At 39.1% G+C, this 61,613-nt stretch overlaps 3 protein-coding genes across 3 annotated transcripts; all 3 read left to right on the top strand.

The window, feature by feature from the left end:
- Positions 1-4,369: 4,369 nt before the first annotated feature.
- On the top strand, positions 4,370-9,629 carry LOC137180482 (uncharacterized). The gene is made up of 5 exons (XM_067585872.1): positions 4,370-4,592; positions 5,256-5,621; positions 5,875-6,090; positions 7,922-8,287; positions 9,556-9,629. Exons 1-5 carry the CDS (start codon positions 4,382-4,384, stop codon positions 9,627-9,629), a joined length of 1,233 nt encoding a protein of 410 aa, XP_067441973.1. The 5' UTR covers positions 4,370-4,381.
- A 1,426-nt stretch (positions 9,630-11,055) lies between these two features.
- Positions 11,056-18,159, top strand: LOC137180481 (B-cell receptor CD22-like). Its single transcript, XM_067585871.1, has 6 exons — positions 11,056-11,059; positions 11,402-11,662; positions 12,446-12,530; positions 12,632-12,686; positions 13,428-13,636; positions 13,746-18,159. Exons 1-6 carry the CDS (start codon positions 11,056-11,058, stop codon positions 13,825-13,827), a joined length of 696 nt encoding a protein of 231 aa, XP_067441972.1. The 3' UTR covers positions 13,828-18,159.
- LOC137180480 (B-cell receptor CD22-like) lies at positions 14,597-30,845 on the top strand. Its single transcript, XM_067585870.1, has 12 exons — positions 14,597-14,732; positions 21,641-21,997; positions 22,336-22,566; positions 22,749-23,081; positions 23,556-23,765; positions 25,145-25,402; positions 25,706-25,966; positions 27,280-27,540; positions 27,913-27,994; positions 28,102-28,162; positions 29,939-30,165; positions 30,270-30,845. Exons 1-12 carry the CDS (start codon positions 14,597-14,599, stop codon positions 30,346-30,348), a joined length of 2,496 nt encoding a protein of 831 aa, XP_067441971.1. The 3' UTR covers positions 30,349-30,845.
- Positions 30,846-61,613: the final 30,768 nt, after the last annotated feature.

Here is a 61,613-nt window from a genome sequence, read left to right as displayed (position 1 = left end):
ACAAGGTACTGTGCATCTACATTTACATTTTAAGGCAGTTAGCACGCTGCAGAAATTCACAGGAGGGTTGTGAGTATTGAATGATTTACCAGATCACCACTTTTCTAAATTTAATGTGTGTGATAATTTGATGTGGACCTTTTAAAACCTGCAACACCAGACATTCACTTCTCTTTATTCCAGTTCAAATCTTTAGAAGCTATTTCTGTCAGCAGCATCGCAAAGAAATTGTGTTCATGTCATGTGGGATAGATGGAAATTATGACTGATTTACATTAACAAAGAAAAAATCCTGTAAATAATCTGTTTTGTGGAACTTCAAGATCTTGCGGAAGTCCTCTAAACTGGCTGGTTTAAGCCAGCGCCCCCTGTAAGCATTACAGTGAATCTGATGGTGACTTGTTCCCTGAAAGCACACTGTTATAAGAAATACAAGTGAAAATAAAATGAGCCAGCATGTCTTTCTCACAAGTAATTACGTACCATAGGAAATGCAGTGTAAAAAGATATGAAATCACTGTAAGCTATATGTCAGTAAGAGACTCGCTGGTGGCTAGCTTTTAGCTGCCGAAGAGCCAGATATTTCCCATGTACGTGGACCACCATGTGTAAACTATGGATGTATTAAGATATCTGGATATTGCCTTGCTGCCAATTTGTCCCAGAGCCTAAATAAGAAATTTTCAAGTGCATGACATCATACCAGTGTAAAGTCAACATTTTAGGGATTGTGAAGGACTTTTGTAGCACTGAGTGCACACAACACTGACATATCATCATCATTTTAATTAGATATGTTGAACCTGTTAGCAAACAGTTTCTTATTACACATCTAGCAGTTATGGAGCAACATTATTATTCATTTGGAAGTAGTGCACAGGGGGCTTTTTTTCTCTAAGAAAAGCTGCTGCAGCTGAAAACGACGCTACAAGAGCACTGAGAGAACCAAAACAGTAACGTTGCAGTTGGACATGAAACTTGTGTAAAGCTCTGTAAAGCTGAAGGGAGCTGCACACTGTTCACTACTTTGGTCCAAACTGCAAAATCAGAAATGAAATGTTGTGCAGACATTCATGGTTCCCTTAAGATGAATCCTACTGACTTATGTGAACATCTAGTGTCATCAGCAGGTTGACATTTTTTGTCTTTTAGTGAAACATCTCGACAAGTATTGGAACAATAGCCATGACAATTGGTACAGATATCCAACATTTACTAGCTGAATTGGAATAAAATTTTGCACAGAAATTCATGATTTGCAATGAGTCCCATAAACATCTGAGACACTCTGACTTTTCCCTCCAGCGCCACCATCAGGTCAACCTTAAAATGTGTTCAAAAAACCTTTGTTCATGACTAAATACCTGCTAAACTAACCACATTCCAACCAATTTCAGTTGTACTTTGTGTTCAGTAATAATTTGCAAACGTCAATATGCTTACACATCAAACTAAGATTGTGAGCATTTTAGCATGAAGACATTTTGCTGAAAGCACCTCATTACAGACTCAATGGTTGTAGAATCTTAGTCTTATTTAACCTTTACTGGCCTACATCAACATTTCTGGTCTATATCATCATACATTAGGACTAAACTTTACAAATCAACGTAGAAGTATAATAAGTCTCACTTAGCTGTGAACCTATGTTCTGACCTCTGCCATTTCAGTATAAAAGTGATGTGCCTTTTATTATCTACACATCACAATAGCTGCCACACCTCAGTCTCATTTCTCTACAGTTTCCATTCACACCCAACAGCACCCTGACCACAGAAAGGAGAGCAACCAAGCAAAGCATGTTTCCATGTAAAAAACCCTTATTATAAATAACCTTCAGCTTAAAAAGTCAGTAAACAGACTGCATGATGTTCTGCCACAGTGCACAGAGAGGAGCTGTACAGAGCATATCTACCACTGCTCCATTACAGTATAAACTGACTGTATATATTCAACTGACCACTTTGTCTGTCTGCATAAACCAGAAACTACGATGAAACTTTATATATAGTATGTAGCCTTGTTCAACGCTGATGTAAGAAAATCCCTAATGACAGACAAAACAACTTTATGATCTGCTCTGCTCTATTCTCAGAGAAAGGTTGATACTTTTAACATTAGCAATGAGCGCTACAGAAGAAAAGTAGGGCTACTGAAAATACCTGAGATCACTTCTAGCTAGATAGATGCACGATGAGGAACTTCAGACAATATTTGCAATAAATCAGCACTTGTTATGAAGTTTGAAGTTTGCCCAGGTTGTCCTCTTCCAGATTCAGGGCTGGCCCTTACTATGTTGATGCCCTAGGTGAGATTTTAGATTGGAGACCCCCTTCCCTACAAGGGGGTGGGCGTAATGGTGGATGGGGCTAGTAGGGCTGCATGATAATAGCCAAAATGTTAATCCTGATTATTCTGCCATTTCAGAGCAATTGGCGCCCCTAAAAAAATGCAAAAGTAGCGCCTCCAGTCCAAGTGTTTCAAAATAAAAATTAATTCACAGTAAATGAAGTGCAACAATGGTACCTCCAGCCCAGAATGTCCTCCAAGTCCTTGAAACAAATAGGCAAATGGGGTTCAGGGACCATTCAGTGAGAGTTTGGTGGCTTTCAGGTGAAAACTGACCAGTAAAGCCTTGAAAATCAAACCAGATGAAAACCCATCCAAGTCAATGGGGAAAAAGAGGAAAAAACAAGAAAGGAGAACAAGTGCATATTTCTGAAAGCTGTATACAAGCACACTTGTCATGTGCCACTCATTTGGCGCCCACCTCCGTCATCTATGTGGCCTATGCCACAGACTGCCCCTGCCCACATCGTCTTGGTACCTTGACTACAGATGATCACTGTTGTTGTTGTGTTATGAGTCTGATTGTGGGTTCTGATGTGCTCTGTGTTACAGTGGTACAGGGACAGTATGCCATGGGAGTGACCTACACTTCTACTGAGATGTGTGTGTTGAAAGGATCAACAGTGGACATACGCTGCACCTACAGATACCCACCCAGAGAAAATGGCCTTGATACTACAGTTGAGAAAACATTCTGGTTCACTAAAATGAAAGGCGCTGAATATGTGGATCTGAGAACAGACTCAGAGTATGCAGGTCGTGTTCAATATCACTGTGATAAGAACGACTGCACTCTGAGAATCACAGACCTGAGAGAGAGTGACTCAGCTGAGTACAAGTTCAGGTTCATAACAAACCAATCAGGAGGGAGATTTACTGGTTTACCTGGAGTCACTTTGACTGTCACAGGTAACATTTTCATTCACATGTTAATTTCCAAATGTTCAATATATAGAAAATAATAATATGAATGTATCTGTGTGTGTTTGCATGTGTATGTTGACAGTTTTGTCTAAAATAACATTTTTGTTCCTTTCTCATAAATCCAGATCTACAGGTGATAACATCACATTCACATAATTCATATAAAAAGCTGACGTGTCACAGCAGTTGTCTACCTCCTCGTACTTCCTATGTCTGGTACAAGAATGGAAAGAAAATTCAGGCAGAAACATCTACTTATTCAGGCAACTTTGATTCTGCTGACAGCTGTTCCTGTGCTTTAAAAGGACATGAGCATTACCCGTCTCCCCCAGTGTGTGAGTTTACTCTACAGCCTTCCACTAACATAACACCATCTGGTGGAGCCTCACAATAACACAGACTTTAATATGCAGACTCCAATTTGACTCCTTGTCTGGTTTTCTGGTCTTATTTGTTCATTTCATCTTTCAGGTGTCGATGGTCAATCCTGCAACAGAGTGATTTACACTGACAGAAGCATCTGTGCCTTCAGAGGCTCATCAGTGGACATTTCCTGCACATACAGTGGTTCCAGCACATACTATGGATCTATCACATCAAAATTCTGGTTCAATCCTGAACGTAGTCATCAGTGGCGGTATTCTTCACAGCCTGAGTACCTTAGTAAAGACTCCCAGTATGCAGGTCGTGTTCGGGTCCTTGAAACCGGGAGAGGACGCTCCACTCTGAGAATCTCTGACCTGAGAGAGAGCGATTCAGCCCAGTATCACTTCACATTCAAAATACGAAGATTTGAATGGGGGAGTAATTTACCTGGAACAACTCTGACTGTCACAGGTATTGATGAAAACAAACACTGACGCAGTACATTTAAACAAGCTGATTAGAAATGAATGGGGCGATTGGCTGAACTAATGGACATGAATTTCATTTAATATCGATTGTGATTGAAGGATTTTCATCATTATGTGTACAAGTTTTTGTTTAGTGATCCACCAGTTTAGTTGGTCACTTATATGAACTGTCATTTTAACTGTCTGCCTTTGGTTTAGTTATTTGTGATGTGCAAATGTCTTTTTTTTCCCCCGCAGATCCAAATCTGCAAGTGATGGTGAACAGAGCCGATCAGTATTCTACCTGGGCAGAGCTGAGGTGTCACAGCAGATGTCGTCTACCTGATCATTCTTCCTTCATCTGGTACACGAATGGACAGAAAATTCAGGATGAAACACTTTCTATTCATAACGTATACCTTGACTCATCAGACAGCTATTCCTGCGCTGTAAAAGGATTTGAGCATCATCCTGCTCCTTCAGTGTGTGAGTTTACAACACAGTCTCTCACTAAACTAACCACATCTAGTGGAGCCTTTAACCTATTGTACTATACCTTGTATTTACATGTAATTCAGGGGCAGCATGTGATTCAAAAATTGACATAGAAGTGGATCAAAACCAAACCACATCCCCATGAGATGTTAGACATGTTGAACTCATATCTTATTCACTGTGCTGACTGTGACACAAATGTAAAATGAGAGCTTACTGTACATTTAAAACATCAGTTCACTCAAAATATAAAAAACATATTTTCTGACTTGCTCCCTTTCTAACCATGTGAATAGTTACAGTTTCATGTGCCTAAATTTTGAGATATCAATCCTGGAAATGTCTGCTGTCATCCCAATACAAAGAAAGTGAATTAAATATGGTTTGTACTGCTTAAAGCTTTGAAAACTTACGTTTGAAAAACTACGGATCTATGTCTTACAGTTACTTTGGATAAAACACTAATCAAAACTCACCTTTTCATACCTGCTTCTAATGTGTAATTAATGTTTTGTGTTACTTTGTGCTTTTAGTTTGTTGTTTTTTTATGATCCTTTTAACTTATGTAAAGTGTCTATGAGTACCCTGAAAAGCCCCTTATAAACAAAATGTATTATTATAACTGTTCTGTTTGAAATTAATTTTATCTTTCAGGTGTCAATGATCAATCCTGCAACAGAGTGACTTACACTGACAGAAGCATCTGTGCCTTCAGAGGCTCATCAGTGGACATTTCCTGCACATACAGTAGTTCCAGCACATACTATGAATCTATCACATCAAAATTCTGGTTCAGTCCTGAACGTAGTCATCAGTGGCAGAATCCCTCACAGCCTGAGAACCTTAGTGAAGACTCCCAGTATGCAGGTCGTATTCAGCTCCTTGAAACAGAGAGAGGACGCTCCACTCTGAGAATCTCTGACCTGAGAGAGAGCGATGCGGCCCAGTATCACTTCACATTCAAAACACAATGGTTTGAATGGAGGAGTAGTTTACCTGGAACAACTCTGACTGTCACAGGTACTGATGAACACAAACACTGACACAGCACATTTAAACAAGCTGATTACTAATAAATGGGGTGATTGGCTGAACTAATGGACATGAATTTCATTTAATATTGATTGTGATTGAAGGATTTTCATCATTATGTGTACAAGTTTTTGTTTAGTGATCCACCAGTTTAGTTGGTCACTTATATGAACTGTCATTTTAACTGTCTGCCTTTGGTTTAGTTATTTGTGATGTACAAATGTCTCTTTTTTCCCCACAGATCCAAATCTGCAAGTGATGGTGAACAGAGCCTCTCAGTATTCTACCAGGGCAGAGCTGAAGTGTTACAGCAGATGTCTACCTTTTTCCTTCATCTGGTACAAGAATGGACAAAAAATTCAGGATGAAACATCTACTCTTAACGTGTACTTTTCCTCCTCAGACAGCTATTCCTGCGCTGTGAAAGGATTTGAGCATCGTCCTGCTCCTTCAGTGTGTGAGTTTACAACACAGTCTCTCACTAAACTAACCACATCTAGTGGAGCCTTTAACCTATTGTACTACACCTTGTATTTACATGTAATTCAGGTGCAGCATGTGATTCAGAAATTGACATAGAAGTGGATCAAAACCAAACCACATCCCCATGAGATTTTAGACATGTTGAACTCTTATATCTTATTCACTGTGTTGACTGTGACACCAATGTAAAATGAGAGCTTACATTCAAAAAGTCAGTTCACTCAAAATACAAAAAACATGTTTTCTGACTTCTGCCTTTTCTAACCATTAGGGGTGTGCCTGAATACAAATACGGTATTCGTATTTTTGTTTTGTTTTTTTTTTTCTTTTTTTTAACGAATATTTGTTTCATATAAATATTTTAAAAATTATTTATTTTCGGGAAGAAAAAAAAAAATCCATGTCAAATACCAGCGTGCAGGTCGGTTGCATCGCTATCTCAGTCCCTCTCTTCTGCTCCGCTGTTATGTCTGTCGGCAGGTCTCAATGAGGGGAGTCACATCCACCTGCTGCAAAATGCACATTTCCTAATTTGGACATCACCCCAGGAGTTGGGAGTGTTCCCCAGAGATAAAGCTGAGCTCGCAAGGGACTCTTCATAAGCTGTTGTTCCCCTTCTCCTTTCCACAAAGTTAGGTTGTAAAAATAGACAATAAATGAAAAGTGCAAAGCAAGAATCACCTTTGAAGTTCATCCCTGTATGTCTCTGTGTTATGGGTGTATAAATAGGTAGAGGTCTGTCTGCAATGAGGCGATGAGTAAAGTTTTAGCTCATTAGTCAGCGCAGTCGTCTATGATCTGGGAGACTCCAGTTCAAGACCCGGTGTGGGGACCTCCTTCATAAGGTAGTTTATTCATGAACACTTATTGTAATGCTTTAATTTTCTAAAATTAAAGCGTAATAAAAACAAAAACAGGATTTTTAAGCCTCTTTCCACTTTTATTTGAATACAAATACAAATACAAATGATTTTGCTGCTTTGACAAATATAGATACAAATACAAATACTGGGATCTCTGCACATCCCTACTAACTATGCAAATAGTTACAGTTTCATGTGCCCTGATTTTGAGATATCAATCCTGGAAAAATCTTCTGCGATTGTTTGTACTGCTTAAATCATTTAAAGCTTACGTTTGAAAAACTATGGATCTATGTGTCTTACAGTTACTTTGGATAATCTACAGACCTTGTTGTGGACAGTTTTTACAGAGAGTACATCTTGAGTAGAAATTAGATCCAGTGGAAATTGTTGACAGATATGTCTGTGGATGATTCAGAGTAACCAAAATAATTTTCAAACATGATTTTCAACCACAAATTAAATCTATTAAGTCTATCTACATAGTCTTGAGGTGATCTAAAAGTTAAACAACGGCTGTGTTTGTGATAAGACACTACAAATAAGAGAGAAAATATGTTTTTTTGTGATTTGGGTGAACCAGCATTAATCATGTGATAAACAGGATTTCCTGTTGAGCCTCGTTGAAAAGAAAAGATGTGGGAAAACATCCCTCATCCCACCAAAACACACACACACACACACACACACACACACACACACACACACACACACAGATGAGACTTCACTGACCTGTCTCTTTAAAACACTAATCAAAACTCACCTTTTCAGACCTGCTTTTAATGTGTAATTAATGTTGTGTGTTACCTCGTGCTTTCAGTGTGTTGTTTTTTATTATCATTTTCTGAAAAGCCCTCTATAAACAAAATGTATTATTATTATGTTATTAGTTTTATTAGTATGTATTATTATAACTGTGGTGTTTGAAATTTTATCTTTCAGGTGTCCATGGTCAGTCCTGCAACAGAGTGATTTACACTGACAGAAGCATCTGTGCGTTCAGAGGATCATCAGTGGACATTTCCTGCACATACAGTGGTTCCAGCACATACTATGGATCTATCACATCAAAATTCTGGTTCAGTCCTGGACGTAGTCATCAGTGGAAGAATCCCTCACAGCCTGAGGACCTTAGTGAAGACTCCCAGTATGCAGGTCGTGTTCGGGTCCTTGAAACAGAGAGAGGACGCTCCACTCTGAGAATCTCTGACCTGAGAGAGAGCGATTCAGCCCAGTATCACTTCACATTCAAAACACAAAGATTTGAATGGGGGAGTAGTTTACCTGGAACAACTCTGACTGTCACAGGTACTGATGAACACAAACTGATATAAATACACAAACATTACTACTTTTAAAAACACTGAAATTGTTGCTAATGATCAATTGCCATAACATTGCATACATACATATTAAGTACAGTTACTAATGACCTTCACTACTTCTAGGAATTGTAACAGATGGCTTGATGTGCAGGTACGTCTATGATAATTTAAAGCTAATGATGATAATATTGTTCTTGTTCTCATATCCAGCTCTCCGGGTGCAGGTGATCACAATAACAGTCCATCAGTCTTATACCAAGGCAAAGCTGAAATGTCTCAGCAGCTGCAGTCCAGTAGGTCGTATTTCTTACATCTGGTTCAAGAACGGACAGAAAGTTATGAAGGAGGAAACTTCTCTTTATTCAGGGCAGTTTAATCCTGGTGACAACATCTCCTGTGCCTTAAAAGGACATGAGGATTACAGCTCTCCTTCAGTGTGTGAGTTTAGTTCACTGTGTCAGGACACACACACACTGACACCAAGTTGACCTTTTTCTTCCTTTTTTTTAAACTCCATTATAATATCAGATGTAATCATACTGAAGTCTTCAAAATCTTTATGCAGACTCAAGAAAAGCAATTGTCAGATATGTTGTGATTTAACATGTTGAAATTCTTTCCTATTAGGTGAAATTTTGTGATTCTGAAATATTTGCAGTATAGAAAATACTGTATGTTGCTGCTACATTTAATGTTTTGGGAGTTATAATATTTGTTATTGAGATGCTCTAATACGTCCACTGATGATGTCATGTAATTTTTTTTTTCATAGTAAACCTTTTTATAGGAGTTACTAGATCATGAAGACTTATTTTATGTCAGACTCATTGCTTTACACAGACTTCAATTCAGTAGCAGTAAATTTGAAAGGCTTGATATAACAGCATGACTTTAAACTGAACTTTAAACTACTACAATACAACTGAAATAGTTTCTGCAACAGGATTGGAACACAAATGTATCTGAAGATATGTTTAATTCTGTGAAAAATTATGCAGTTGATAATGCAACAGCTGTGAGTATAAACAGCCATCAGGAGGAAGAGTGTTGTATATTTTAATTGAGCCCAATTAAACTATTCATAAGAGCCCAGCTTTGTTCCCCTCAAAATGAAACATATGATTCATTTCCCATTCTGGGTTATTTTCATTCAATTCATTATGTGTATTCAGCAGAATTATTTATAAAACATAATAAGGAAGTGATCTGCCTGCTGTGCAGAATTATTAAAGGTCTGTTATTTGCGGTTAGTTCCCACCAGCAGCAGTCTAACCTGGAATAGCTCCAGGATCATCATTGTGAATGGCTGCTGTGACAACTACTAGGGATGATCAATAAGAGATAAGAGATAATAAGAGAAAAAATGAATTAAAATATTCTATTATCTATCATGACAACATATTCTAATCTTCAATTTAATGCATGTCTAAATCTCCTACAGATGCACCAATGCCTCCCTCTGTGTCAGTGAGTCCCTCTGATGATATCATTGAGGGCAGTTCAGTGACTCTGAACTGTAGCAGTGATGCTAACACAGCAGCTAATTACACCTGGTACAAGAAGAATGAAAATCCAGACCTTCAACCTCTCAGTAAAGAACCACAGCTCATCTTCAGCTCCATCCAGTCCTCTTACTCTGGAGAGTATTACTGTACAGCTGAGAACCAGCTGGGGAAGAGGACATCTGAACACATCTTTATTGATGTGAAATGTGAGTGAAAAAAGCAATAAATGATTTCTTTGCACCAGGTTAGACATAGAAAGGTTTTGCTGATCGTCAGTGACAAAATGTGGTTTTGGGCAAGTATTACTGATACAGATATCAATAATTTTGCGGATAGTATTTACATAATTTGATATAATTACTCATATAATTATTTAATAATACATTTTTTTAGGAGCTAACACACTTCTAATGATGATAATGAATGATAAAAATAGTAGTGTTGCCTGTCACAAGCTTAGCTGACAATAATAAATAAAAAAAATGGAAGAGGTTTTTTTTTTATTTTTTTTAGCTTGTACTATTGATAGCAGCTACAGTAGATGCTGAAGAGGCAGTTTTATTCATTCCTTTCATATGTGCTGAATGTGCTACTGCAGTAATACAGCCTTGACCTCGAATAATCTCTGTTAACACATCTCTTCCAGATGCTCCAAAGCAGCATATCCTCATTTCATAGTTAATTCATATCACTATGTCTCCTCTAGATGCTCCAAAGCTTCCCTCTGTGTCAGTGAGTCCCTCTGGTGAGATAGTGCAGGGCAGTTCAGTGACTCTGAACTGTAGCAGTGATGCTAACCCAGCAGCTACTTATACCTGGCACAAGGAGAACCAAACACTGCTTCATGGGCCAGAAAACATGTATCATTTCACCTCCATCAGTTCTGAGGACAGCGGGGTCTACCACTGCAAGTCTGAGAATCAATATGGACAGATTAACTCTTCATATCTCATCATAGATGTCCAGTGTAAGTACAAAACATTAGAAAATTAATATTTACCACTTATTGCAATTCCTACTATTTACTACCTAGTACTACTAGACAAGGTGGCAAGGCAACTGTGGTTCAGGACGTAGAGCGGGTCATCCCCTAATCAGTGTGGTTTGATCCCCAACTCCTCCTGGCATGTTAAAGTGTCCTTGAGCCAGATACTGAACCCTAAATTGCTCCTGATGGTTGTGCCTGAACCCTGGATGGTAGTTTGCCACCATCAGTGTGTGAGTGAACGCTTGAATGTGAGTGTGAATGGGTGAATGAGCAGCAGATAAAAGTGCTATCAAAATACAGCCATTTACATTTAGGCCCTGGTGTCTCTTCTTCTTTCTGTTGCATGGCTGGAAAGGTTAAGAGAATACAAAATAGGTTCATTTTTATGTTCATTTCATATTCTATAATTTCATATGTGAAGTTATATCAAAATGCTTAAAATGCAAAACCAAATTCATTTACTCATTTAAAGCCTTAAATAATTTATCAAGCTGGATCACTCTGAATTAAACTGTGGCTGGTGAGGCAGCGCATGTGTGCCCTCTATTGGCCAGCCACCAATGAATGTGAATAAAGACTCATAAGACGTCTTTCTGTTGTTCAGATGCTCCAAAGCTTCCTTCTGTGTCAGTGAGTCCATCTGGTGAGATAGTGGAGGGCAGTTCAGTGACTCTGACCTGTAGCAGTGATGCTAAGCCAGCAGCTAATTACACCTGGTACAAGGAGAATGAAAACTCACCAAAAGCATTGGGAAAGATCTTCACTTTTATCGACTTCAGACTTGAACACAGTGGGAATTATTACTGTGAAGCCCAGAACAAAAGAGGACGTCATAACTCCACCTTACATCTCATTGTCATGGCTGGTAAGTCATGTTCATTAATGTACAAACACACCCTATCACTTCTACATCATCTTAACCATCCATTTAAACAAGTTGATCCATACACGAGAGGTCATTCATGCCATGAAGCTACAAGCCTGATATAGTTACATCAACCAGATTATTGTTGCAATCTTTAGCCAACTAGCTAACAATTTAATTCAGCAAATGCACATATATCGTCATAGATACTTTTCCAAGTCAAATCATCTTTGTGAAAAACAGTGGTTAGCTGCCCAGAGATTATGGTTAACTGGCTAACATTTATCAACACTGGCGTACAGTACCCACTGCCACCTTGTGGTGTTGATGGTACTAATCTGCCTATTGACCCCATCCTCCATCTTGCCCTCACTTCCCGTTTTATGGCAGAGCACCATGGCTCCAGACTTAGATGTGCTCACACTCAAACCAAATGCTTTATGTGTCCATGTATGCCCTTGAGGGCCCTAATGGTTAGGGTGCATACCATACCATCTTCAGACTTGTTTTTCAGACCTTAGGGACCAATTTATTAGCAAAGGGGATGTTACACTGCCCTAAACACCTTATTTTTGTGCTATTGGTATGATCATTTGTATGTTACGGGACGTTTGGCAAGAACCACAAGCAAAAACCACCGATAACATGAGTCATTATTTAGAATGCGTCTATCTGAAGATCTGTGATTTCATGTCAAAATTATTAGTTGCTAATGGACCCCGAACATATAATTGTTATTCCATTAATAATTATCATTGTTTCTATTTGACCACCGTTTACCAGGTTCAATGAAAGCAGCAGCTGTTGGATCAATCACTTTCCTCATTTTTCTGGCCATCATATTTCTCTCTGCCTTCCTTTTGATTAGGTGAGTGGTTGAGTTGATTATATTAAGCAATACATCTTACATGTGGTCAGTTTCTTCTCATTTGATGATCCATTTGTTTGTTCATTCATACTCCTATCCAGAAGAAAAAGATCCTCAAAACGACCCTCTGAGCCCAGACCAGACAACAAAGCACAGGTGAGGAACTTTTTGCCTCTGAAAATCAGACTCAGTTCCACAACAGAGAGTATGAAGTAAATGTTGAGCACAGAAGTTTTTGAAGGATTGATCAATTCAGTGGAAAACAGAACAACACCCTCACCTTTAACCTTGCTGCAGCTCTCTCTGTTTACTATACAGTATGTGCATTTTGTGTTAAAGGGCAATAGAAATCACACTTAAAGTCCTAAAGGGGACGTAACATGCACATTTCCAGGTTTACATTTATAATCTGAGGCTCTACTGGAATATCTTTGCATTATTTACAGTTCAGAAAACTCCTCATTTTTCTTATACTGGTCCTTTGTGCAGCCCGTCAGTTTAGCCTCTGTCTGAAACAGGCTGTTTTAGCTCCTGTCTCTTTAAGGCTCCCCTCCCGATGAGCCCACTCTGTTCTGATTGGTTAGCTGCCCCCTCAGCAGACTTCTAATAGCTCCGGAGTTTACGTAAACAACCTGTAGTTGTTGGATTTCACGTCTTTTTCTTGTTTTTTACTCTAAATGGAAACTTCTCAAATACATCTGTGCATGTTCGAACCTGAATCCGATTTGAAAGATTTGAATTGCAAGTCGACAATGTGAACAACCTGCGGAACAACTTTAGCAACAAGGGCTACGGAATGGATGCATGTAGGCACGTGCGAACAATCTGACATCTTGTGGAGGAAAATCATTAAAGTCTCCTTTAAGTAGTCCTGTCTTTGCAATGTTTACCCTTCAGCTAAATGTGGGTTCAGGCAACGCTTCAAAACCAGCAGGCGAGGAGGATGACCTTTACTATTCCAGCGTAAGATTCTTTAAAAACCAGGAAGAAGTTATCTACTCCAACATCAGGCCAGCTCACCTGCACAAACAAACAGAGGAAGAGGAGGAGGAAGACGATGTGGACTACACAAATGTCGTCTTTGAGAGTGCTAGTAATACCCCAGGGTGAGTCCAGGATGACCAGGAGTCCATGACTAGTTCATTACTGTTGCATCTGTCTGTCATGTATTATTACAACATCTTTATAATTCTCTAAGTGTTTTTTCATTCACAGATTAAGATATCAAGAGGCTGTGGAGGATTCATCTGTACTGTACAGCACAATCAACAAAAATCAACAGAGTATGACCACATGAATCTGTGTTGGATTTTAATATTTACAGTGTTTAAGCAAGTTTTCTAAAACACATTTCTCAGGACACACCTGGTTCAATAATGCAGCATCAAGGCAACCATGAAAATCAAACAAATGAACAACAACTAAAGTTAACCTCTGTTACAACCAACAAAGTTTGCTGTGGGGGGACGAGGCAATGATGTCGTTTGCCCCCCCAGCATATTTGACATTTTCATACAGGAATTTGCAGTGCAGTTTGCAAAATGCAAACATTAAAGACATTCTCACAACCATCAGATAAAATGCAATCTTTATGTGGACAATGTGCTTCTATACATATAAGATCTGAAATTTATCATTTCAGGCATCCATCACATAACAGTTTCTTACAAATTTGAAACTATTTACAGGCTTTTTCCACTACAGACCACCTGTAACTTTAGGTGTCGCCATTATCAGGAGTTCTGCTTTTGTGTTCTCCCCCCACTTTGGGGATGAGTTTCTTAATCTAAATTTCAACACTGCTCAGGAGGTGGTGCTAAATCCACATTCCAGGTACACAGAAATCAGAGGTTTGCTCCATTATACAAGAGATATTCTAATCCAGAATATCTGATGGATGTTTTACTGCCTTGTAATGCATTTGTCTGTGTAAACTGTAGATTGTGTGCAGTGTTGGAGAGTAAGCCTATGTTACTTTCTTAATCATCTCTTGATGGAAAAAAAAAATCCTCAGAAATGATCACGCTACATCCAGCAGTCGGTTATCCACCAAAATCTTCACCTCTATGTCTTCGGATTCAGGCAAGAATCAAGCAGTGGGCTGTTTTTATGACGGTGGAGCAGAGAGAGAGACGGATCGGCAGCTGCCGGTGTGTCCTTCGAGGGAGCGGCCTGTAAAGCTGCTCAGTGTGGTGGGAGCTGGTCTGGAGCCGGTCTTGTGTTTTCTCTCTGCTCCTTCTGCAGGTGGAGATCTTCTAATAATTGCACAATACTGACGTTTAGAAGTCATCACACCTAAATGTAAAAGAAAATATGAATTAGCGCCTCTTTTTTCATTGTTGTCTGTCCCACAACTGAACTGCACTCGCCATCACTCGCCTATCAAACCATTTTGGTTTGGACATATGGCGTCGCCTTTTCACTGGAAACTTTCTGATTTGAAAAACATAATTAAAACACAAGGCGGAACCTTGAACCTAGACCTTACAGGTCCAACCAGTGCAGGTTAGGGGAAGCTCCAAGTTATGGGACCCGTAGTGGAAAAGAAGCTGTAGTAAACAAGTAAATCCAGCACTTTCATACTGGAGTATACAATACCATGGTGGTGTTTATTATTGGATGCCTCAAATCTGGTCAACAGTGTAACCAGTGTTTTAAATCACTGTGTAGGTGACAGTGACTTTACTTTGTGCAATGTTATTGGTTATCTCTCTTTGGTGAAATTGACCTAAACATAGTTGAGTTGTCGACATACATAAAATGTTATTTTGTTCTTCCTTTTTAAGATGATGTTATTCTGCCTATGGTAGACATGTGAATATTGTCAGAGGTCTGTGGCACAATTTTATAATAACATTTATAATAAAATTAAGGGTTAAGTTTGGGTAGATATTGTAAATACTATCGGTAGAAAGCTTGTCTCAATACAGAATTTGATTTAAAAAATACTTATTTTATGAGCTATTTTTACTGCTAATGCAATTGTAGCAAACCATTTGCAATATTTTGTAAAGAACATTTCTTTCAGTATTTTACCACAATCTTTTTGTGCTCTGCTTTGTTTTTTTTTTGTTTAATCATCACATCTGCTTTTATTGTCAAATATATTGTCAATAGTCCTCTGCTCATCTTCTCATTTGTTGATTCTAGTGCATTACCATCACAACAGAAGAGGGCACTGATGAGTCAGTGTTTGTTAGAACTCATCTCACATCTTATGTGGATTTTATAACAGTGTTTTTGTGTGTTTTTAAGCCTATTACTTCTTTCACACTGTTTTCATCCTCTGGCCAGGATGAATAAAGATATTTAGTTAATGAATTCTTTTCCCAGGCTGTTCCAACTGTCAGCATGTTTATGCACAGTGTTCAGTGTTTGAATCCTTTCAAAAAACAGATACATTTATAACCATTATCTTTTATGTTAAATGATAGCAAAGTTGTTATCAGACACCTTTATCTGTTTGCTGTTTGGTGCTGAGCAGTTAGTGTTCAGAGGGTTTTTAGAGCTTTTTCTCTGGAAACAGCTGCCGTCTGTGGCCTAAAATGATGCTATGAGAGCGCTGAGAGTGAAACAAAACAGTAAAGTTGCAGTCGGACAGTTAAACAATGAGCTGAAACTCGCTATAAAGCTCCGTAAAGCCGAGGGGAGCTGCAGAGTCGTTGATAATTCTCTGTAGGTTCATCACTACGAGCCATGCCATTACACACTAGCATCTGATAAATTGTTATTATAAAAAACACTGATTAAGATTGAATTTATTGGAGGGCCGTTGTATTGAGTTGTGTGAGAAAGTACAAGTGTATCTAATTATTAGATAAGTCAGTGTAGGCAGAGTCACTTTTTTGTGAATATACTGTAGAGCAGATGAGAGACCATGTGAAGCAATAAAAAAAAGTTATATTATCAGTTACATTATTGGTGAAACTGAAAGTCGATTCTAGAAATATTACTAAAGGCAGTGGTAAGACACAGGTGCCAGAACACCACAGAGAGTGAAAAGCATTTATTTTTACTGTATCCTGTGCAGTTTGACCACAAGAGTTTCCTCTCAGTCTCTTTGGGGTGACCGGAAAGCCCCGTTTAATCTTTATAAATACATAAAGAATAAATGTTTTGACTTTCAGTGTGGAATAAGGTTAATAATTGGGAAGTAGGAAGATGTTGCTGAAGTAGGGCCACAGCTCCTCTAGAGGGCTAAACAGGAAGTTTGTTTCCACATCACACTTGTATGAATTGCATACCGGACCACGACTGGCTTCCGAACTAGTTGTGATGTCACAAATCCTGCTTGTAGGTACACACCTTAAACTGAGATTGTAAGGAGAGCACAGAGAAACTTTCCTTCTTCAGTAGATGAATGTGAAAACAGACTGCACATACGTCATTCTGCACGAGAAGATCCAAGTGAAAGAACAAGAAAGAACATTTTTGAGTGGAGGGGGACTTTAAAGGCACACTGTAGGATTTGTTGGTTTCTGTTTGTAAACACAACATTCAAAGTTGGCCCCTCCTCCCCAGCTCAACAACACCAGAGCGAGCTGAGAGCAGAGCGAGAGAAAGAGAGAGAGAGAGAGAGAGTGAGAGAGAGAGAGAGAGACAGAGACAGAGAGACAGAGAGAGAGAGAGCAGAAGTGGTCGAGCAAGCTAGAGAGTGTTTTGGATTTCATCTTGTCTGCTGTGGCCTTTCTGCTCTGCACATGTGTGTAGCTCAGCCCTGCCATCGGTCACACAGACATGGCTGCACCACTGTTGAAAGCATTCAGAGGAAACACTAAAGCACATAAAAAACACAGTGATGTTACCTGGTCGCTACGGTTTTATAGAGTCCCAACATCACACCCTGCATGCTGTTATTGGCTGGGGGCAACATACCCACTGCCCAAAGGTTGACGCCCAGAAACGTCCCGAACACAGCAAAATAATATGAAAAAATACAAGCAGATGGCAGGGTCTCTGCAGATAAATACACCACCACACACTTCTAGTGGGTCATAGGTGATGAGTGAGAAGGATTACTTTTGTATAAGTCTATACATTTTTTTTTAAAGGAAAATCCTACATAGTGTACCTTTAAATGCAACCAATTTGTATCTATTGAGAGTAAAGATGTGGTCACATTGCATTTACATCGTTTTATTTGTTTTATTCCCCATTCACTTTTATTGACACTTGTCTGATTGTCAAATTTAAGCATGTGTTTCCTGTTTGGGTGTGATGTCCAGATGGCTCCGGTGGTTTCACAGGTCAGAGTTCACCTTTGTTCAACTTTGAATGGGCAGATGTGCTCGGTCAGCCAATAGCAACACTGCTGCACTGTGTTTGGAAATATTAAAAAGTTATTGCTCTTGTGTGTTTCATCACCATTTTTAGTACATTATTACACTACCAGGCTTCAAACTGTTGCTTCACTTTTATACACTGTTTACAGTGTATAAAGAGCAGAGTGCAGGGACATTTCTGTGAACAGAAATGCCGTGTTACTGCACCTTGTAGGTAGAGTGAGTCATTCTGGAGAAAGACTGTTGATATTTGAACTAAACACCCAAATTTTCCTGCTCCTTCAGAAGTTACTCCCCCCAAATTCATGAATGCACATTGCCAAGGCAACGAACAAAAGAGAAATATGGTGCAATCCAGAGTGATGTTTATTAGCTGTAGAGTCACTTCTGTTCCTCTCACACATTATCATGAATGGGAAAAAAATTCGTCTCAGCCTCCCCACTTCTCACTCCACCTGCATTCAGCGTCTCTGTCCACAGAAGCAGCCGTCTGTCAGCTGCAGCTCCTGGCGAGCTGAGAGGACAGCGACTGGACAAACTGCCCTCACCAGGCTGACTGACAGCAGCAGACATTTATTGAACCAAAATAGTTTGCATGTTGGCTCCACAGGAAGAAATCAACAGTGTTTCTATTTATTGATTCATTGATATGGTTAATAAGTTCAAACACATATACAGCTGCATATTTGTGTAATTCCAACAGCTGCCTGCTCAGATTACGCTTCACTAAGCATAACAGAAACAGACTCGAAGCATGAAAAAACACAGAGTGAATTTGACAAAAAGTATATTTGATTAGAATCTCTGACTTTACCTTTAATGTACAGCTGAAAACCACGTATCTCTGAATTTATTGCTAACTGTTAACTATGAATGAATGGGCTAAGCTGATTTCAGCATCATGACAATGACAAGACAATGTAAGAATTTAAATTATAAGCCAACAACTTTTTCAACTTTCAAGTGAACGAGGATGACTTTGGACAAGTGATATGACGAGTGAATATCAACAATTTCCGAGGTCAGCAATGAACTTTCAATCTCAATATATACACATATTTTCAGGAGATCTGTGTGTTTGTTCTTTACAGCCTCTGTTGATCTCAGTGTCAGACTAATGAGGAAGCTGACCATGCTGGCTTGAAGTGAGACATCAGATACATGCCTTAACTTTCTCTTCTGTAGTGAAATTTTCCCATCTTAAAGCCTTGTTAGGGTAGGATGCTGTAATGTGGGTAGTTTGCTCTTTTTCTTTCTTTCTAATCTAGTCCATATTGGAAAGTTGGAGTTTGCAAAACAACAGAAAGACTAATTTCTTCATTTCAACTCGGGGATGTACAGGCATTTAACTGTTCATGCATGTTAATAATGTAATGAGGAAGGAAGCCAGGCCATGTTTCAACAGATATCTGTTTTCTCTCAAGACCACATCTCTCTTTGTTGAAAGCAGCATTGCTTATTGACGTTAATACCTGATATGCAGTATTTCTCATGTACACGATCTAACTTCTGACATGTTTTTACAGACAGAGATGAGAGGAACAGCGATGAGTTTAACAGCAGCAACAAGTGGATTTTTGGTCTTCCTTCTCGCTGTACCAGGTACTGTACATCTTCATTCACATTTTAGAGTATTTACATTTATTTTGAGCAACTTGAGGAGTATTCAATGTACAGCCAGTTGAAAAAGAAACTTGTTCCACCTACCAGAAGACAGACAATGAGGTCAGCTAGATGAACAGTGATGCCAGGTCAAACACTAAGCAAAAAGCCAAGTGGACAGTAACATTAAGTTCACACAAGAGGACGTCAGGAACAACAGCATGGCCTTTTTGGACATTGCTGTACACGTTGAAGAGGACAGGTGCCTCCCACACACACAGTTGACTGTCACCACCCACTGGAGCATAAGCTAGGAGTTATCAGAACCCTGCACCACCGAGCTGATAATGTACCAACTGGTGCCCAGGCCCAAGAGAAGGAGCGTAAACACCTGAAGGATGCACTTAAAGCCTGTGGATACACTGCAGGTGGTGAAGAAAAGAAGGATAAATGTAACATCATCTTGTCTGGAGTATCTGAGGAACTCAGGAGGATTTTTAACAAACACTGCATCCCTGTGTTTTTTAAACCCAGAAACACAGTAAGACAGAAACTGGACACAAGACAAAGCAATCTAGTGTATGCGGTCTAATGCAGTGAGGAATGCACAGACTTGTATATCTGGGAAACTAAGCAACCATTAAACAAACGCATGGCTCAACACAGGAGGGTCAACTCTTCTGCACCTGAAAAATAAGGGACACAAATATGACAAGAACGTAAATATTTTGGATAAGGAGGACAGATGGTTTGAAAGAGAAGTGAAAGAGGCTATTTACATCAAAATAGAGAAACCATCCCTCAACAGAGGAGGAGGGCTACAAGTAAGGGATAATCAATGAGTAGGTGTGTGTTAAACAGTTTTAAGGCACAACGTGGAGGTGAAGAACCACCCAGCGTGAATGCTTTTATTTTGTAAAATAAAAGCATTTGCAAAGTTTTGGTTTTTGGAAAACTTTTGCACTCAAAATTGAAAGGTTATGAAGCAAGAGCTTACTGTTGTCATGACAACTTGCCACACTGTACTCGCCACCAGCCTGAACTGAGGCATAAAATTCATGTAAGGTGTCATTAAGCATAACTGCAGAGTACGTCTCCAAATCAGTGTTCTTTTGTTTTTGGTAGAGAAAGTCTCTTAGTATATGAACTGCCCATTTTGTTGCCTTTTTTGTATTAATCTCATCGTTCTTCCATAGTCATAATTGACCTCGTTTGAAGTTCGAGGTGTCCTGTCAACAGTTTTACAGAAGTCTCTTTTACAATGGTGGTCTATGGGGAAAAATGCTTTTTGGGCCACAGGGGGATTTTTCATTGTAATACCGCAAGTGGCCACCGGGAAAAATTGGCTGCAAGACTGAGCAGCGGGGCCCTGTCCAGCTCTTATTATACATCCATGGTTAGAGCTGAAGAAGCCCCTTGGATGAGAGGTGAAACGTCTTCAACCATATCTACAACCAAGAAGTCCATTTGACCTCGATTCAACCCTCCTTGGATGTGTAGACTATTGTTTGCACCAAACAGGGAGCTCTAAACTGGCTGCCATGCCAATACAGAGAGAGAGTGTTGATGGATATAAGGCTTAGAAAAAGTGAAATATTCCTTTACAAGAGAAAATATAACAAGCAATCTAAAAAGTGGAGAATCCAGACAGTGCCAGTGATCTGTTGCAGCCACTCACTGAATAGATGTCGCTGTTTCTCATTTTCTTTGATTCTTTAATTATTTTCTCATCATACTGCACTAAACCTTGTCAGTTCACATGATGATATTCTGAGCTCAGAGTGCCATTTACGTGACACTAATGAGATTTTTTACACGACATCACATATTGATGGTGTGTATTTTCATCCTTCATTTACATGTTTCAGTGTTCTGCATTTCTCTCTAGTTTCACACTCCTGACCTGACCACAGACAGGAAACAGACAAAGCAAACAGTCTATTTTTTCACACACTCTACCCCTCTAACAATTAATATTCTGCTTCTTATTTGCCAAAGTACATGTTACAGTGGCATGTTACAGTCTCCCAAAAGATATGTTGGTAATACTGTATGTTTTATTGACTTACAGGTTATTGAGAGCCTAACATGTCTTGTGAAAATACAGTTTGTAGGTTTTTATACTGATACCTATGCATACAGACTATTCCTCCACATAACATTCAAGCCTTTCCTCTGATGTTGCTCTGAATCTGATTGTGGTTTCTGATGTGCTCTGTGTTACAGTGGTACAGGGTCAGAATGACTGGGGAGTGACTTACACTTCTACTCAGATCTGTGCCTTAAAAGGATCAACAGTGGACATAAACTGCACCTACAGATACCCATCCAGAATAAATGACCATGATACTACAGTTGAGAGAACATTCTGGTTCACTAAACTGCAGGATAATGAACCTGTTGATCTGAGAACAGACTCAAAGTATGCAGGTCGTGTTCAGTATCACTGTAATAAGAATGACTGCACTCTGAGAATCACCGACCTGAGAGAGAGCGACTCAGCTGAGTACAAGTTCAGGTTCATAACAAACCAACCAGGAGGGAGAGTAATTGGTTCACCTGGAGTCACTTTGACTGTCACAGGTAACATTTTTGTTGGAAACTATGGAAGTTAGCTCCAAATGTTAAAAAAAAAAAAAATCAACTCCCGCACACTGTCAGCATTTATGGTGAATGTATGGCGATGAAGGTTGTTGGACTGAAAGGCAGCTATTTAATAAATATAAGTGTTGACAGTGTGCAGGATTTTATTTTTTGTTTGGAACTACTGCTTTATCTACTGCGCACCTGTCTGTCTACATGTGTGTACAGGTCTCTTTTTTTGCACTACTACTACTAATGTGAATCTATGTGTGCCTGTCATAGAGTGTATGTTGACAGTTTAGTCTAAAATGATGTTTCTGTTCTCTTCACAAATCCAGATTTCCAGGTGAAGGTTAGTAGAGGATCAGCCTGCCCAATACAAACCTGTACCTGGGCAAAGCTGCAGTGTCACACCAGTTGTCATCTACCTGACCATGCTTCCTACATCTGGTACAAGAATGGAGAGAACATTTGGAGACAAACATCTTCTTTTTCAGACTACTTTTATCCTGCAGACAGCTATTCCTGTGCTCTAAAAGGATATGAGCATCACTCTGCTCCTTCAGTGTGTGAGTTTTCTCCATTTTCCACTAACATAGCACCACGTGGAACCTTTTAGTTAAGGAACTGTACAATTACTTCATGTATCTTTAATATGGGCAGCCCCATCCACAGCAACACAACTAACACTGAAATACTTTGTAAAGGGCATTGTTTTCATAGTGATAATCAAAACTATTTCATTTTTCAGGTGTCTATGGTCAACCCTGCAACAGAGTGATTTACACCGATCAAAGCATTTGTGCCTTCAGAGGCTCATCAGTGGACATTTCTTGCACATACAACAGTTTAGGATCTATCACATCAGAATTATGGTTCAGTCATGAAGGTGGTGGTGGTCTTTGGTGGTGGTATACTTCACATCCCACAGATCGTATTCAGATCCTTGAAACAGAGAGAGGACACTCCACTCTGAGAATCACTAATCTGAGAGAGAGCGATTCAGCCCAGTATCACTTCAAATTTCAAACAAGAAACTTTGAATGGGGGAGTAGTTTACCTGGAACAACTCTGACTGTCACAGGTACTGATGAACACAAACTGATGATGAAGTTACTGTATCAGAAGTTAACATAATGTTGAAATATTTGTATTCATCATGCAATTGTGTGCTTGTGAATAGAGAATGTGGATAATCCCTTCATTTTGATGAAATAAAATAAAACTTTACCAACCCAAAAGCAAACAGTTAAGGTAAAGTTTAACCATTTAAAAAAAGCAAAAGGCAAAATTATATTGAATATATTATGGGTAAGGTTGAGGGAAAGTTTAACATAAAGGGCAGTTATAAGTAACAATCAATTGCAATTTGAAACAACTATGGAGTATAAACACATGGATGAGAGAATCAGATTAAAGGACGTTGAGAGTGATGTTCAGTCTCCTCAGTCTTTGATGTTAAACTCATCTCGTCTGGTCAGAAGGGGACAGAGTCATGCTGGCAACTCTGTAAGTTATTTACACTTCATTTTATGACATTTCTGTTTCTTGTTCACAGATCCAGATGTACAGGTGCAGGTGTTCTTGTCTTCTACTGGTCCAAAGCTGATTTGTCTCAGCAGCTGTCTTCTTCCTGGTCGTTCTTCCTGCATCTGGTACAAAAATGAGGAGAAAATTCAGGAAGACACATCTTTTTCTTATAGAGGATCTGTTGATCCAGCAGCCAGATATTCCTGTGCGCTTAAAGGATACCGCTCTCTTCCAGTGTGTAAGTGTACTCCACTGTTTCACTACCAAAATGTCATCTGGTGGAAACTTGAACTGAAAGTAACAAAGCATGAAGGGTGGCCCCATGCTCTCAGGGGCCTTGACATTTGTAAGCACTTGTTCCATATAAAACCAGTATAATAAGATCAAAATGGTTGGATAGAGTGTAACATCAATTAGAGTGTATACGGTAATTAAATATTCTCCTTTGAGCCAGTCACATTCATAAATTCTTAACACCTCTGTTTCCCAAATAAACCTTTTGAGATCAACTATAATGACATTTAAAATGAGTGATCACAGAGAAAGTCAGAGGAGGGAAAAGGTTGTCATATTCAAGTACAGGATCTGCAAAAGCATCATGGAAATCAACTGCAAACTGTGGAGTATTTATGCTGGTAATACACTAAAAATGTCACACTCTGCTTTCCTAGTGGACATTGAAACAGTTGTGAGTGAGCTGGAGCACGACGCAGCCGGATCCTGTAGATTTATTGCATATAGTTACAGTATGTAGCCATAACGTCAAAATTTGTATTTGGAGATACAGAAAACCTGGTTACCATATTTTTCTGGGTGTAATAATTAATTTTGTGCAGCAATTGATGATATTGTAGTAAGATAAAAGTACAGCACATTACACTGGAAGTGAAAATTAAATATCCTATTGAGTTTTTGGCCACTAGTTGCGCTGTGGAGCATATGTGCATGAGAAAATAAGGTTGCAGTCCTGATAACTTCACAGAACTGTAAAATTAAATCTGTGAATATTACAAACCACTGTGCAGTGTTTTTTCTGATGAGCCTTTAAATACAATAATCTGTTACTCCAACTGGAATTGCTGGATCACATTTCATTGCCTCACCGGCACTTTAAACAACACAAACACACTTTTACCATTTTACACAGAGCTGTTTTCAGTCTGAATGTAGCTCCTGTATGTTGCAGAACAATGAAAAATATTGAAAATATGAAAAAAAATATTGTGTGTGCCACAGCTTAATGAGAACAGGAATACAGTGCACACTCAACTCAAATTTATTTGTACTCAGAGTACAATAGAAAAGCATCCTGTTTGCTTTTCTAGCTCATGCACAGTTAGCATGCTTGTAGTGCATACAGCATTTTGGGCTGCACGTGGACGTCCACAGAGGCATCTGCATGGACCCTTGCAGAAAGTATGAATTGGCCTTAACACACTGGTATAAAAGACAGTGAGGAACTGGGACAGCTCCAGTATCAGCACTCAGCCCTGTTCACTTTTCATTTTCTTCACTGTATTAACTAATTAATGAATTAATTTTATGTGCAAATCAAAAAGTCTATGTTCATTGATAACACGCTCTCATGTTAACACTTACTCATATAATCTCTTCCAGATGCTCCGAAAGTTCCCTTAGTGTTGAAGAGTTTCTCTGGTAACATTATGGAGGGCAGCTCAGTGAATCTGACCTGTAGCAGTGATGCTAACCCAGCAGCTAAGTTCACCTGGTACAAGATGAACCAAACACTGCTCAGGAATGAACCACAGCTGATTTTCAACAACATCCAGTCCTCCAACTCTGGAGAATATTACTGTACAGCTGAGAACGAGCTGGGGAAGAGGACATCTGAATACATCTTTATTGATGTGAGATGTGAGTGAAATTGCTTTTTAAATGCAACAAACAGATTAAATCTGTCAGATTTGTTGCATCTGGTAACAAAGTCTGCTGCTAGTTCACTGAGCAGCTCCAGCAGATGTTGAAGAGGCAGTTTTAATCATTATTGTCATTCATATTTACTCTGCTATTCAAGATATTCAAACCATCAAATTCATCATTCCTCCAACGTTTCAGATGTTGCTACACACTTACATACTAATTATTGAAATAGAATATTTTCCACTGTAGTAACACATCCTCAATTCATGATAATCTATGTTAATACATTTCTTCCAGATGCTCCAAAGCTTTCCTCTGTGTCAGTGAGTCCCTCTGGTGAGATAGTGGAGGGCAGTTCAGTGACTCTGAACTGTAGCAGTGATGCTAACCCCGCAGCTAATTATACCTGGTACAAGGAGAACCAAACACTGCTTCATGGGCCAGAAAACATTTATCATTTCACCTCCATCAGCTCTGAGGACAGCGGGATCTACCACTGCAAGTCTGAGAATCAGTATGGACAGATCAACTCTTCATCTCTATCCTTAGATGTCCAGTGTAAGTACATAAGAAGACACAATATATTGAACATACTGATGGTGTGTGTAAAAGTAGAGTTTGGACCAGTGGTTAAACCTACTAACTGACAATGCCACAGTTAGTGTAACTCAATCTCAGTTAGTTACAACAGCTCGATGGTCTAATGCAAATTAGGGAGTGAGTTGTCAGAGACATACAGCAAAGCCCTTTTCAGATATAACATTCAGCAAGCTGTTGAGCTTTATGTAATTCCAACATTGGTGGCTTTTATGTTAATGCTCCTTACAGCCTCAATCAGACATGACAGGACATTTACGTAAAGAGACAATGCTTGTGCGATATTTGGCGCCTGATGCACGAGAGGGAGCAGAGTGAAAGAGGTAGGGCGATGAGTTAAAAATGTAGTGAAAAGGCAAAGAAGGAGAATTGTGTTTGTTCACAGGCTGCATCACTGATGGTTTTTAAAACAGATTTTGCTGTTGAATCCTTAAGTAATGACCATTGTGAGGGTGAGGGACACTCACCCAAACTCATCACAGTAAATCCACTCATTTAACATTATTAGAGTGCAAATTATGATTGAATCATTGAAAAAGGGGACATTAAGCTATTCTCCTATTGATTGGATATGAGAACATAAATCTCTTCAACGCCTTAAAATTGGCCCTCACAGTGTTTCATAGTTTAGTAAACCGATTTTGTGCATAAGAGATGATGACTGAGAAGTTAAAAGGTGAAACAACAACACAATGTTTTCTCTCTGCATGTTTTATCTTGTGCTGCTGCAGCTTTTACGTTAATCTGGCGGCATTCGACTTGTTGAAAGTGATACAGGAATTTTACTAGGTCCGACCTAGTAAGACTTTAATGTAAAAGTGACCACAGTGCTTATTCAAACATGAAACTGACTTATTAAATTGCCATCAGAATAATGTAAAGGGGTGGATATCTGAAGGGGCTTGAGTGTGCTGTTTTCTGATGTCACTGTGTTTTGTTAAACCGATTTGATGACTTAGTGTGCTGTGCTGTAGCTGTGTCAAGTTTCTAGTTTATGCCTTCAAAAATTGGAAGAATTCAACGTGAATTCAGGTCAGTTTTGGAGTCAAATAGTATAAAAAACATTTCAGATGTATAAGAACATCAACTGTAAAACTGTGATAAAGATTCTCTGCTTTGCACCTCAGGGTCACCGTACATTGACGTTACGATCATATCTGTCCTTCCCAGCTGGTGCTGCTCTCAGAGACTGCCTAATTTGCTTTTATTTACTGCATAATCAGATCTGCAGACAGATGTTAATGAGTTGTATTTTTACACATATTGTCCTCCAGATGCTCCAAAGCTTCCCTCTGTGTCAGTGAGTCCCTCTGGTGAGATAGTGGAGGGTAGTTCAGTGAATCTGACCTGTAGCAGTGATGCTAACCCACCAGCTAATTATACCTGGTACAAGGAGAATAAAGACTCACCAAAAGCATCAGGACAGATCTTCCCCATCATTCACTTTAGACCTGAGCACAGTGGGAATTATTACTGTGAAGCCCAGAACAGAAGAGGACGTCATAACTCCACCTTATATCTGACTTTGGTGGGAGGTAAGTTGTGTGCATTTACAGTACAATCAACCTGTTCATGTCCCAAACCTATCCAAAGGAAAGCTGCCTCTCCCCTATTGTACAATAAGTGTTTTTAACATAAAGCAGACTTAATATTTTCTAACCTAATACTGGTTGGTGACAAAAACCTCAATAAGCAAGTGGAGAAACATAGCAAATGCAGAAGCTTCCAGTCAGGGCACCATGGGTCACTGGATAGTTTCTTGAGTGTCTAAATGATGTGTTTCATATGCTATGACCATCAATGTCACCGGATCTCCTGCGTGAGATTTCGTAGTGATGTATTAAACTGGAATTATTTAAATGTCCTGTAATTCCCAAATGAATTGTCAGTATTTCCTTCTTATTCAGGTGCATATAAATTAGCAGCTACTGGAACAATAACTACTCTTCTTCTGGCTATTATACTTCTCGCTGTCTTCCTATGGATTAGGTGAGCAATACTGTATCACTACTATGTTCACTAATACATCTATAATTTTGGAATCTGTGTCCTTATTTAATTAATTAATTAATCTAATTGTTCATTTGCCTATCCAGAAGAAATAGAAGCTTCACACAGCAGTTTGAGCCTGGAGGGAGTACGAATAACAGAGCACAGGTAAGGAGGAAGAGGTCAAGTTTTCCAGTGCAAAAGAGAACTTATAAAACTTTGACAAATAACACGGATCAAAAAGTGTTTTTGTTCTGTGTCTTTCTTTATCCAAATTTATACTAAACCAATGAACAGAATTTCAAACTATGGCCTTGTAAAATGATGAGAAGTAGAGGCTTTAGGAGTGGAGGAAAGTAACTTGTTAGTGTACACACGTTTTGTGTGGCTACAGGGAGGAGAACTAATGGTCCCTGTTGTGAATGTTGGTCATACAGATGTGTATTTGTGTGCTATGCACTTGATTGGCATGCATAAGTGTAGCGGATGTGGTGGCCAAGGGTGTCAGCCCAGTAGCATGCCAGGAGGTAGGGCCACAGGAAGTGGAGGTTTCTGTATACATGCAGGAGGCCACAGTGGGGCAGCCATCAGCAGGGGTACCCATGTTTCCATTTGACTTTAACTGTCCTCATTTAGATGAGCAGCAGTTAACTCAGGTGAGGAATTTGCTTGATGAAAACTCAGATGTGAGTTGTGCTGCACCAAGGTCATACAGTAGAGATTCCCCTGTTAGAAAACACCCCAATTAAGCAGAAAAAGGTCCCTCATGCCTCTGTCAGCCATACAGGCAAAGTTACTGGGTAGAAACCATAGACTGTAAAAAATATATATGTGTTCACTCATTTGTTTGCGAAGCCTCGAGTGCAGTGATTTGACCATCACCATCTTGGATTTGGCCGTTGCCATATTTGATATTTGGAGCCATAAGTGACCATATTTGGATGAGAGGGTGGAGCTGACCATAGCGCTAGCTGCTAGCTTGGTTAGCATGGTGTATTTACAATCTATGGTTAACAGTGATAATGCTAATGTTAATGCTAATTTTTGCTAGCAAAAAACAGGCCTAAAACTGTTAAAACAAAATGTACTCATTGGAAAAATTGATCATCCGACTTACTGATGGGTCTTTAATTACAACCAAACGCTGAACAAGACAACACTTTAGGCGACCACAATGTTACAATTAACTTTAGAGAGCTGAAAATACACTGTGAAATAGCAGCAGCTACGCCTATGCACAATGGTTATATTATGTAAGCAATGTTGTCGCCATGGTGGCGACTTGTCAATCACAACGTAGCCATGCCCTTAAACATATGCTGCTTTATCGTCTATTTTACTCTAAATGGGGCCATAATTTACAAAATGAACATCATGCTGTATTGAAGAAGACTTGAAACTAGTGATTGAGACCATAAAATCATTAAGAAACAGTTTACTGAGGTAATAAATCAAGAGAGAAGTAGGGTCATTTTCTCATAGACTTCCATACAATTGGACTTCTTTTTGAAGCCAGTGGAGTCGCCCCCTGATTGCCATTAGATAGAATGCAGGTTTTTGGCACTTCCGCAATGGCTTCATTTTTCAGCCCCGGAGGTTGCTGCTTGGTAGAAACAAATGTGCTGGCCAAAAACCTGCCCCACAGCAAAGTAGAAGCCAATGAGGTGACAGAAATTTTGGGGTGTCATCTGCGGTGGCCAATCAGATTGTGGGGTGGCACTGGCCACCCCGGCCCCAACTCCTTTAAAACCGTGCATGGTGGCCAGTAGGGATTGCACCAACAAAAACAATGATCTCAAACCTCAGGATCACAGTTGTTTACATCAGCGATGTAACGATTAGTTCCAAATAAACAACATCAAGCGCTGTGCCAAGAAACCCTCAGTAGCCTATTTGGCAAAATAATTAGAATTAGAGATCAAATGTGTGTTATTTTCCCATCAGCTTGGCATGGGTCCAGTGAATGACTGCCGGTCAATTGCAACACAAAGTGAAATGGCGGGACAGCAGGATGACCTTAACTACGCCAGAATCAGTTTCTCTCAGGACCAGCCAGATGCTCTCTACTCCAACATCAGACCAACTCAGCACCCTAGACAAACGGAGGAAGAGGAGCAGGATGATGTTGAGTACAGTGATATCAAATTTGACAGTGCCAGTAGCGCACCAGGGTGAGCAGCTCCTCTCACACGAAAATCTTTATCACTATGCAATTTAAAAATGTACATATTGATTGATAAATGGTCATTGAGAATTGTTTATTTTTCTTTCACAGAACAAGACAACAAGAAGCTGGGGATGAATTATTTGCATTATATAGCACAGTCAACAAAAAACATGTGAATACAACATGAATTTGCTGTCTGTTATTTATACATGGATTTTTTGGGGGACATTGTTTAAGCAGGTAGCAGCACTGAGTTCAGAAATACATTCATTGAGACAGACAGGAAAGGACAGACATGGCCAAGCCATAAAAATGAAAACATATAAACAAAAGCAGTTTATGTAGGATATGTAAAGACTTATTTGTTGCTTACTTTAAAGGCTCACAAAAAATCTGGTATGTAGCCATGCCGATAGTTGTAATTTTTAATGTCATTTTTTATAGACACCACAATTTTTTAGATACCACAATGGGTAAGTGAGCTTTTTTCTGATTTGGGTGAACTGTCCCTTTAACGCAGGTAAGCTCTACAGGATGTTATGTTGTTGAGATTCTACTGAAACTTTACTGAAGAAAATTCCACAAATTGTAAACACTGTATATCAGCATGTAACTGTGCATGATTTATGTGTATTGAAAGAGACGAATACAAAATACATAATAAAATACACTTGTGTGACATTTGTCAGAAGCATATTTTACCCTATTTATTTGTAAATATTCTGGCATATTCGAATCTCCGAGGCTCCCCTGAACTACTCAGTCCCCCTAGTTTTGCATCTATTTAATGAAATACTGTTTGTTTTTCATTTACTTCGATGGAGAACTTGTGTTCCAGACAACTTCTTCTTGAAAAAGTACAATTGAATGGCTCTCAAAGTTGAAGATTGCAACTGGGAAACTCAAAGTCGAAAAGTCAAACTTCATGCGCCCCAACTTCACTGAGAAAGAAGTCAAGTCTGTGAATGGTAGCTAGTTAAGTAGCTTTATGGAGAACACAAGTTTCACATGGTTAGCCATGTTGATTGTTTGCATTTGGCGTAAGTTGTGGAATGCTTCACGGTCAGATTTCGGAATTTTCAAAATGGAAATTTCTGACCTCCAACTAGAATGGAATGCAACATTATACCATTATATTTTGTTAAATGTTCACCATAAACTGTTCATCATAAAATGTGTAGCATCAGGGATGAAAAGTACACAGGACATTTGTGGCATAAAATGCACTTTAAAGACACAATCATTTTAATAAGATATCAAAAACTACACTACACTTTACTAATATGTACAGAGGATGATATTCACAGTGTCAGTCACTGCTGTTGGTTTGTTAAACAGAACTAGATGATTGGCAGGTGTTTGGATGTACTATCTGTCTTTCACTGTCTTACTTTACGAGGCAGCTGGATTCGCAAGATAAAGTAAGAATCCTCATAGGTTGCTGATTAGGCCGAACTGTTTACGCGTAATTTGAAGTCTGACAATTATGTGAAAAGGAAGGAAGCCAAGTTGTAACAGATTGACTTCTGTCTTCTGCGTACTGCGCTGACCAAAGAGGACCATACTCTTTAGAGACGACTTCTTTCTCCATTGTTTGTTGATATGACACTCTGTGCATTTAATGTTAGTTTTCAAATCTGATTTTTCTGTAGCACTAGAAATCACCACTAGTAGAGTGATTTTATTGTGGCATTAAACTGAACTCTGAACTGAAGATATGTTAAATGTTTTCACGCTTACTTCATCTTTCTGTATCCTCATACCTGAACACTGAAGTGTTGTGTGTCATTGCACAGTAAGGGTGGTGCTGCTTCACTGAACTGTATAACTGGAGCTGTGTTCAAACAATACAGAATAGAACAGAATAGATTGCCAGTTAATTTTGTTTTCTTGCTCATGTGAGATGTTTCCTTTCTCTGCATGTTTAAAAGTAACCTGCCCCTCATTGTCTACACATCACATGCTATAACAGCAGCTTCCTCATATGTGTGTGCTTTACATTTCTCTGAACTTCAGCAGCAACCTGACCACAATGTGGTCAGGTCGGAACCAAATAGAGCTGGCTCTTGCAGCTGGCTCTTGCATGCTAACAGCAAACTTATCTTATTGCTTACAGCATGCTCACGCTATACCGCTCCATTGCCACTCACCTGCTGCCCCCCCCCACTTCCGGTCAAGCCCCTCACTCTCGTCAGGTTACCGGTCCCGCAATCTTTGATGTCCTCTGGGTCCGAGGCCCCTGCCAGATCAGTTCCACTAATTTAATTAGTGCATATAACTGGCATGGACCTGATATTATAGCTCCTCTTCTATTTCCCCACATTCCATTGGTTTATGGCTGAACTCTGCAGCTAGCTATCCTCTGAATGATGATGGTGTTTCTGATTCCCCTTCACTGGTGTCAGCTATTCCAGCACATTATACTGCAAGACTGTCCAAAAAATGGACTGGCAGGCACAAAAGGGTTGCATCTGACCTAATTTCTATTAAGACTCTGTCTGTCAATTGTGGCAGTACATCGTTTTTAAATGGTTGTCTGTGGAATTCAAGGTCTATCACCAATAAGTCTTTTATTGTCAATGATTTGATTTCTTCTAATGATTTAGATTTTATTTTTCTGGTTGAAACCTGGGCAGACACTGATGTCCCTCTCATTGAAGCATATCCCCCCGGATATACATTTTGGAATAGTCCTAGGTTAACTGGATGAAGGGGGGGAATTGCTGTCATTTATGAAGCTGCCCACAAATGTACACCATCCGCTATTGGTGATTTCATCTCATTTGAGTTATTCTCATTCACCACTTCCCACCATAAGGTAATTTTTGAGTTGTTACATCGCCCTCCTAACTCGAAGGATAACTTCCTTTCAGAATTTGGTCACTTGCTTTCAATAACTACCAAAGACAACCAAAGTGACAAAGTGCATGTGAATTCCTTGATCTTACCAGTACTTTTGACTGTACTTAGCATGTTTCTGGTTCTACTCATCAACATGGTCATCTTGACCTAGTTATTACTTATGGCAATAATCCAGTAAATCTACAGACCTTAAACAAGCATGTTTCTGACCATGCTGCTATCCTTTTTAATGTCCCATTAGTGCCTACGGTTTCTAACCTTAGAGGCCCTCGTCACTTTAGACCCATCACTCCACAAACCTGTGAGAATTTCTGCAACACCTATCAAGCTTCTCAGCGGCTTGACCTGTTAGATTTTTCCTGCTCTGTGGAGGAGCTGGCTACTAAATTTTTGCAACGCTGTGGTACTACACTGGACATTGTAGCAACCGTTAAATTATCCAAAGCTTGTCCTATTTCAACAAAACAATCTCCATGGTTTAATGACAGTGTCCAGAGCATTAGAAGGGCATGTAGGCATGCTGAATGGAAATGGAAAGCTTCCAAATTAAGATGGGATTTTAATGCCATGAAAGAGCTTTTAAAAGAGTTTAATAACACTGTACACTTCTCTCATCTTATTGCCGCAAATCCTCACAACTCCAAATTACTTTTTAAGACCATTAACTCCCTTATCCACTGCCCTACCAATTCCATAGGAGTCTTTTCAATTGAGAGGTGTGAGACTTTTCATTCATTTTTTGTCAATAAAGTTTCCAACATTAAAGCCCAAATCATGCCATCACACTGTGAGGCCTATCAGTTTTTTTAAATTCTTTTTATCCGATATCCCAGTCAGATTTGCTGTGGATGATCAATGGCATGAAATCTTCCACTTCCACTTTTACCCATTAGATTTTTAAAGGAGGTGTCTGCCTTTTTATCCTCAGATATTTTGGCAATTTTTAACAAATCTCTATCTTCAGGGATTGTACCTCCAATTTTTAAACAGAAATTGTTCATCCCCTCCTGAAAAAATCAAATCTTGACACCACTAATCTGAATAAGTTAAGACCCATATCCAAATTACCCTTTCTTGCCAAGGTGCAAGAAAGTGGTTTACTCTCAGCTTATTTCTTTTATGAATGACCACTCTGTCTTCGAAAAGTTTCAGTCTGATTTTAGCACTCATCGTAGCACAGCAACTGCACTTTTAAAAGTTTTAAACAACATTAGAATGAACATGGATGCCGGCTGCTGTACTGTTCTTGTACTTTTAGACCTCTCTGTAGTGTTTGATACAGTCGATCATGGAATATTAATTAATCAACTATAAAACTGCATAGGCATGACTGAGACTTATCTGAGTGATAGAACTTTCTCTGTCTCCATTGGAAATGTCTCCTCCAAATACTCAGATATCACCTGTGGCGTTCCTCAAGGATCTATTCTTGGCCCTTTACTGTTTTCCATTTACATGTCACCACTGGGTCAAGTCATCAGCAACTCCAATATTTCCTTCCATTTTTATGCAGATGATACACAAATATATCTATCCATAAATTCATCAGACCTCACTTCCGTTACCTCACTTAAAAACCTGCCTTGCAGATATTAGATCATGGATGTCCAATACTTTTTTAATGCTCAATAATGATAAAACTGAAGTGATGGTGTTTGGGAGCAAAGCACACAGGGACTCCGTAAGCAAGACCTCAGTTTCCCATGGTTTGCAGTGCACCCATGAGGCCAGAAATCTGGGTGTAATCTTTGATTCAGACCTGAATACAACATATCACCAAAATCACCAAATCAGCTGCACTACTTTTGCTTTAAAACTATAGTAGACTCCTCTCCAATACACCTCTCATGCAAAGCTGTTGTCAGTTAATGTTATGCAATATGCCACAACATGTGGTTGGGTGGGCTACATGTGCATTTGGCATTTGGTCATTTTAACAACCTGATCTGCCTGCTGCTTATGTTCTGACTGCAGTGGAAAATTATCTTTCAATGTAACTTCTATCTCTATTCTTGCAGAGTACAAAGGTTGATTGATGTGGCTGGTTTACTTCCTGTGTGTTCTTCCATTGCAGACAGGTTTTAACATTTCTGAAGTCACAGAGAGCGATTAGAGGAGCAGCTTTGACTTTAACAGCAGCAGCGAGTCGATTTGGTGTCTGCCTTCTCTCTGTGTCAGGTACTGTATATTTACATTTACATTGCATTACATTATATTGCATAAATAAATAATAATAAATAAGTACCCTAGCTTACTCTCAAGATTTTGATGTATGTTGTGAAGCTGTGTACCTTTAACCCTTATAGACCTACCATAGACCCCTTTTTGTCTGGTATACATCATCTGAAAGCTGGGAATCTAAAGATTGTTTTGAGATGCAGCTGAGCACTGTGTGTCAAGTTTTTCTCGTCATAAATCTGTAATGAACATCATGATTTTCTTTTGATCCAAAACTCAATGAATTGACAATGGTGTCAACAGTATAAACTTCAATGATGAATGGACCAAAACTGAAACACCAGTAACCAATATTCCTGTGCCCCAACACTTATTTATTAACACCTTACATACAGTATAAGACAGTTTGAGTGTTATCAGTTCAGATCTGGTTAGACTGATGCATGACAAGGAGTTGAGTGGTTGCAAATTATCAGTTATCATTATCATTGAGGGGAAATGGCTTGTGGCTTTTTTGACATGTGGTAGGTCAGTGACTCAGGAGTCACAAAACATGTCTTTTGGCAATCGGGCTTGCAAGGTGTGGAAAAAAAGTCAAATTTACAGAAACCATGCACCTACTTAATCTTAAAGGCAGCATACAGCAAACCAAAAAGAAAAATCAATTATCACCAGCCTGTATCCACATTCACGCTACCCTACGCAGAATTGGGATGAATGTGTTCCAGATGAGCATGTAAACAATAGTAATGATACTGTATTTGATCATTATACATATATAAAGCTGCCCTTTTGCCACATTCAAGCCACATTCAAACAGCCTAGAAGTTTAACTATTGAATGTCCAAAACATCTTGACTCAGGTTCTTTATGTTAAACTTATTTGTTTTGGATATTGGTTTATGTTTACTTGGAAGATTAACCTCCTGCTGTGATCTACAAACATATATGGCCTAATGCAAAATGCCTCACCACTGAGGAAAACTTGGCCCACACATCAAACGTAATGCCTTGCTGTACTAATCAAATCATCTCAGGGGTCAGAACTTTTGACCTGCCTCCGGACAAAGTGACTCACACGCCATAATCTTTAGCCACACAAGTGGCAGGGCTCTAGAGCTGGTAATGTCAGTTGACTCTTTCTACCACTTTTGTCCAATGTCAAATTTGTCTAAATTGAATGGATTGTGTATAATGTTATTTGGACATTCTGTACATTGTACTTCAGGTCTGTGGTTCATTTAAGAGAGATTTTTTTTTCTCTTGCACAACTCTACATATGACTCCTCCCCCTGCATGTTAGATTGCCTACAGACCACAAAGGGCACATGTGGGTCACTTTTTGTGACTCGAGTCACTGGTACGACAGGAAACAGCACAATGCTGCAGATCAAAAGACATTCTCAAGCCATTTAGGTTTTTTAAGTTAAGCCAGATCACCTTTTCCCAAAAAGAGATTGGCACTATGTTCCACTTTGTCTTAACTGATGATAATTTTATAAATCTTACTGTGGTTTCTGATGTGCTCTGTGTTACAGTGTATCAGAATGACTGGAGAGTGACTTAGTTTACTGATATGACTATTACATGTTATGTACATTATTTGATGTATTTTATTGTCTCTGAAGCCTCACTGAGAGATGAGAGGAGCAGCTATGAGTTTAACAGCAGCAGTGAGTGGATTTGTTGTCTTCCTTCTCTCTGTGTCAGGTACTGTATATCTACATTTATGTTGTAGGACATTTAACACACTTATTCAGAGCAGCATGAAGTGATTTTAAGAAAGTAAATCTGAAATATCCCAGATCAGCACTTTTCTAGGTTTAATGTATGTGTGATGCAGTATGATGAATATCTTTTAAGCTCTATAACACCAAACATTCACTTCTGTTTATTCCTGTGTAAACTATAGCTGTTGAAAAAAAAATAATCAAAAAATGAATACCAGTAACAGCCCCTCCCTATAAAAGTGAATATCCACCTGTGTCATTTTTTGCCACTTTTAGTAGTTTCTCTCACTTATGGTACTGTGGCAAGAGAATGGGATGTAGGGCATTAACCAGTGTAATCAAAGACCAGTATCAATAACCCAAGAGGCAATCAGGTTCATTATACTAAGAAGCAAGAGACGTGGTTCCATCCAACAATAATTCTTTATTTTAACAGTAGCAAAAATTAGTAAAATGGGGCAGGGGAATTATTCAGAGCTGAGGCCCTGAATCACACATGCACACACACACACACACACACACACACACACACACACACACACACACACACACACACACACACACACAGGTGAAGGGTCAAACCCAGGGATGCTCAGCTGAACACAGCACACAGGAAAGGAAGTACCACAATGTACAACACCAACCCCACCACTTTGGGCTCTCAGCTTCTGAAAAATAAAAAAAGGTATATATACAATTGATGAAGTATTCTTCAACCAAACAAACAAAAACACCATACAGCTGGCCTGATGTTGAAATGCTGAATACTGGTTATCAAGAACCATAGAAAAAATGAAAAGAATGAAGAAACAAACAAACAAAACTAAACTAAAGAAACACTCTCTGAAACAATATCAGTTGGTTAGATGTTTGAACACCTAACCAGCAACTTAGGAGTAAAATAAACACAATAAACTACACCAAACAATATTCATTGCAGGACATAAAAAGCCCTGTACTTGCACAACAAAAAAAGATAAATAAATAAACAAAATATACCATGGAGACGAAATGAATGAACTAAACTAAGCAAAACTGGGAATAATCCAACGATAACAACAAAAGAAAAGAAAAACCCCAGCTCACAATGCACACTCACACAATTAAAATGGCTTGGCTAAATGAGTACTAGTCATGGTACTGCCGGCCCACAACACAGCATGACCTGACCAAACAATTAAAAATAAAAACGATGATCATGAACAAACCAAAAAAATAAATAAATAAATAAAAAAATAAACCTGGCGCCATAGTAGGCTACATACCAATCAGGAAGTGTCTGTAGGTTCAGGGGAGGAGAGAGTCTGTGGTGCCTATGCTGCTACTACACACAGTTACCTAGAAACAAAACACTCATTTACTTCTGAGGGAGGTGAGTCACCACAGAGGGATCTATAGAATTATAAACCACTGATATAAACAACAGCATGAGAAACTACTCCCATACCTGCAGCAAATTGTGGAAGTCCGGTGAACAGGAGCCGGTGTGTGCATTCAGCGTCAGGGGAGCGCTCAGAAAACAACTAGGCCTACCTGCCTTTATAGAGTGCCCACAGACAATGATTGGCCAGTGATTGCCGAGTAATCAAGAGAGCAAAACACTACAGGCCTGCTTAGACTAGAAAGGAATACATTTTCTGCTACAGTACAATTATTGACTTTGTCTTATTCAATGATTCTTAACTTGTTATGAATCTGATTGTGGTTTCTGATGTGCTCTGTGTTACAGTGGTACAGGGTCAGAATGGGTGGGGAGTGACTTACACTTCTACTCAGATCTGTGCCTTAAAAGGATCAACAGTGGACATAAACTGTACCTACAGATACCCATCAAGAATAAATGATCTTGATACTACAGTTGAGAAAACATTCTGGTTTACAAAAGGGAGTAATGGTGTGTATGTGGATCTGAGAACAGACCCGAAGTATTCAGGTCGTGTTCAGTATCACTGTGATAAGAATGACTGCACTCTGAGAATCACAGACCTGAGAGAGAGTGACTCAGCTGAGTACAACTTCAGGTTCATTACAAACCAACCAGGAGGGAAATATACTTCACCTGGAGTCACTTTGACTGTCACAGGTAACATTTTCATCTGAAGATTTAATAATTTAATTCCAAACGGTGAACACAAGTGTATGTGTGTGTGTGTGAATGTTGACAGTTAAGTTTAAAATCAAGACTTCTTTTCTTTTCTTTTTTTCCTTTATTCATATATGCAGATCTCCAGGTGCAGGTGAGCAGATTAACTATCAACCAGCATTATTCCTGGGCAGAGCTGGAGTGTCACAGCAGCTGTCATCTATCTGATGGTTCTTCCTACATCTGGTACAAGAATGGACAGGACATTTGGGGACAAGCATCTAATTCTTATTCAGGCAGCTTTGATTCTGCAGACAGCTATTCCTGTGCTGTGAAAGGACATGAGAAGTCCCCCTCTCCTTCACTGTGTGAGTTTACTTCACAGTCTTTTACACCATCTAGTGGAGTGTTTTAGCTAATGTATCATAACTGCATGTGTGTTTAATATGGGTGACATCACTTCCCTCTCTGTACTGGTCCCATTAAGCCCTTGAGATACTGCTGTAGGTATCTCAACATCAATACAACCTTCAAAGCACCACTGACATGCATATTGTATAATGTCTGACAGCTATAGGCTACATAGATAAAAACACATACAGGGACAGTCATGCACGCATAATGCTTAATGTTGGAGACATCAAGCCTCAAGCTTTTTCAGCATTAGCATGTTCTGTTGTACCTGTCACCACATCAAACAGTGTTGTCACAGTGTACTGACACCCTGGAGTGCACTTCTGCATCAGAGGTTAAACCACTGGAGGGCAGTAGAGACAAGGCTTCAGCTGGTGTTAAGTTGTTCTTTAAAAGAAAAAAATGCACTGTGAAATGTATGTAGTTTAGTTCTATAGTTTATTCAAGTGCATTCTTAACTGAAAGGAGTAATGCTAAATACTACATTTCCCAGAGAGCTGTGAGATCACTTTAAACCCTACAGTATACATGGCTCCACTTCTCATGATTATACATTTCCTTTATCAAATTGTATCTAGATTAGCCATCAGTTTTTGATGTATTGATCCACACCTAAGTTTAAATGAAAATGTTCAATGTTGCATTATTAATTGCATTTTGTGGTACTCAAGTGTAAAACACTCTTTATGTTTGTCCTTGTGTTGGTGCCATAAGCTTCATAAATTAGTCTCATGTCCTTCTCTGAGGTGGAAAGAAGGAGGCCCATGCAGTATCTCAGCAGGATTACATACTGAAGGACCTTCATGACAGATTAACTGTTCTCTGATGTTGTTGTGAGTCTGATTGTGGATTCTGTTGTGTTCTGTGTTACAGCGGATCACGCAGGAGTGATGTACTCTTCTACTCAGATCTGTGCCTTCAAAGGATCAACAGTGTTCATAAGCTGCACCTACAGATACCCATCCAGAATAGATAACCTTGATACTACAGTTGACAAAACTTTATGGTTCACTAAAATGAATGGTGATCAATATGTGGATCTGAAAGAAACCTCAGAGTATGCAGGTCGTGTTCAGTATCACTGTGATAAGAACTACTGCACTCTGACAATCACAGACCTGAGAGAGAGCGACTCAGCTGAGTACAAGTTCAGGTTCATAACAAACCAACCAAGAGGGAGATTTACTGGTTCACCTGGAGTCACTTTGACTGTCACAGGTAACATTTTTATTTGAAATAGAGCAAAACATTAGTTCAGGCAGAGCACAGAGCTTTACCAGCTGCTTGGCTACCAGCTGACTAATAATGGTCATCATATTCATAGAAGTGGACAGTGCTTCCATTATAACCGGACACTTCTTACTATTACTTTACTTACATGCTAATGCTGACACCATCTGCTGCCCCAGTCTCCTCATTATGTGCTTTGCTTTTGGTATTCTTTATTTCTCTCAAATCTAATGTTCATCTATGTGATTATTAAGGTTATTTAGCAGAATCTTCATTACTGCTTGGATTCTCTGAGAGCTCCCTCAAAGAGCAGGTTCTTTTCCATCAAATCTAACTTTATAACCATTTTCTATAAATTGTCGATTCCTTGACGTTGTGATCAGTTAGTTTCAGATGTTTCAGATCATTTAGGAAATGTTACTGTGAACAAGTGAATATTTGCTTGTATGTACTGTATGTTGACAGTTAATTCTGAAATGACATTTCTGTTTGTTGTTCACAGATCCGGACTTCCATGTGCATGTTACAAAATCTTCATCCAACCAGCATCCCACCTGGACAGAGCTGACATGTCACAGCAATTGTCAGCTGCTTAGTCATCATTCCTACATCTGGTACAAGAATGGCCAGCCAATGGAGGAAAACAAAGTTTATTTTCATCCACACCAAATTGATCCTGGGGACGAGTATTCTTGTGCTCTATCAGGATATGAGTTTTTCCCCTCTCCTTCAGTGTGTGAGTTTTCTCTACAATGTTCCACTAACACATCAAGTGAAAACTTTGACCCACATAGTCTACAACAAGTCAGACCGAGTTTTACCTCTTATACTTTTTCATTTATACTTTGTACTTTTATCAACATAACTATTTTACAAAATGTGATGTCAATTGTTTTTTTAATAACATGTTGGCTCGTTCTAAGGTGTGTAAGTGTAGTTAAGTGCAGGACACACAATATAAGCAACATGATGTCACAGCAGGATTTATAGAACAAGACAAGAAAGATATGTGACAGTAAGGCAGGTAGACCTATCTGAAACTACAGGGCCAGTAACACAGCAAGCAGAATCTGAATACACACACACACACACACACACACACACACACACACACACGCACATACACACCAGCATCAATACAACATGTTGTACTAATGCAACCCGTCCTCATTATATAGCTAATTGATTTTGATACATCTCCAGATGCTCCAACGCTTCCCTCTGTGTCAGTGAGTCCCTCTGGTGAGATAGTGGAGGGCAGTTCAGTGACTCTGATCTGTAGCAGTGATGCTAACCCAGCAGCTAATTATACCTGGTACAAGGAAGACCAAACACTTTCTCAAGAACCAGGGGAAAGTTATCATTTCACCTCCATCAGCTCTGAGGACAGAGGGATCTACCACTGCAAGTCTGAGAATCCATATGGACAGTTTAACTCTACAGCTCTATTTATAGATGTCCAGTGTAAGTCACTCAAGTCTGTTCTGTTTTTCATGATACAAAAATCCTTCAAAATCATGCATGCCAACATTAATGGAATGTGTTTCTATACATATTGTCCTTCAGATGCTCCAAAGCTTCCCTCTGTGTCAGTGAGTCCCTCTGGTGAGATAGTGGAGGGCAGTTCAGTGAATCTGACCTGTAGCAGTGATGCTAACCCAGCAGCTACTTATACCTGGTACAAGGAGAATGAAGACTCACCAAAAGCATCAGGACAGATCTTCACCATCACTAATGTCAGACCTGAACACAGTGGGAATTATTACTGTGAAGCCCAGAACAGAAGAGGACATCATAACTCCACCTTATATCTGACTGTTGGGTCAAGTAAGTTATGCTCATTGACCCTCACACAAACACACACACACACACACAAACACACACACACACACACACACACACACACACACACACACACACACACACACACACACACCTGTAAACTGCATTTATTGATAAGCCATATCTTCTTTCTGTCTGTCTCAATTTTTAGGGAAATCAGTATTTATAATAAATATCATCAGGTTGATTCTGGTGGTCCTGATGCTGATTCCTCTGCTTCTCTTGAGTCTGTGGGCAAGGTAAAAAGATAAAGAAGACATTTGTTCTTTTGTTTTTGTTATCAAAAGATTTTCATAGTTTTTAAGTCATGAATTTCATTTTGTTAAATATTTCTTGTTTTTGCTGGATTCAATCCAGGAAGAAGAGAACTCTGAGCTCCACCACTGAACTGAATGAACCTTTAGAGACTATAGAGGTGAGAGAGAGACCTTATTGACAGAACTTACCCTAAAATATGGTTATGATCACTTGGCTTATAAATGCACTCAAACACATTTATATTATCGGCATGAAGCTGTGAAGTGAATTTTATATTTAAAATACAACTTGCAGAGTAGAAACTCATAATGTATTTTCAGCTGAACGCAATTTAAGCAAATAATTCAGTTTTAAACACATTTGATTACATATTTAATAAAATCTAATTATATACAGGTTTCATGAATGAGGTCCATTAATCCTCATTTTGACATCTCTCCCCATCAGTTGGACTCTTCTCCTGTGTGTGAGAACGTCTCAGACTTGCAGGTCGTCGCTGCAGCAGACAGAAGACACAGAGGAGCAGGAAGACATGGAGTAAAGTCCAGTCAGGCTGGAGCATCATGAAAAAAAGAGGCTTATATCAGATTCACAGTTACAGTTATGAGAAGTAACTCACTGAAATTTCATGTGATTTTGTTGTGATGCAGTTGAAGCAGAGACTGGACTCACCTGATGGGGGCAGAAAGTAGTACAACAGTGAAATATGACAGTGGAGAGAGAGGCTGTGGAGGATGATGTGGATGTTTTAATGTTCAGTTTTCAACAGCAGCAGCAGGTAGAAGTGAGCAGCACAGACCGTCAGTAACAGCATGTAGCAGAAGCTTTGAGAAGAATGTGCTGATGGCAGCTTGAACATGATTGATTGTTTAGATCAGTTGAATGTCAGGTGGTGTGTGTGACTCAATAGATTTATAATTTACTGAATGTTCTGTCTGAACTTATGCAAGCTTATTTTTTTCTCTGTAGAGTTAGTTATATTACAGATATTTAGGATTAGAGCTGTTATGTGAAATGCTATTTTAAATGTAAAAACACTGTAGACTGTGGAGAGAGAGGCTGTAGAGGATGATGTGGACGTTTTCAGTAGCAGCAGGTGTGTGTGACTCATAATTGCGTTTATGTATATTGAGTGTTCTGTCTGAGGCAATGCAGGCTATATTATTGTACTTCGCTCCTTTGTCCTTTTCTGTATTACAAATATTTAGGATTAGAGCTGCCTTGCAAACTATTATTTTAAATGTGTACATGTTGTAATTAATCGTTTTTGAGGAATCCTGATTATCTTCTTGTGCAGTATACTGTATATTTTCACATATCAAACATGATCTCAGTTCTATCAAACTTTGTTGAATGCCACATTATCCAGATATTGCAGTGGCTGATATACAATGAACAGACAGCTCTCACAACAGTTTCAGTTCCCTCTCACTGCTGCAGAGGGCGACAGCTTGCATAAAATTTCAGCTTTAAACAAATTGTTTTTATGTTTATTTTTAGAATAAAAATGTATTTACCAGCTGAAGACGAATAAAATTTAAATCTGTTCCTTTGTTCTGACTTATTTCTCACTTTCCCTCTATTTTAGGATGAAACTCATCACAGTGTAATAGTTTATTATGATTAAGGATGTTGCTAAAATGAAGATGCACAGACACAATTTGTATTGAAGAAGACCTTAATTGTCATGTGAGCTGTTTATCTCCTTTTTGGTCCATTTAAACTCTTTGGGGTCACTCAGGCAAGCAGAATGTGTTGCAGTTTCCTAAAGTATGAAGCCTTTTCAATATAACAGTCCATATTTGTTAGTGACAACTGTAGATCACTGACTGAATCATTTTCATACCTAGACACCTTGACTGTGAGCGTTTGTTCAACTACTGTACAACAAGGTCACCAATGTGAACAATCAACACTTCTGAAACTGAACCTCTAACTGTAATATTTAATGAATTTAATGTCAAGGGTAAACAAATTAAGATGCCACTCAATCATAAAAAAGAAAAGAATATAAAATTTAAATGTGTCTAAACTATCAATGATAGATGGTACAATGTTGTTTCAGGGTTGTGATTCAGTATCTCTGATGTTTCACTGTCCTCTAGTGGTGAAGCCTCAGTGTTGCAGAGTCAGGCTTCATCACTGAGGTTTCCCTGCACTGTCTGCTTTAAAGGGTCACTTAACCTGACTTAATAAAATACTATATTTTCTCACTTACTTCCTGTGGTGTCTAGCCCTGCAGATAATTTTGGATTAATTTTGTTCATGTGTAGAGCTTCATTTAGAGTGTAATTGTAATTTATGGATATGCATTTGTGTGTGCGTGTATGTGTTTTGTCTGTGAATAGAGCATACATAGGAGATACGAGCTAAATTAGGCAACCTATCATTTCTGTACAGAACATGAGAATAACTAATAAATTACATATTTACATGAATCATATTAGTGAATTTTAGCAAGGGTAATTCAATACAATAAAATATGGCAAACCCCTTATTTTTCATAAAGTATCAAATGTATTAACTACACCAAATTAACATAGAGTTGAATGATGACAAAGGTAAACTAGAAAATGCAATTTCTGTAGAAATTGCATGTGATTGCTGAAAGCAAATTTAGATTGCATAACTGGAAGCTGTACACTATTGAAAAATCTAGCAAGATTAAAATCTGAAATGGGTGGAATTGAACCGACACCCTCATGTTTGTAAAGACAGAAATGTTATGCACTGAGCTAACATGTCACACAGCAACACCAGGCCAGATTCTGCTATTTAGTCTGTCAATTGCATGAAATTGACAAAAAAGCAGTTGAGCTCAGCTCACTAAGCAGATTGACATCACCTGGACTCCTTCATCTCTACTGAGTTCTGCCCTAAGCAGGGCTCAAACTCACAACCTTTGGATCTAAAAGGAGGTGAGAAATGACATAACCTTAAACCACTAGACTACTTTTGGCTGAAATTGCTGAAAAACTACAAAAGATATCACTAAACAATCTGATAACTTTGAAAGTTCAAAGATTTGTGAACATTTTAAAGTTTGAAGTTTAAAACTCGACGTCCGAGCAGTTGAGTGTCAAAGTGACCAGGGTTCCAACTCGGTTGGACGGTTCGTCCCATAGACTGCCATTAAAAATTTTAATGTTTTAAAAAATTATATAAAATTGCTGAAATACAAGCACACATCTGCTGAATGAGTTGCACAGATTGATGTTTGAATGGTTTTTATAGCACAAAGTATGCAGCAGTTGAAACGTGGCAAAAAATGTACGGAAGACGGAATAAGAATAAAGAGTGAGAAGAACAATGTGTGATTGCTTCCAGCAATCACACAACTAGAAAATGCAATTTCTGTAGAGATTGCGTGTGATTGCTGAAAGCGAATTTAGATTGCATAACTGAAAGCTGAACACTATTGAAAAATCTAGCAAGATTGAAATCAGCTGTGGGTGGAGTTGAACCTACACCCTCATGTTTGTAAGACAGACATGCTATGCACTGAGCTAACATGTCACACAGCAATGCCAGGCCAGATTCTGGTGTTTAGTCTGTCAATTGCATGAAATTGACAGTTCAGCTCATTAAGCAGATTGACATCAGCTGTCCACTCCTGCATCCTTCAACTCTACTGAGTTCTGTCCTAAGCGGGGCTCAAACTCACAACCTTTGGATCTGAAAGGAGGTGAGAAATGACATAACCTTAAACCACTGGACTACTCACACATGCTGTATAGTACAGATAAAGATATATTTAACAAGCATATCAATCCATACTTTAGGTAGTAATGTTAAGGTAGTCTAGAGAGGAATTGAATTCTGGTACAGGATAAAGATGTGAAGCAACATTGTACATGAGAGCAATATTATGAGGAGCACTGCAGTGAGCAGGTATCAAACACACAACCTTGTCATCTAAGGTGAAGCTGATTATGAGAGCTGTGTTCTAAACCACTGAGCCAACAGACATTCACAAAAACGAAAGGAAAAAATCTCCATTTTGATGATGAAAATGTATTTGTCTCAAGCTAGTGCTTGGAGCCCAGAGATTTGTACATCATTAGTGAAAGCAAGACTAGTTTAACATGAGAATGAATGATAAGTGTAAAAAGTGTTTGAAGGATCAGAGAATCTGTAAGTTTAAGAAACTGGAGTGAGAGGAGACACACTTCCTGCAGACTGTATTGCAGTCAATGAGAGCAAGACAGGGACTCTCTATCAATTAAGGTTCAGATCTCAAAAACTATAAGTCCTATGTGAAATATATTTACATTTTGAGAGAGAGGAGGATTGTGGCAACATACTGAGGCAAGATATGTGCTTGAGGACTTAAAATTGTGGAAGTGATAGCTGTTCAGAAAAAAAATTCTGGTCTAAAAATATCTGTGCTCTCCACTGTGCCTGATCACATGATGATGGACACACTGGTGAGACCTGACAGTCTGAAAAACCCCTGACTTTTGGCTTAAATTGCTGAAAAATTATAAAAGATATCACTAAACAATCTGATAACTTTGAAAGTTCAAAGATTTGTGAACATTTTAAAGTTTGAAGTTTAAAACTCGACGTCCGAGCAGTTGAGTGTCAAAGTGACCAATTTTCCAACTCGGTTGGATGGTTCGTCCCATAGACTGCCATTATAAATTTTAATGTTTTAAAAAATTATATAAAATCGCTGAAACGTGTTACATTTCAGAAAAATACAAGCACACATCTGCTGAATGAGCTGTACAGATTGATGTTTGAATGGTTTTTATAGCACAAAGTATGCAGCAGTTGAAACACGGCAAAAAATGTACGGAAGACAGAATAAGAATAAAAAGTGAGAAGAACAATGTGTGATTGCTTTCAGCAAGCTAATAAGTTAGCTGTTGCATCATGCCAATTAACTCCGTCGAATGAAAAAAACTCAAGAAAATATCAACACTGAACTTAAATTCTAATATGAAATGTTCTTTATAGGTAAATAATCCATGCTTACATCATTTCAAGAACGCACAACAACAGAATAGTACACATGAGGAATCTGTCCCCTTAATTGGCTTAATCGACTCCTCATGGTGCTGCGGTGACTGACTGAGGCAGCAGACTTTCTGAACCTGTCACTCTCATTGTAGTCCACTAAGAGTCGCTGCTGGGCTTTCCAACGCAGCCACCCCAGATTTCTGTCATGACATTTGTACTCACTTGGAAAGGCTGGCTGGGGCACCTTTGTCCTCCTCTGTAATTTTGGGAAGCTGGATTAGCCTGGCCACTGGTTGCTCTTAACTCTAACCTTCATGGTGTTGGTCTGAACCTGATCTGAACCTGAACCTGGCAATGTGCGATGACATGTGTCCTAAAGGTTTGGCATTTAGGGTGCCTTCAAAAGGTGCTGCTTCACATGTCTGACTTCTCGCTCTGATATCTCTCCAAAATAAGGAGCACTTGGTGGATTGAAGTGGAACAACTGACATGCTAGTTGCTCTTGCAGCCGAGGCCCCATGGCATCCAAGGCCTCCTGTAGCTCATGGTCTGCTCAAGTGAAATTGATGCCAGTGTCCCATAGCAACTCAAATGGTTTGCCTCATCAAGCAATGAAGTGGTGAAGGGACAGAAGAAAGGCATCCGTATCAAGACTTTCCAGTAGGTCTAAGTGCACCCACCTGTTAGTCATGCACTTATACCGAACCCCCCAAATTTTTCTCCTGGTGACATCCAATCCATACTGCAAATGAACTAAAACAGTCCATTCCAGTGGAATAGAATGGAGGCTTGTGCAGGCACAGTCTGCATAGGGGTAGGTCAGCCATTTTTGGAATGTTCGGCTTGGCATGCCAGTGTTGACAGTCTCAGCGTGTTGAAGTTTGAGGATAGCTTCCTGGCCCTGGAGCACCCAAAACTGTCTACGCAGTTTGTCAAAAACCTGTTCCGGGCCAGGGTGGAGCAGCCTCTGTTTGAAATCTTGAATCATTAGTTTGTGATGTAATGACTTGGGTCAAGTACAATCAGGTCAATAGCAATAGAACAATCACTTCAAGATCCTCAGCATGGCGGGGTCTGCCCTCAACTCTGATAAGGACTGTGCCTTCAACATATTCCGGTATGAGGAAGGCTGTCTACAGGAATTGGCTGCCTGACCTTGACGGCTTTGTTTCAATCTGGAGATGAGTCCAGCTGAGCTTGTGCAAGGAGGGGCCTTTCTGCTGATATGAAGTTTTGGTCCTTGGAAAGCTTGAACTCAGTGTTGTACAGACTGGCTAGTACAGCCTGCTTTGTTGCATGGAGATTGACGATAGGAGCGCATCAGAGTAAAGGTGTGGCATAGCACTGGACCTCTCCACTTCAACTCTGATGGTGGCAGTTTGCAGCAGGCTGTAGGCTTGGTGGTCCTGTTTGGACCTGGAGGTCACTTTCTCACTGCAAAGCAGAGTGTCAAGTCGCCAAAGGTGCTCCATGTTCCTGAGAGGTTCACTGTGGTCCGTGCCTGTGGAGATATGTAAACATTGTTGTTCACCGCGTGGGCCTTGGAAGGGACTCTCTGGGCCTTGCAGTGTCCACCCAAGCTGTGTGAGACGGCAATGTGTCCTCTTGGTGGTCTCTTATTCTGATGTGCTCTGTGTTACAGTCAGAATGACTGTAAATGATTGAGTTTCTCATTGCAGATGTAACACATTTTGTGTTCTGATTTACACATAGATTTCTGTGTCACTGTTTTTTTTGTTGTTATACTTCACTTTTTACTTGTTTCTGAGCACTTATAAGAATCAAACTGACTGTCGCACATCTGTCACATATGTCATATCTTTTCTTTAGACACTGAATTGTGCCCACACTTAATAAGATTAATGATGCAGACACAGGGACCCTGGTGAGGACACAATTGGACGCATTGGACCAAATGTGAGCCGGCAGCATTGCACTGTATGGACCTCATTTACATAAAATTGAGCTTGAGTCGTGATTAAGTAAATTCAGATGTAGCGGTTGATCCATCAACTCACCGTGCTGTATCCATCATGCACTGCATGGCCAGATCTCCTGCTTTTCATAGAAAATGAATGGGATCTGTCAACTTGACATCCGTCTACGGATTTGGTGTGTCTGCACGATAAGGTAATAAAAATGTCTCACTATTTCTCTTTTCTCTTTAAATTATGAACAAGTCAAAACACCAATCTCTTATTCTCTCTAACACAGATTATATTAAGTCTAGTAAAACTTGGTTGTCACTTCTGCCTTTGCTGCCTATGCATTTTCAAAATAATAAGAAAGAGGAAGGAAATCAAGTCATTTATTTTAAGACTTATATCTGACTTCTCTTACAGATCACAGAGGACAAGCATCTCAACAGACAACATTCTTCTCTATTGTAAGTAAAATATTTTACTGATGTGACTATTGCATGTTGTGAACATTATTTGATATGTTTTAATGTATCTGAAGCCTCACAGATGAGAGGAGCAGCTATGACTTTAACAGCAGCAGCGAGTGGATTTGTTGTCTTCCTTCTCTCTGTGTCAGGTACTGTATATTTACATTGTAGGACATTTAGCACACGTACTCAGAGCTGACTGTAGTGATTTTAAGAAGGTTAATAAAATATGAAATATCCCAGATGAGCACTTTTGTAGGTTTTATATTTGTGTGATGCAGTATGATGACTGACTTTTAAACTCCACATTTTTTGTGTAAACTATAGCGGTTGAATAAAGGCAAAAATGCCAAAAAAATATCAGTAACTGTTATACCTGTTATAGCTACAACAGTTGCCCCTCCATAACCCCACCATGTAAGAGTGAATATCCACCCATGTACTTTTTGCCACTTTCAATAGTTTCCCTCACCTCAGGTTCTGCATTTCTCTGTGATTTTCACACTTGACTCAGCAGAAAATTGACCAGCTAACAGAGAGGAAACTAACCAAGAAAAATGCAGACTCTTCCAATAATTAATTTCCTTCTTCTTATCCTGTTCAGTAAAACTGCTTCAATATTCACAGCTTCAATACATTCTTCTTTCTCAGTTGCTTAATTCTGTCTGATTGTTCTGTCTCAGTGCACAGAGATTAACTTTCTCAAGCTGTTTCTTTACACTATGAATCCAAAGTATTCATAAATATCTTTGGACTTTTTCGATGTGTGTTTTCACCCAGGCATAATTCAGAAATAAAATAATGAAAGTCATAAAATACAGTTACAAAGTGCCCAAAAAGCAAATGAATCTGGAGAAAAAGAAAAATATCAAATCAAATCAAATCAAATCAAATCAAATCAAATCAAATCAAATCAAACTATATTTATATAGCACAAGTCATACATCAAATGCAACTCCAAGTGTTGAACATAAAAAGAATTAAAAAGAACATGAGTTTAAACAAAAAACATTTAAATGAAAAACGTATAAAATATAATATATTTTAAATAAGAGATAAGAAATAACAGTAAAAGTGGAAATTGAAATGAACGCACTAAATAAAAGCCAGGCAAAAAAGGATTGCTTTGAATTTTCTTTTAACGACATCCACACTTTCTCCAGGTCATCTATATATATAGTGTATATATATAGTGGATACATATCTTAAAACCATGTCAGACAAAAAGAAGTAGCAGTGAAGCAATTTTAAAACAGGTGTAATGTGTACTCTCCTTCTGGTCCTGGTCAGCACACAGACAGCTGAATTTGATATGAGTTGAAGTTGATCTTTGGCTTTTTTTGGTGGGCCAGTAAGGAGAGCATCACAATAATCCATCTTACTAGTTTCTCAGTATTATCATCGTATCATTTTATGTTTGAAGGACTTTGTGTTTGATAATACATAAGATACACATTTCAGGCATTTGGCTTTTAGCTTTTTTAAAATTACTACCAACAAGCAGAGCAAGAAGATAAAATCATATTGATGCAATGATCCAATTTTTCTTATTCACTGATTCTTAACTGTTGTTATGAATCTCATTGTGGTTTCTGATGTGCTCTGTGTTACAGTTGTACAGGGTCAGAATGACTGGGGAGTGACTTACACTTCTACTCAGATCTGTGCTTTAAAAGGATCAACAGTGGACATACGCTGCACCTACAGATACCCATCCAGAGTAAAGGGCACTTCTACTGTAGTTAAGGAAACATTCTGGTTTACTCAACTGAGCAATAACGAACCTGTGGATCTAAAAACAAATTCAGAGTACACAGGTCGTGTGCAGTATCACTGTGATAAGAACAACTGCACTCTGAGAATCACAGACCTAAGAGAGAATGACTCAGCTCAGTACAAGTTCAGGTTCATAACAGATCAACCAGGAGGGAGCTTTATTGGTTTACCTGGAGTCACTTTGACAGTCACAGGTAACATTTTTATTGGAAGACTTAATTTAGTCAAATGGTTAATATCTTGGAATTACTGTGACGGTTTGTTTGTATGTATGAACAAAATTACATTTCTGTTCTTTTTTTTCACATATCCAGCTCTTCAGGTGCAGGTGATCACAATAACAGTCCATCAGTCTTATACCGAGGCAGAGCTGAAATGTCTCAGCAGCTGCAGTCCAGCAGGTGGTATTTCTTATGTCTGGTTCAAGAATGGACAGAAAGTTGTGAAGGAGGAAACTTCTCTTTATTCAGGGCAGTTTAATCCCAGTGACAACGTCTCCTGTGCTATGAAAGGACATGAGGATTACCGCTCTCCTTCACTATGTGAGTTTTGTTCACTGTGTCAGTCTGTGTCTGTGTTTTCCCCCAAAATTAAATATATAATTCATTTCCCAATCCAAATACTTTTTGGTTCATTATGTGGATTCAGCAGAACTATTTATAAAACATAATAAAGAAGTGATCTGCCTGCTGTGCAGAGTCATTAAAGGTCTGTTATTTGCGGTTAGTTCCCACCAGCAGCAGTCTAACCTGGAATAGCTCCAGGATCATCATTGTGGACAGCCGCTGTGACAACTACTAGGGATGATCAATAAGAAACTAGCAAAAATAAACTTGAATTAAAATAGTCTATCATCTCCGTCAACATATGCTAATCTTCAAGTAAATGGAAGTTTGTATCTCCTACAGATGCTCCAAAGCTTCCCTCTGTGTCAGTGAGTCCTTCTGGTGAGATAGTGGAGGGCAGTTCAGTGACTCTGACCTGTAGCAGTGATACTAACCCAGCAGCTAATTACACCTGGTACAAGAAGAATGTAAATCCAGACCTTCAACCTCTCAGTAAAGAACCACAGCTCGTCTTCAGCTCCATCCAGTCCTCTGACTCTGGAGAGTATTACTGCACAGCTGAGAACCAGCTGGGGAAGAGGACATCTGAATACATCTTTATTGATGTGAAATGTGAGTGAAACAGTTTACAGAAAAATGAAGAAAAACAGACAGACTAAATATGTCTGAAATCTTTGCAGTCTTATTAACCAGGGTGAGATGTTACTGAACACGACTGCTTCAGCTCTTCCTGCTTTACATTCACAGTCTGCAGCTGTAGTTCACTGAACAGCTCCAGTTTTGGGCTTTTGGGACCCAGATTCAAACCGTCACCACACATTTTCCAGACCCTTGTCGAACCTGCTACATACAGCTATTAATTGCTTTTGATCTAAATATCATATGTACAGTATGTGCTACTGCAGTAATACACTGTTTACCCAGTATAGTCTAAAAGTTTCCCTCACTTCAGGTTCTGCATTTCTCTGTGGTTTTCACAGTTGACTCAGCAGAACATTTACCAGCTAACAGAGAGGAAACTAACCAAGAAAAATGCAGACTCTGTAATGATTGATTTCCTTCTTCTTATCCTGTTCAGTAAAACTGCTTTAATATTCACAGCTTCAATATATTCTTCTGTCTCAGTTGCTTACTTCTGCCTGATTGTTCTGTCTCAGTGCAGAGAGATTAACTTTCTCAAGCTGTGTCTTTACACTATACATTCCAAGTATACATAAATATCTTTGGACTTTTCGATGTGTGTGTTTTCACCCAGGCATAATTCAGAAATAAAACAATGAAAGTCATAAAATATAGTTACAAAGTGCCTAAAAAGCAAATGAAACTGGGGAAAAAGAAATATATCAAATCAAACTATATTTACATAGCAGAGATCATACATCAAATGCAACTTCAAGTGTTGAACATAAAACAAATTAAAAAGAACATGAGTTTAAACAAAAAACATTTAAATGAAAAAAGTATAAAATATAATATAGTAAAACCTATAATCAATAAGAGATAAGAAATAACAGTAAAAGTGCAAGTTGAAATAAACACACCAAATAAAAACCAGGCAAAAAGGGTTTGCTTTAAGTTTTCTTTTTAAAGATATCCACACTTTCTCCAGGTCCTCTGGCAGGCTGCCACAGCCTGGAGCCACAGTGATGAAAAGCGGCCTCATTGTGGGTCTTAGACTGGACCCTATAAAAACCAAGATGCAACTAACAGAAGACCTGAGGGATATAGTGGATACATATCTTAAAACCATGTCAGACAAAAAGAAGTAGCCAGTGAAGCAATTTTAAAACAGGTATAATGAGTATTCTCCTTCTGGTCCTGGTCTGCACACAGACAGCTGAATTTGATATAAGTTGAAGTTGATCTATGGCTTTTTTGGTGGGCCAGTAAGGAGAGCATCACAATAATCCATCTTACTAGTTTCTCAGTATTATCATCATAATACATAAGATACACATTTCAGGCATTTGGTTTTTAGCTTTTTTAAAACTACAACAAACAAGCAGAACAAGAAGATAAAATCATATTGATGCCTGGATCCAATTTTTCTTATTCACTGATTCTTAACTGTTATGAATCTGACTGTGGTTTCTGATGTGCTCTGTGTTACAGTGGTACAGGGTCAGAATGACTGGGGAGTGACTTACACTTCTACTCAGATCTGTGCCTTAAAAGGATCAACAGTGGACATACGCTGCACCTACAGATACCCATCCAGAGTAAAGGGCACTTCTACGGTAGTTAAGGAAACATTCTGGTTTACTCAACTGAGCAATAACGAACCTGTGGATCTGAAAACAGACTCAGAGTACGCAGGTCGGGTGCAGTATCACTGTGATAAGAACAACTGCACTCTGAGAATCACAGACCTGAGAGAGAGCGACTCAGCTCAGTACAAGTTCAGGTTCATAACAAACCAACCAGGAGGGAGATTTACTGGTTCACCTGGAGTCACTTTGGCTGTCACAGGTAACATTTTCATTGGAAGACTTAATTTAGTTTCAAATGGTTAATATCTTGAAAATATCACTGTGAAAGTTTGTATGTATGAACAAAATTACATTTCTGTTCTTTTTTTCACATATTCAGCTCTCCAGGTGCAAGTGATCACAGTAACAGTCCATCAGTCTTATACCGAGGCAGAGCTGAAATGTCTCAGCAGCTGCAGTCCAGCAGGTGGTATTTCTTATGTCTGGTTCGAGAATGGACAGAAAGTTGTGAAGGAGGAAACTTCTCTTTATTCAGGGCAGTTTAATCCCAGTGACAACGTCTCCTGTGCTATGAAAGGACATGAGGATTACCGCTCTCCTTCAGTGTGTGAGTTTAGTTCACCGTGTCAGTCTGTGTCTGTGTTTTCCCCCAAAATAAAATATATGATTCATTTCTGAATCCAAATAATTTTTGGTTCATTATGTGGATTTAGCAGAACTATTTATTAAACATAATACGGAAGTGATCTGCCCACTGTGCAGAGTCATTAAAGGTCTGTTATTTGCGGTTAGTTCCCACCAGCAGCAGTCTAACCTGGAACAGCTCCAGGATCATCATTGTGGACAGCCGCTGTGACAACCACTAGGGATGATCAATAAGAAACTAGCAAAAATAAACTTGAATTAAAATAGTATATCATCTCTGACAACATATTCTAATCTTCAAATTAATGTAAGTGTGTATCTCCTACAGATGCTCCAAAGCTTCCCTCTGTGTCAGTGAGTCCTTCTGGTGAGATAGTGGAGGGCAGTTCAGTGACTCTGACTTGTAGCAGTGATGCTAACCCAGCAGCTAATTACACCTGGTACAAGAAGAATGTAAATCCAGACCTTCAACCTCTCAGTAAAGAACCACAGCTCGTCTTCAGCTCCATCCAGTCCTCTGACTCTGGAGAGTATTACTGTACAGCTGAGAACCAGCTGGGGAAGAGGACATCTGAATACATCTTTATTGATGTGAAATGTGAGTGAAACAGCTTAAATGGAAAATAAAAAACACACAGACTAAATATGTCTGAAATCTTTGCAGTCTTATTAAGCAGGGTGAGATGTTACTGATCATGACTGCTTCAGCTCTTCCTGCTTCACATTCACAGTCTGTAGCTGTAGTTCACTGAACAGCTCCAGTTTGGGGGTTTCGGGACCCAGATTCAAACTGTCACCACACATTTTCCAGACCTGTGTTGAAGCTACTACATACAGCTTATAATTGCTTATGATATAAATACCATATGTATAGTATGTGCCACTGCAGTAATACACCCTTTACCCAGAATAATCTAAAGGTTTCCCCCACTTCAGGTTCTGCATTTCTCTGTGGGTTTCACATTTGACTCAGCAGTCCTTGTCTGCACACAGACAGCTGAATTTTATATAAGTTGAAGTTGATCTATGTCTGTTTTTGGTGGGCCAGTAAGGAGAGCATTACGATAATCAAGCCTACTAGTTTCTCAGTATTATCATTATAATACATCAGATACACATTTCAGGCATTTGACTTTTAGCTTTTTTAAAACTACAACAAACAAGCAGAACAAGAAGATAAAACCATATTGATGCCATGATCCAATTTGTCTTATTCACTGATTCTTAACTGTTATGAATCTGACTGTGGTTTCTGATGTGCTATCTGTTACAGTGGTACAGGGTCAGAATGACTGGGGAGTGACTTACACTTCTACTCAGGTCTGTGCCTTAAAAGGATCAACAGTGGACATACGCTGCACCTACAGATACCCATCCAGAGTAAAGGACACTTCTACTTTAGTTAAGGAAACATTCTGGTTTACTCAACTGAGTAATAATGAACCTGTGGATCTGAAAACAGACTCAGAGTATGCAGGTCATGTGCAGTATCACTGTGATAAGAACAACTGCACTCTGAGAATCGCAGACCTGAGAGAGAGCGACTCAGCTCAATACAAGTTCAGGTTCATAACAAACCAACTAGGAGGGAGATTTACTGGTTCACCTGGAGTCACTTTGACTGTCACAGGTAACATTTTCATTGGAAGACTTAATTTAGTTTCAAATTGTTAATATCTTGAAAATATCACTGTGAAAGTTTGTTTGTATGTATGAACAAAATTACATTTCTGTTCTTTTTTTCACATATTCAGCTCTCCGGGTGCAGGTGATCACAGTAACAGTCCATCAGTCTTATACCGAGGCAGAGCTGAAATGTCTCAGCAGCTGCAGTCCAGCAGGTGGTATTTCTTATGTCTGGTTCAAGAATGGACAGAAAGTTGTGAAGGAGGAAACTTCTCTTTATTCAGGGCAGTTTAATCCCAGTGACAACGTCTCCTGTGCTATGAAAGGACATGAGGATTACCGCTCTCCTTCAGTGTGTGAGTTTAGTTCACCGTATCAGTCTGTGTCTGTGTTTTCCCCCAAAATAAAATATATGATTCATTTCCCAATCCAAATACTTTTTGGTTCATTATGTGGATTTAGCAGAACTATTTATTAAACATAATAAGGAAGTGATCTGCCCACTGTGCAGAGTCATTAAAGGTCTGTTATTTGCGGTTAGTTCCCACCAGCAGCAGTCTAACCTGGAACAGCTCCAGGATCATCATTGTGGACAGCCGCTGTGACAACCACTAGGGATGATCAATAAGAAACTAGCAAAAATAAACTTGAATTAAAATAGTATATCATCTCTGACAACATATTCTAATCTTCAAATTAATGTAAGTGTGTATCTCCTACAGATGCTCCAAAGCTTCCCTCTGTGTCAGTGAGTCCTTCTGGTGAGATAGTGGAGGGCAGTTCAGTGACTCTGACTTGTAGCAGTGATGCTAACCCAGCAGCTAATTACACCTGGTACAAGAAGAATGTAAATCCAGACCTTCAACCTCTCAGTAAAGAACCACAGCTCGTCTTCAGCTCCATCCAGTCCTCTGACTCTGGAGAGTATTACTGTACAGCTGAGAACCAGCTGGGGAAGAGGACATCTGAATACATCTTTATTGATGTGAAATGTGAGTGAAACAGCTTAAATGGAAAATAAAAAACACACAGACTAAATATGTCTGAAATCTTTGCAGTCTTATTAAGCAGGGTGAGATGTTACTGATCATGACTGCTTCAGCTCTTCCTGCTTCACATTCACAGTCTGTAGCTGTAGTTCACTGAACAGCTCCAGTTTGGGGGTTTTGGGACCCAGATTCAAACTGTCACCACACATTTTCCAGACCTGTGTTGAAGCTACTACATATAGCTTATAATTGCTTATGATCTAAATCAGTAGTTCTCTGTGGGTTTCACACTTGACTCAGCAGTCCTGGTCTACACACAGACAGCTGAATTTTATATAAGTTGAAGTTGATCTATGTCTTTTTTTGGTGGGCCAGTAAGGAGAGCATTACAATAATCAAGCCTACTAGTTTCTCAGTATTATCATCATAATACATCAGATACACATTTCAGGCATTTGACTTTTAGCTTTTTTAAAACTACAACAAACAAGCAGAACAAGAAGATAAAACCATATTGATGCCATGATCCAATTTGTCTTATTCACTGATTCTTAACTGTTATGAATCTGACTGTGGTTTCTGATGTGCTATCTGTTACAGTGGTACAGGGTCAGAATGACTGGGGAGTGACTTACACTTCTACTCAGATCTGTGCCTTAAAAGGATCAACAGTGGACATACGCTGCACCTACAGATACCCATCCAGAGTAAAGGACACTTCTACTGTAGTTAAGGAAACATTCTGGTTTACTCAACTGAGTAATAATGAACCTGTGGATCTGAAAACAGACTCAGAGTATGCAGGTCATGTGCAGTATCACTGTGATAAGAACAACTGCACTCTGAGAATCGCAGACCTGAGAGAGAGCGACTCAGCTCAATACAAGTTCAGGTTCATAACAAACCAACCAGGAGGGAGATTTACTGGTTCACCTGGAGTCACTTTGGCTGTCACAGGTAACATTTTCATTGGAAGACTTAATTTAGTTTCAAATTGTTAATATCTTGAAAATATCACTGTGAAAGTTTGTTTGTATGTATGAACAAAATTACATTTCTGTTCTTTTTTTCACATATTCAGCTCTCCGGGTGCAGGTGATCACAGTAACAGTCCATCAGTCTTATACCGAGGCAGAGCTGAAATGTCTCAGCAGCTGCAGTCCAGCAGGTGGTATTTCTTATGTCTGGTTCAAGAATGGACAGAAAGTTGTGAAGGAGGAAACTTCTCTTTATTCAGGGCAGTTTAATCCCAGTGACAACGTCTCCTGTGCTATGAAAGGACATGAGGATTACCGCTCTCCTTCAGTGTGTGAGTTTAGTTCACCGTATCAGTCTGTGTCTGTGTTTTCCCCCAAAATAAAATATATGATTCATTTCCCAATCCAAATACTTTTTGGTTCATTATGTGGATTTAGCAGAACTATTTATTAAACATAATAAGGAAGTGATCTGCCCACTGTGCAGAGTCATTAAAGGTCTGTTATTTGCGGTTAGTTCCCACCAGCAGCAGTCTAACCTGGAACAGCTCCAGGATCATCATTGTGGACAGCCGCTGTGACAGCCGCTGTGACAACCACTAGATGATCAATAAGAAACTAGCAAAAATAAACTTGAATTAAAATAGTATATCATCTCTGACAACATATTCTAATCTTCAAATTAATGTAAGTGTGTATCTCCTACAGATGCTCCAAAGCTTCCCTCTGTGTCAGTGAGTCCTTCTGGTGAGATAGTGGAGGGCAGTTCAGTGACTCTGACTTGTAGCAGTGATGCTAACCCAGCAGCTAATTACACCTGGTACAAGAAGAATGTAAATCCAGACCTTCAACCTCTCAGTAAAGAACCACAGCTCGTCTTCAGCTCCATCCAGTCCTCTGACTCTGGAGAGTATTACTGTACAGCTGAGAACCAGCTGGGGAAGAGGACATCTGAATACATCTTTATTGATGTGAAATGTGAGTGAAACAGCTTAAATGGAAAATAAAAAACACACAGACTAAATATGTCTGAAATCTTTGCAGTCTTATTAAGCAGGGTGAGATGTTACTGATCATGACTGCTTCAGCTCTTCCTGCTTCACATTCACAGTCTGTAGCTGTAGTTCACTGAACAGCTCCAGTTTGGGGGTTTTGGGACCCAGATTCAAACTGTCACCACACATTTTCCAGACCTGTGTTGAAGCTACTACATACAGCTTATAATTGCTTATGATCTAAATCAGTAGTTCTCTGTGGGTTTCACACTTGACTCAGCAGTCCTGGTCTGCACACAGACAGCTGAATTTTATATAAGTTGAAGTTGATCTATGTCTTTTTTTGGTGGGCCAGTAAGGAGAGCATTACAATAATCAAGCCTACTAGTTTCTCAGTATTATCATCATAATACATCAGATACACATTTCAGGCATTTGACTTTTAGCTTTTTTAAAACTACAACAAACAAGCAGAACAAGAAGATAAAACCATATTGATGCCATGATCCAATTTGTCTTATTCACTGATTCTTAACTGTTATGAATCTGACTGTGGTTTCTGATGTGCTATCTGTTACAGTTGTACAGGGTCAGAATGACTGGGGAGTGACTTACACTTCTACTCAGGTCTGTGCCTTAAAAGGATCAACAGTGGACATACGCTGCACCTACAGATACCCATCCAGAGTAAAGGACACTTCTACTGTAGTTAAGGAAACATTCTGGTTTACTCAACTGAGTAATAATGAACCTGTGGATCTGAAAACAGACTCAGAGTATGCAGGTCATGTGCAGTATCACTGTGATAAGAACAACTGCACTCTGAGAATCGCAGACCTGAGAGAGAGCGACTCAGCTCAATACAAGTTCAGGTTCATAACAAACCAACCAGGAGGGAGATTTACTGGTTCACCTGGAGTCACTTTGACTGTCACAGGTAACATTTTCATTAGAAGACTTAATTTAGTTTCAAATTGTTAATATCTTGAAAATATCACTGTGAAAGTTTGTTTGTATGTATGAACAAAATTACATTTCTGTTCTTTTTTTCACATATCCAGCTCTCCGGGTGCAGGTGATCACAGTAACAGTCCATCAGTCTTATACCGAGGCAGAGCTGAAATGTCTCAGCAGCTGCAGTCCAGCAGGTGGTATTTCTTATGTCTGGTTCAAGAATGGACAGAAAGTTGTGAAGGAGGAAACTTCTCTTTATTCAGGGCAGTTTAATCCCAGTGACAACGTCTCCTGTGCTATGAAAGGACATGAGGATTACCGCTCTCCTTCAGTGTGTGAGTTTAGTTCACCGTATCAGTCTGTGTCTGTGTTTTCCCCCAAAATAAAATATATGATTCATTTCCCAATCCAAATACTTTTTGGTTCATTATGTGGATTTAGCAGAACTATTTATTAAACATAATAAGGAAGTGATCTGCCCACTGTGCAGAGTCATTAAAGGTCTGTTATTTGCGGTTAGTTCCCACCAGCAGCAGTCTAACCTGGAACAGCTCCAGGATCATCATTGTGGACAGCCGCTGTGACAGCCGCTGTGACAACCACTAGATGATCAATAAGAAACTAGCAAAAATAAACTTGAATTAAAATAGTATATCATCTCTGACAACATATTCTAATCTTCAAATTAATGTAAGTGTGTATCTCCTACAGATGCTCCAAAGCTTCCCTCTGTGTCAGTGAGTCCTTCTGGTGAGATAGTGGA

Source organism: Thunnus thynnus, chromosome 3, assembly GCF_963924715.1.
Source record: "Thunnus thynnus chromosome 3, fThuThy2.1, whole genome shotgun sequence".
NCBI lineage: Eukaryota > Metazoa > Chordata > Actinopteri > Scombriformes > Scombridae > Thunnus > Thunnus thynnus.
This window is presented reverse-complemented; position numbering and strand designations above follow the sequence as displayed.

Bases quoted from the DNA above. Each gene is read 5' to 3' on its own strand.
- LOC137180482 (XM_067585872.1), top strand. From the start codon at position 4,382: ATGGTGAACAGAGCCGATCAGTATTCTACCTGGGCAGAGCTGAGGTGT. The intron at 4,593-5,255 runs GTGAGTTTACAA...TTTATCTTTCAG, and splicing joins TCATCCTGCTCCTTCAGTGT to GTGTCAATGATCAATCCTGC. The intron at 5,622-5,874 runs GTACTGATGAAC...TTTTCCCCACAG, and splicing joins AACAACTCTGACTGTCACAG to ATCCAAATCTGCAAGTGATG.
- LOC137180481 (XM_067585871.1), top strand. The intron at 12,687-13,427 runs GTGAGGAACTTT...TTTACCCTTCAG, and splicing joins GACCAGACAACAAAGCACAG to CTAAATGTGGGTTCAGGCAA. The intron at 13,637-13,745 runs GTGAGTCCAGGA...TTTCATTCACAG, and splicing joins AGTGCTAGTAATACCCCAGG to ATTAAGATATCAAGAGGCTG.
- LOC137180480 (XM_067585870.1), top strand. From the start codon at position 14,597: ATGTCTTCGGATTCAGGCAAGAATCAAGCAGTGGGCTGTTTTTATGAC. The intron at 27,995-28,101 runs GTGAGCAATACT...TTGCCTATCCAG, and splicing joins GCTGTCTTCCTATGGATTAG to AAGAAATAGAAGCTTCACAC. The intron at 30,166-30,269 runs GTGAGCAGCTCC...TTTCTTTCACAG, and splicing joins AGTGCCAGTAGCGCACCAGG to AACAAGACAACAAGAAGCTG.